Here is a 72,089-nt window from a genome sequence, read left to right as displayed (position 1 = left end):
GACGACCTTGAATGAGCGGTTACAGATAATGGATGCATGTAGAAAGGTCGAGACGATAGCAGTTCAACCGAGACATTTGAAGGACATATTTCGAGTTGCTTGACCAAGACAAGCACAATTAGTAGATGAGTTAAATGATTCATTACATTGGTCTTCAGAAAGAAAAACAGAACTTGAATATTCACACCAAGAGCGAGACAGCCGTGAAGCTGATGATGAAAAGGAGTTAATGACTTACACCACCCCCGCAAAAATGGAAGCTTCATTGGAAGAAAATGTAAAACAGATGAAAGAGACTGGCCAGGAGGTGGAGGACATAGAGACGCAAGCAGAGAATACATGATAGAAGACAGGAAATAAAATGAAGAAAAAAGCAGAGACAAATCAAGGTTAAAGAAGGGTATTCACCCGTTTTAACAAAGGGACGATGTTCATGCAGAATAATGCAGAAAAAGTTCCTCACATCCTTCATGTGTTAACATTTTGTTGGAGGAATATGGGAACCCATTGGCTATCAGCCTGATGATGGCTCTGAGGGTTCTAGTGTAGCCACCAGATATCTGGGCTAAGCCGTTTAGCCAGTTTACAGGATCATTTTAAACCAATAAATATCAAACTCATCATGAGATGTTAGCTGATGGGTTCTGTGACTGCATTTTCAACTCTACAGACTGTTTACCTGCATCAACCAAAGCTTGCTCCAATATGATTGGTTAATCCTTCTCGGACTACAAACAAAAAACAGGCGTTGGCATTCGATACCAAAATTGTGTCCCATTGTCTTCATATGAATGCAGCGTCTGTTATAGAAATATGTACTGTATATTGTGATGACTCCTCTAATCCAGAAGGGGCATGTGTTCGTTTTCTTTCTCTTGCAGGTTGTAGCCTTTGAGCAGGGCTGCTTATATAGGGTCGCCCGTAAAGTAAGAATAATAAAATAATCATTTGAAAATATCTTGTCTTTTATGGTGCCAAACAAATGTTATGAAGTAATTAACTTCACTCATAATGTAATTGCACCTGGTCAAAAGTGATTACTGATGTATTTAAATAGGAATAAACAGATGATTGTGTCTGAAAACAAAATATTCCAACTTTATGGGCGACAGTGTATATTTACACCAACCCACACACACCCACACACACACACACACACACACACACACAGTGTGAGCATATGCTGTATGTTCAGGACAAACTTCAACTAAAGTCATGACTTTGAGTGTGTTTAGTTTCGATGCTCTTAAACTTGTTCAAAAAGGGTTGTATCAGCGAGAAAAAAATAAAATCACCTGTGTAGTTGCTTTAATTACAAAGATATCAGATAAAAAAAATCCCCATAACTTCCATCCATCCATCCATCCATTTTCTTCCGCTTATCCGGGACTGGGTCGCGGGGGCAGCTGCCTGAGCAGGGACGCCCAGACTTCTCTCTCCCCGGACACTTCTCCTAGCTCCTCCGGGAGGACCCCAAGGCATTCCCAGGCCAGCCAGGTGACATAGTCACTCCAGCGTGTCCTGGGTCTTCCTCGGGGTCCCCTCCCGGTGGGGCATGCCTGGAACACCTCCCGAGGGAGGCGTCCAGGGGGCATCCGATACAGATGCCCGAGCCACCTCAACTGGCTCCTCTCGATGTGGAGGAGCAGCGCCTCTACTCCGAGCTCCTCACGTGTGACGGAGCTCCTCACCCTATCTCTAAGGGAGCGCCCCGCCACCCTGCGGAGGAAGCTCATTTCAGCCGCTTGTATTCGGGATCTTATTCTTTCGGTCACGACCCAAAGTTCATGACCATAGGTGAGGGTAGGAACGTAGATTGACCGGTAAATCGTGAGCTTCGCCTTTCGGCTCAGCTCTCTCTTCACCACGAAGGACCGATACAACGACCGCATAACTGCAGCTGCTGCACCGATCCGCCTGTCAATCTCACGTTCCATCCTTCCCTCACTCGTGAACAAGACCCCAAGATACATAAACTCCTCCACTTGAGGCAGGAACTCCCCCCCGACCTGGAGGGAGCAAGCCACCTTTTTCCGGTCGAGAACCATGGCCTCAGATTTGGAGGTGCTAATCCTCATCCCGGCTGCTTCACACTCGGCTGCAAACCGCCCCAGGACATGCTCGAAGGAGCCAACAAGACCACATCGTCCGCAAAGAGCAGGAATGAAATCCAGTGGCTCCCGAACCAGATCCCCTCCGGCCCACGGCTGCACCTAGAAATCCTGTCGATAAAAATAATGAACAGAACCGGTGACAAAGGGCAGCCCTGCCGGAGTCCAACATGCACCTGGAACAGGTCTGACTTACTGCCGGCAATGCGAACCAAGCTCCTGCTCCGGTCAGGGACCGAACAGCCCTTAGCAGAGGGCCCCCGACCCCGTACTCCCGAAGTACCTCCCACAGAATGCCACGAGGGACACGGTCGAATGCCTTCTCCAGGTCCACAAAACACATGTGGACTGGTTGGGCAAACTCCCATGAACCCCATGTGTCGGCACACGTGCCTTAACTTGAAGTGAAGTTTGATAGTGATTATAAAGTGTGAGGGCCCTGTGATTGACTGGCGTCCTGTCCAGGGTGTACCCTGCCTTCGCCCAATGACAGCTGGGATCGGCTCCAGACCCTGACCCTGAATACAGGATAAGCGGTAGACAATGGATGGATGGATGGATGGATAAAGTGTGAGTTTGGTGACGTTCTGAAAAAGCTCTCCATCCTCAAAGACACCTGGTTAATGATATGATTTTTATTATCTCCCATGTTAGAGTTAACATGACACAGTGATCTTCATTACTGTAAAGCAAATGGGATGAGGAGTTGATGTTCACCCAACGTGTCATTGGCTAGTAAAGAGGAGAAGATGATGGTGGGGGACAGTAAAGAGAGATGCCTAACGGCTGCACAGATGTCGAGCGGTGGTGATGTATGAGCGATCTGGGAAAGTGTTGGTGTGAGCTGCCAGACAGCGGCTAAGTGATTAGGGACATGCGGTGTAACCCTACGCCATATTTAGCCGCGGCGGGGTGCCCCGTCCCCTGCATTCTCCCCGAGGCCCAGCGCCAGATGTCGAAAGCTGCTGCGGCATGCCTGGCAGAGCAGGTTGGCAGCAGGGTGGCACAGCGAGGATGGGTACAGTGAGGAGAAACACCAACCACCCGCCAGCTGACGTTCATTCACTCACACACAGGAATGCATACTACAGTTTGGATCAATTAGTGCAGGGATGATGTTGGAATCTACATTTAGAAAAGATGCTGGTGGATGATTCCGCTTCTGACATTTCATTGATGAATTACATTTTTGAAGCATTGATTTTGAAAGCATTCATGCTGTAGCGAACACACAGGCTCTGCACACTGTAAGAAATAACCTGTTCTGGCAGGAAATGACCAGTACCTTTTCCATCAAATTTACGGACATTTCCTTCAACCCTAATACAGATTATACTATAGATTTACAGAATGTCCTCTGTTCCATTCGCAAACACTAATTTTAAATGGGAAAATTCCGTAGATTTACAGTATATGGTCTGTACCATTCACACACTTTCGTCAAAAATGTATTTCACGGAATTACACTTACACATATAAATGAGACAATCTAACTATCAAACTTGCCCGAACGTCCAAACATGAGTGTTCAAAAATATTCCTGGCATTTAAAATAAATCATTTTAGATAAGCGTTATTTTTACCACAGAAATAGGAGGAAGTTTTCTGGATAAATTATTTTATGTGTCACCTCATGACCTCTCTTCAACTGCGACCTTCAGGACAAACTATGTGTTTCACCTCATTGGCTGCAGGACTCATGACTTAGAGTGTTTTCATGCTCTTTAACTTGCTCAAAATTGATTTTATCATCAAGGAAACCATAAAAACATTATATTGGTTAATCGTGAAAATAACATCAGATTTGAAAAAATACCTATCACTTAAACCCTAATAAACATGTTTAGGCACACACACACACACACACACACACACACACACACTTAACTCACTGATCTCCCTGCAGATGTTGCGCTAACAAGTGTCCCCCAATTAGTCATTCTCTCTCCCTCTGCCTGCTCCCCCTTTTTGTTCTTTCTCACTCTAGGACTCTGCCGGAGGCTGACCAAGATAAAGTTTTGACTGGCAGGACCATTTGTTTTAATCAGGTGTTTGCAGACGCTTCCTTGACCTCCATTAGTTGAAGTTTTAATTGAAATTAACCCCCACTACTACCCCAATTAACCCACGTCCCCCCTGACTGGCGCCCGCCCTCGTCCCGAGCATCTGTTTCGGGTGGAGGGAATGGGAGTCGGAGCGGGGAACCAGAGGGGAGGCTGGGTTTGCACGACTGCCGAGGATGCAGTGTTGTCACCCGAGGAGAAGCAGCATCACGTCGAGTGCACACCAACTGCGCCTGGCTCGCCATGAAGCCCGGGGGGCCTTATGTCTCTCGTCTACAACGTTCCAGCAGCGAGGCTACACATGGCTTAGTCTTGGCCAGCGGGAGGTGGGGGAGGTAGGTAGAGGGATGAGCCCGAGCATGGGAGAGGAGGATGAAGATATCCCACAGGGGGGGAGGTAGTCACAGAAAAGAACGAGGGGAAAGTTGGGAAGATGAGAGAGTGGAGAAGTAGTAGAGGATGGGGGACGGGGGTAGAGCGAGATGAGGAGAAGGAGGGAGGTGGTAATTACTGTACAGCGTGCTTTCTATCTTAAGCCCTCCTGCTGGAGATAAGAGTGTGTGGATACAGTGTGGAGTGTGTGTGTGTGTGTGTGTGTGTGTGTGTGTGTGGAGCCTCCAGCACCTGTTTCTTTGCCTGTGGAAGGTCTGGAGTAAAGAAGCTGTCAAAGTGGCCCCTCCAGCTCAGAGTTGAGACTATTGAGTGTGTACATGTGGTGAAGTATCTTTGTTTAGCCTTTCTCCATGCCTGAGGTGTATTTGTACAATTAGAGCTTTAAAGTGACTACAGAATGATTCTACTAGCACAGTGTGACACTAAAACGACTGTACAGTATGGATTTCTACTGGGGCAGAAGCCATTTAAAGTATGGACTGTGGAGGAGCGAAGGCTGGATCTGACGCGCATGAACAGCACCACCAGCAGCAACCTTACTGCATCTGGCTTCTGGTGTGAAGGTGTTAACAAAGTTAGCCTCCATAATTCAAGGAAAACTTAACAGCTAAGTGTTGTATTGCATTGGACACGAGGCCATGGTAGAGACCTGTCAATCACAAGGTAGCCCCGCCCTAAAGCATTGTTTGCTTTCTGGTCTATTTGACTCTATATGGACCATCATTTACTGAAGAACATCATGCTGTATTGAAGAAGACATGAAACTGTAGATTGAGACCATGAATATTTAGTGAGATAATACATCAAGAGAGAAGTAGGGTCATTTTCTCATTGACTTCCATGCAATCAGACTTCTTTTTGCAACTACAGCTTAGACAGTCAAGCTACATACAGTAAATCTAGTCCAACCCTCATCATCGACTTGCTGACTGTAACATCTATGCAAACAATCCAACATGCAACAAGAAGCATACCATGGGGTTGTTGGTTGGGCTGATGATCGCTGTGGTGATGGAAAAATACCAACAGTGCCCTACCCTTCACCTAAGACAGGAAGACTCAAGTGGAGGTGGGGGAGGCTGAGGATCGAGAAACGGTGGAGGCGGAGATTGTGGCTAAAGAATGGGTTTGTGTGGGAATGGTGCCCTGTAAGGGACAAAGAGGCGAAGGACATGGCCCCTGCCCACTGTCACCATCCAGAGCCATCCCTCATGTAGGACACCCCCAAAGGTGGCTTGTCCATCCCCCACACACACACATATGAACTGTGCCACTGTGTGTCTCTGGTTTCCAGCCAGACTCTGTGTACAAGATGCTCCGATGGTGTGTGTGTGTGTGTGTGTGTGTGTGTGTGTGTGTGTGTGTGTGTGTGTGTGTGTGTGTGTGTGTGTCCAACTGGGTATGTGGAGTGACAGTCCAAGGGTGGAGGATACCCTTGAGCAAGGTGGTATAACACTCTCACTCTCTCCTTGGCTTAGCTATTAGCATCATACATGAGTGGTAATGAAGTGCTTTTGTTATACGTTTGAATGCTAACACTATCAAGGTTGGTTTAATCCAAAGAAAAGGGTCTTTACTAGAAAATGTCAGTTTTCAATCATTCATTTGATCAAACACTTAAAACTAACTGGAGTTTGAGTATCTGACCTCATGAATTGTTTTTTTCTGACTAAAACTTTTAACCTGCTTTTGCCACAATGTAATGTAAACTCATCTGAAAAGGCACTGCACTGGCCAACCAAATACAGAATCATTCATTACAGTTTTTCTCAATTGTTTACACACAAATACTGCTACTTGAGACACAATGACCACAACATGAAACTCATGCACCAACCCCCTGAACTAACTCTGCTAAACTGCAAGCACAATTCCTGCTTTACACTCAAATTGCAGTTTTAAAACACACTTTTTTCAAAACACTACACACAATTCTCTGCATTTGGCACAATTTTCATGAAGAAAATATCTTGTTTTCACAAGGAACACACTGCCATTCAAAATTCTAAAGTTAATTTCCCTACTATGCACACTGACTCATCACGTGGGAAAACACCTGCAACACAGTTTTACAATTTGCAATCAGAGCATCAGCATAAAAGGGCAACAGTTGAGCTCTTCTGTTTTGGAGCAATGGATGCCAACATTGGCAACAGAGGCAGAGCCAGAGGAGTGAGAGTACTAGGAGGAGCCTAGCATGGATTTGCCATGCCACGATATTTCCCCCGCTGCTTGGCCATCGCTTGCATTGCCTGTGATGTGGATGAGGTGCTGTGGCCAGACCGAAACAGAAGAGAGGATGCGGGATAGTTGTGTTTTTTGTTTTTGTTTTTTTGTAACTGTATAAAGTAAATTCTTCTGGTTTTGTATGTAGACCACTGTATATGCAACTTTGTGTTGGTTGGGATGAAAACTATACATTTCAGTATTCTTGTGGGAAAAATAAAAACAATATTCTAGAATATTTTACAACACATTTATGTATGTACTGTCTGTAGTGAGTGTAACACTGAACAAAAAAGGCCTAAGTCATTATGGTAAATGGAGAAGAAGTGTTCATCGTTTTTTACATTGAGCACATCAGTGTTCAACTGGTTCTTATAAATGTCTATTCATATGATGGTTTGTGTGTGTCATTTGAAAACAAAATACCATTTTGAGAAGAAATAACATTGTTTTGAATGTAAAGTTTCATTTTGCAGGAGAATTGAGGGGTTTTGCCCATTGTGTGTGTTTTTTTTTATTTGTGTGTAGAGTTCTGAGAGTATGAGGCATGCGTTCAGAAAATGTGTGTAAACAATTGAGAAAAACTGTAATGCTGGATTTTTTTCAAGTTATCTGTTTACCTGATGAGTGCTGCAGTGATAGATTTCTAGAGCAGTAACATCCTTCCTCATATTCTCTATTGCTGTACAGTCTTTTGGCATCTGATAAGCCTTCTAATCCATGAGTTTGTGACTGAAAGTGGATTTCCTGGATCGTATTTCTTTATCTCATGGGTAAGTGAAGTAACAGCCTGGTAAGGGTTAGTGGGAAAGTCGTCTTGGTTGTGTGGTAATGACGGTGGTGAGGCAGTGGTAACAACCTGTCAGTCACAAGGTAGCTACACCCTAAAGCATATCCTGTTTTATGGCCTATTTGTCTCTAAATGGGAATATAATTAACTAAATGAAGATTCTGCTATATTAAAGACGACTTGAAACTAGAGACTGAGACCATACATTTATGTTGACGACGTTTATCAGAGGAGTCGCCCCCTGATGGCCAGTAGAGAGATTGCAAGTTTGAGGCGCTTCAGCTTTGGTTTAATTTTTCAGAAGCAGAGGTTTCCGCCTTGTGTCTTGAGGAGGTGGTTCAAACAAAGACTGGACTTTCACTCAGAAACTGTTCATATCACGCATGAAACCAAAGGTCAACATGGACTTATTTTAATTCATGGCCGTCACTTAAATAAAATAACAATCAGTTATTTTCAGCCAAACCATGATGTTTTATTCAACCTAATCAAGTAGTTGCATTTTTTTGTTTCTTTGAATTTACAGCATTAATCATTCAAACTACGACTGAAATCTGGTTTCCCTCGAAATTTACTTGAGAATGCAGTTGTGTGGATGTGTAGGGGACAGGATTGCCTGGCTAGCCTTGTAACGTATTTCATGGCCTCAGTCCACGAGGGCATGCGGACACCACAACTTCGGTTTCTTTATTTTTTAACCACTATTTTGTTGTTTAGATACGTGGACCCTTTGGGAATGCAATGAGAAACCTCTATGAACTTTGTCAATGAACCTGTAAGGAAGCTGTTACACAATGAAAGGAGCATGCAAGGTTGAATATTGTTTATAGTTGGCTGGTAGAGGCAGATCCATGCACATTTTATGTGAGGCCCCTGCACACACACAGAAACACACACCGTCACTATTTAATAGATGAACTTACCTGCAGATGCTTTCCCTGTTTTTGGAATGAATCCCAATCAGGGTTTCCCATCGCTGTGGCTACATCCATCGAGGAACAAATTACAGTTGGGGATTAGGATTGGGGAGGAGGGGGGGGGGACAACCCAGTGTTTTATCAGTAGGCCCGTGTTCTGTCTGCCGAGCCGCTTATATTTCAGGTAAACATAATCCAGATTCGGCTCTTGCGGGGGTAGATTCAATTAAGATACAGAGACAACTTTGTTAATGCAGCCATATCTTAATACCCTGGCCACAGCTTGTAATGAATCTGGGCTCAGTGGTGGGAGCTGGGAGTCGGGGGCAAGGAAAGAGGACTGAGTGTGACAGTATCCTATGGCGGTGGATGCTGGAGTTACAGTCATCAGGCCGAGGTCTGATTCTATATGGGCGAAGAAACTTGTCTTTTCAGGTTTGTTCTACTGCACATCAGATATTGATTTGATTGAAGAGAGCACTAGTGATAATATCCGTGTTTCCGGAGTGCCAAACAATTTGTTCTTTAGTAATTTGTTGTTTTGATTTAAATTTAGGAAATAGTATATTTCACATACTCACACAAAGACACATTCTTTATTGCAGATAACTGGAGTTTGAATGAACTGTATCACATGCAGAATATATAGTTTTTTTTAAAGTATTGTTCCCTCTTCTTAACTGAGGAAATATACACCAGCTGGGATGTCCAACTCAAAACTACTTGGCCTTATTTTCATAGACAGAAGTGGTATTAGGATATGAATTGACAGGGCTATTCATTAAAGTCTACTATCACTATTAATGTGAGGAACAACTTCTGAAAGCTAATCAACTCTGGGTGTCTGAATGTGAAGCCCAAAGCAAGTCTTAAAAGACTCCTAATTCCTATTTTCCCATCCGTGCAGAAACAACAGTTTGACATCATCTGATTTAATGGCGATTGATGAAGACATTTCCTGAATAGCATCTACAAGAGCTGCTCAGTCCCAAAGCTTTTTGGTCTTTTCGTCTGGGTCACTAGCTCAACAATCCTCCCTCAGTATCAGCTGAGAGACAGCCACCCTGAGACCCATGTGGTGAACACACTGCCTAACCAGAGCATATCTCATCCCTCTGGATGTTAATATTTATTGACGGCACTAGGCTGGTGTTAGAACATTAAAAAGGGGATCGGGAAGAAGGGCTCTGCGGACTTAAGCCCTAGGAGGCCACGGCGACTCAAAGTCTTATTCAGATGATGTGCAGTGAGATGCTTGTCCTTGAAGAAAAGGAATTAGTGTCTGTGGAAGTCAAAGAAAAAATGGAGAGAGAGAGAGGGAGAAAAAGAGTCTGGGGCGGGGGGGTTGAGAAAGACAGGAAGCGAATGTGACAGAAAGAGCGCGTGTTTGACAGGAAAATGTGTGCATGTGGATTTGTGAACGTGTGTGTGCATGCATATTTGTGCATGTGCCCATGTGAGATAGAGCAAAAAAAGAGGAAGGAGGGAGAGAAAAGGCAAAGCAAGATGATGATGTGAAGAGCACAGGCCGGTACAAAAGTGTTACCACGGGACCGAGCAGACAATCCCCTCTCCAGGAAACACAGATCAAAGCGGATTTAAGTAGTCAAGACTTGTTCCGTGCGGTTTCAACCAGCAGTCTCGACCCTGTAGCAATACTTTCCCTCTCTGCGTTGAGATCAGTTAGGAAGGGGTGACGAACCTCTGGAATTGAGTCACGGCAAAATTTGATGGAGAGACTCCAGTGTTCCTGAGGAGAAGCAAGGCTTGTGCAGATTTCTTATTGCTGGCGATACATTTTAATAATGTGTGTATCAAGCTGCCTTTAAAGTTTAAAGCTCATAGTGGTTTGGTAAAAGAATCAAGGCATTAGTTCAAATAATCTTAACAGGATTGACTCGGATGCAAAACCAGAGGTTGTAAGCATTCGGGGTTCAGCCCAGACCAAGGGGGAGACTTTTCCCCTATTCAGGAAAGCTATGTGGAACATTTTTCAGGCCTTTTGATATTATAAAATGCCTAAAAATATGTAAAATATGCCAATCTAAGCATTGTTTTTACTCTAGGTTTACATAACCATCTACATAAAAAGAAAAAATTCTTAATCCCACCTACAGTGCAATGCTCTGGTTGGGGGAAACAGGCTTCGATAAGCACCACACTAAACAAATAGGAGGTGTTGATGGTAATTTAAAAGAAACAGGACCACGGTCTTGTCATGATCATCCAACCCACTTGCAATTTGTGTATCAACTGTATAGCCTACCATTGCCTCTTCGATGCTGGCTTTCTCAGCGTGTTGTTGTTGAGCTTCAGTGCAAGATCAAGTGGAGGCCCAGAACAAAGCCCTTCCTCTGTGAATTTGAGAAATTGGACTAGTTATACTTGATACCAGGTGGAAACCTCTGGTTCTGAAAAGTGAAGTCAAGACTGCAGTGCCTTAAACTTGCATTCTCTCTAATGGTCATCAGGGGGCAACTACTGTGGTTGCAAAAATACCACCCATCGCTCCTCGCTCATCCGTCCACTGGTTGGAAACATTTTAAGATGCCCAATATGTCTTGAGGATCTGACATATTTGTCCATTCATTTAACGGAATAAGAACATACTTAACACTCAATCAACAATCATTAAAAAATGTGCTTTTCATAATGGGATATTTTCCGAGAGGCGTGTTCCTGTGCTGTTGAAATGTTAGCAAATGCATCTCCTGACATTTTTAGACTCGTAAGTATGTAGTAGAGACAACAGAGACTGACTTTCAATAGACTTTCAGAGACTGTACATATGCAAGTATAAGAAATATATGTGAGGAGCTTGCATTAGAAACAAGAGGTGGCAGAAGATTACACATCAGCACTGTCTCCCTTTTAAAAGAAGACCGTGCAAGGCTTTGCAGTGCAAGCTGGCAGGACAGCACAGAGATAGAGTCAAGTATGAGGGCTGAGGCTGCAACAGAAACACAGATAGTGAACAACAGCGATGGCTGAATAGGCTGATAGAGACAGTATAATGTTGAGAGAGGGGGAGCCCACGGAATGCATATCCACAGAGGAGGTAGAGAAGTGTAGAAGTAAGAAGCGGGGAATGAGTAAGTGGGTGATTTATTGTTTGTCTTGATCTATGGTGTGATCACACATTCAATTTATTCCAGAGAGGTTCAAGCAGTGACAGTGGTGGCATGTGGGTATGAGTGGCCATCAGCACTACGGGGAGAAAGATGCCACTTTCACCTTTGCTGTGCAAGCCCCCAGGGGTAAGGCAAACCCCACTCAGAGGAGTCCTGATGCCACATAAACCACCGTCCTGTCCATGTCTGCTACAGTATATCCAAGAACACCTTTATTAAAGTCCGTATGAAAGTCACTTTGGAACTCAATCCCTGTTGTTGGTGTTGGCATCATGAAATACAAATGATCTGGGCAGCATGCAGGCGTATGTAACGTTTAGCCACACTAACGTTGTTCTTGGATTGTCAGTCCACCACTTTGGTCCACAGAATGATATATCTCGATGAGATGATGTATCATGACATGTGATACTGATATTCATGGTATCCTGGTGATTAATAATAATCCTCTAACTTTCATCTGTCACCATAAACAGATCAACGTGTTCACGCATCCAATATTTTGGTTCCCAAATGCACTACAAATGACATTTCTACTAGTGCTGGTTAAATACTTTCAACTATACCCTGTACAACTATGTTACCTGTGTTTGGTGATAGTTAACTAAAACTAAGATGGTGAAGATGGTTAACACATAGACTGTAGATAGTTTTACAGCACCTTAACAACATTGTGCTACCTTCACATTTGAGAGAGGATATTCAATCAGTACTTTTCGGGATAGTGTTATTATTATAATGTTATTTAAAAAAAAAATGACCAGCCTATATGTTCGTAGAATATACTATGAAGCCATATGTATCTGATGGGACATGAATACAAACCAGTGATCAATAATTGTCAGGTTCATTATGTCAGATACAGACCTCACTCAGTAGCTGCTTTTTCTTCAAATTAAGCCCAACCTCAGCTGGCCTGCTTTCATCCTCATGCCTAGAATGAGGGCCACACCCCCAGTGCAGTTGCGTCTTCAAACTCTGCATGTGTCAACTTATTCCTAGAGCTCCATCAAGAAGAAACCATGGATCCTCCTCATCCTGAAGCCCCACTGTGAGCTCCTCTGTGCCCAGGAGAGAGAGGGCAGAATCTCCCTGAGTGTGACAGACTTGTTCTCTATTGCTGTCCCCAGGTGGGATATCCTCTGAAAGCAAACCCTAGGAACATCACTCCACCTCCCCTCCATAAGGGAGAAGATCCCATCACGCAGGGAGACAGGGAGACATTCCACATCTTTCATGCTAGCTGCTGACAGAGCTTCTTCATCCTGACACTGACCAGAAGACAAATATTACACCTGGCCCTACCCAGAGTCGTAAGGTTCCTTCTTCAACCAGCAACCTCTCCCACCCGCCTCCAAACATAAAGCCAAGATCGAGAGAATTCATTACAAATCAACCCCCCTCCCCGTTTCCTATGCCCCCACCCAAACCCTGCTCAAACTGCTTGCATCCTGTAATCCGACAGATTAATGGCAGAGCATGAAACGTCGACAAAAGTTAAATGTTGTAGGGAGGGAGGGGCGTTCTGGCTTTGGCGTGTGGATTACGCCCTGCCAAACCCCCTTAATGCCAGTATAATTTGATGGAGCTGCCAATTTGCTGTATGCGCACTCTCTGCTCCACTTCTTATTCCTCCTCCCCTCCGAACCAAAGCCGACTTTGCTGCATCACTTCTGAGGAGGATCTGAAGTTTGGAAGGCGGAGAGATGTGTTAGGAGGAGGGACAAACAGCAGCACATGCTGCCAGGGATCCCTACCTCCCCCAAGCTTAAGATCACAGTGCTCATGTCATTGCAGAATTTATGTCTAGTCTGGATTTGCATAATGTATTCTCTGAGTCAAAGGTACGACAGGTACATTTACAGAAACTGAAACCTGGTGGAAAGTTGGTTATTATTAGGTCACCTTAAAGGAGATTTTTGTAGCTTTTTAACATCTGGATCACAATTATTACCATGAGCAAAACAAAATAATGTTTGTAACCTTCAAATTCAATTGTACATGTCAGTGTCATAATATACTCCAACTAGAAATGTGTAAATATCAATTATATACTGCTGAACACAACACCATGGGAGTGATTTCTCGGCATTCTTTTGATAGAAAATGTCCATTAATAAGCCTTACTTTGGACTAAATGTTAATGTCACGCATACTAACATGCAGACAATAACGCAAACATGTTGTTTAGCAATAATGTTAACCATCATCATTTTAGTTTAGCTCAGTAGCATACTATTATGGACCAAATCATTGGGTAAACTGAGTCAGGGTAACATTAAAATGATTGCAATTAATCTATGAGGGACAATGTCTGTACCAATTTTAAACTATAAAGGCACTCCTTACTTCAGATCTTTCTCTATAATCATCTGATTTTGATTATTCCTCAGTATCAAACGTAACTACTAGTAGCTAATACAGCACTTTTCAAAGTTAAGATTTACCAAAGATGGTCTACTTGCCCACATCTACAGCAAAGATGCTACGTGACATCACTTGCAAATTTGCAATGTTTTAATGGTTGTACATTTTCCTCCTTACTAGTTTAGTTACTAGTTTATGAATTTGAAACAAGTTTAAACATACGTGACCGTTAAAAGTTTGGGGTCACTTAGAAATGTCCTTGTTTTTTAAAAAAGCACTTTTTTACGAAGATAACATTAAATTAATCAGAAATACAGTCTAGACATTGCTAATTTAGTAGATGACTATTCTAGCAGCAAACGGCAGATTTTTAATGGAATATCTACATAGGTGTACAGATTCCCATTTTTAGCAACCATCACTCCTGTGTTCTAATGGTACATTGTGTTAGCTAATCATGTTAAAAGACTAATTGATGATTAGAAAACCCTTATGCAATTATGTTAGCACAGCTGAAAATGGTGTGCTGATTATAGAAGCTATAAAACTGGCCTTCCTTTGAGATAGTTGAGTATCTGGAGCATTAGCATTTGTGGGTTCGATTATACTCTCAAAATTGCCAAAAAAAGAGAACTTTCTTCTCAAACTCGACAGTATATTCTTGTTCTGAGAAATGAAGGCTATTCCATGCGAGAAATTGCCAAGAAACTGAAGATTTCCTACAACGGTGTGTACTACTCCCTTCAGAGAACAGCACAAACGGGCTCTAACCAGAATAGAAAGAGAAGTGGGAGGCCCCGATGCACAACTAAGCAAGAGGACAAGTTCATTAGAGTCTCTAGTTTGAGAAATAGATGCCTCACAGGTCCTTAACTGGCAGCTTCATTAAATGGTACCCACAAAAAGCCAGGCTCAATAGCCACAGTGAAGAGGCAACTCCGAGATGCTGGCCTTCTAGGCAGAAAAAGAAAAGAAAAAGCCATATTTGTGACTGGCCAATAAAAGGAAAAGATTAAGATGGGCAAAATAACACAGACATTGGACAGAGGAAGATTGGAAAACAGTGTTGGACAGACTGATCTAAGTTTGAGGCGTTTGGATCATGCAGAAGAACGTTTGTGAGATGCAGAACAAGTGAAAAGATGCTGGAGGAGTGCCTGATGCCATCTGTCAAGCATGGTGGAGGTAATCTGATGGCCTCCTACAACAGGACAATGACCCAAAGCACACCTCCAAACTATGCAAGAACTATTTGGGGAAGAAGCAGTCAGCTGGTATTCTGTCTGTAATGGAATGACAAGTCACCAGATCTCAACCCTATTGGGCTGTTGTGGGAGAAGCTTGGCTGTATGGTATACAAGAAGTCCCCATCAAACCAATCCAACTTGAGTGAGATGCTTCAGGAAGCGTGGGTTGAAATTTCTTCAGATTACCTCAACAAATTGACAGCTATGGCATAGGTCTGCAAGGCTGTAATTGCTGGAAAATTATTTGATGAAAACAAAGTTTGAAGGACAAAATTATTTAAAATAAAAATCATTATTTCTAACTTTGTTAATGTCTTAAATATATTTTCTATTCATTTTGCAGCTCATTTGATGAATAAAAGTGTGAGTTTGTATGGAAAACATAAAATTGTCTGGGTGACTCCAAACTTTTGAACGGTAGTGTATAACTGGGGAAGTTATATTCAGGATGGAGCAATAATGATCAAAAGTATGGCCACCCCTGGAAGTAATGGGAACTTTGCTTTTCCACAATTGCTGAAAACATGAAAGTTCCTTTAAAAGTCAAGTGTACTGCTTGTTATAGAGAAGTTAACTATTAATCCCAGTGAGTGTTGCAATCAGGCAGCAACCTCCGGTTTTGAAAAGGGAAGCTGAAGTACCTAAAACTTGCATTCTCTCTACTAGCCATCAGGGGGCGACTATCCTGGTTGCAAAAAGTCCTGTTGCTTTGAAGTATATGAGAAATTTACCCTACTTTTCAATTGATTTACTATCTCATTGAAGATTGTAAACATTAGTGTACAAGTTTCAAGTTTCTTTAATTGTTGACCTTGATTGACAGAATATAACTTTGTTAACAACTTCGCACCAGAAGTCCGATGGATCCAGATCCAGTAAGGTTGCTGCTCAGGGTGCCGCTCTGCCGCTTGTGTTCATCGGATCCACCGATATGGTCCCTTCCTTAACTGGTTGCAAAAAAAAACACGATGGCGAAGGCCGAAATGCCGAACTTGGCTTCAAGACTGTATTCCACAAACCAATTGGTGAAGTCACGTTGATAACATCCACTTCTTATACAGTCTGTGGTTGCCATAGGATATGTCCAATTAGAGAGCTTACAATTCTGTTGCCCTGCCATGGTGTTAGTGGTTGACTATCTATGTAAATATTCAGTCATTAGATATATCCAACAGTTTCAGCGAATTCCCTCCACGAGTGTTCTCAATATGCTAAGGTCTTCTCCATGCCAAGAGCCATTTGACATTTAGGCATTGTGGTATTGTTAAATTATGTTGGAGACTCCTGACTGAGAGAACAATGAAATGTGAGACACAGAGTGCACATCGTTCTTTTGTGTCACTCCATCAGTGATCCTATACTCTCTCTCAACACAAAGTTTTATAGCTCAGTCTCTCAGTTTGGGACCCACCGCTGCCAACTTTGGGAGATTTAGTGACTTAAGAGACTCCCTTGCCAAATTATTTTCTCAGAATCAACAAGCGACAAATTCAACTTCTTTTTCAGACCTTGGGAGGAGACATGAATATGTTGATTCTTACAGCATTTAATGACAAATTGCCAAGGCTGGTGAGAAAAGGATTAAAGAAGCACAGTAACAAATGGAAATGGAAAAAATAAAGAGACCATGGCAAAATCATCACTTTATCTGGTTTTACTATTTATGGGTATGTGTTGAAGTTAAATTAACATTGTTGCTTTATTCTATAAACTACTGACAACAATTCTTCCAAAATCCAAATAAAAATATTGCATTACATATAGCATTTATTTTCAGAAAATGACAGCTGATCCAGTGTTTTCAGACCTCGAATAATGCAAGGAAAACAAGTTAATAATTATTTTTTTTACAGGGCTTGATTCAAGTGTCCTTCACAAAGACAAATCTGCCTGATTCCAGCCTTCCTGAAGCACCCCAGATCCTCTGCCAAATTTTACAGTGGGTTTGAGACATTGTGGCTTATAGGCCTCTCCAGGTCTCTGTCACCATTAGACAACCAGGTGTTGGGGCAAAGCTGATATTTGGACTCATTAGAGAAGATGACCTGACTCCAGTCCAAACCTCAGCCTGGCTTGTATTTGCTTATAATTTATGAAAGGCTTTTTTTCTGGCTTTGCACAACTTCAGTCCTGCCTCTAGGAGCCTGTTTTGAACCGTCCTTGTTGTGCACTTAACCCCAGCTGCCATTTTCCATCCTTTCTGTAGGTCACTTGATGTTTATATAGCCTACTTTTCCTTGTTAAATCCGATTTGGTTCGGGTGATCACCTAATCACTCCCTCATTGACTAGAATAGACTGTGCCTGTATTGGAATCCAACAGAGACTGTGATTTAAAATCTGCCATACAAGTCGAGACGCTGATATAAGAAACAATTGGAGTTGTCTCTTAATTTTTCCAGAGCTGTATGTTTATTCAGTTGTTTGTAAGAAAAGGGGGAAAGAAAACCAAGGAATCCTGCTTTGTTGTAATTTGATTTTCTGTGGATTCAATTGTCCTTTTAACTAAAGACACTCACAGGGCTATAAGGTAAACTACTGTAACTTATACTCTTTGGTTTACCAACACACTAGCTAGTGTGGCTAATGCTAACCAGTTACAATGGCACTCCAAGTGTATGTCTATTTTCTTTGTGGGCCATTACTCCCTCCTGAATATTTTTTCTCAGGATTGTAAATGTTTTCGTTCAGTAAAGAATTAATGAGGGGTGGAAAAGAAGCTCTCCCTCTCCATGTTGTCAGTTAGCTACGATAGCTTCCTCCATTTAAGCCTCTCTGGTTCCCCATAATCTCAAAGGTCAGCTCTGTCAAGAGGCTTGCTATTGGTGCAACAGCCATTTATTATTGACATACAACAGTAGACAGATGACAAGAAATGAGAGAGAGAGACATAGAGAGAGAGAGAGAGAGAGAGAGATGAGGCATGACGTACAACAAAGGGCCCAGTTGCCAGTGAACCTGGGATATTGCGGTTTGTGGTCGGTGCCTTAACCACCACTGGTCGTTTTTGCCATTTTAAAGCAACAGTGCGATGCAAAGATAGGGTGCAGGATTATATATATATATATATATATATATATATATATATATACACACACACACACACACACACATTAAAGATTAAGAAACAAATGTTGCACAGCAACTTAGTGTAATTACAATTTATATTCTATGTATTATCAATACACATCCCAAGGTAGTATTCTAGAGAGTCTACCACCTGTCCCTTGATGATAGTACTCTGAGGGGTTGGGGGCTGATGTCTAATACAATTGCTCATGTTCTTTTTCTTTTACATTTACCTCAAGGAATGCACTGTCACACCACTGTACAAATTCATCAATGACAGGACCATGGCTGCTTTCATGGACATTGAGGACACTGACTATGACAGAGTTGTCAGCGAACTTTAAAATGAATCTGTTGTCATGCTAGCTGTGGCAGTGGAATATAGAGGAGTGAAGAAAGGACACGACCCTGAGGGGATCCAGTGGATGAGGACAAATCCCCTGACTTACATCCATTCACCCTCACTGCCTGGATTCTGATAGTTTAAAAAAGTAAAGCATGCATCCCACAATATCAAAATCTAAAGCAAAGTATTCATGAGCTCTTCTATAAACATGTGTGGTTAAATTGTGTTGAAAGCAGACAAGAAAGTCTGACTACACAAACTGTAATTTGTCAGTTGTATTGTCAGCTATTTTTCAAAGAACTGCATCATTAAAACCCTTGAGATGATTGCTTTAGGCCTCCTGGATAACTATGGAGTGCTTATTGACACCCTCTACTGATCGAGTGACAACTGGACAATGTAGTGAATGATAGGGACTAATTCTTCTGAACAGGAGGAGAGAAAGCAACTACTTATATTGTCAGACCCTGGACTTTTTCTAGCTTTTGAGCATTCAAGAGTATGCCAGACAATCACAGGGGCTAGGACCAGTGCATGCTCATTTCTTTTTCAGGTCTAAAATCTCATGACTAAAATCAAGTCTGTCAACCCTAAGATGAAACTCATTAAACTGCTGTGCCAGCGGTTTATTGTTGTCATTAACAACCACCTCAGTATTGCTTTTGTTTTTCGACACAACAATAGTTGTTAAAACATCCCATGCAGAACCCAAATTATTGTTGCTGACTTCTTCTTGTATTTGTTTCACTAATGAAAATGTACATCACCTTTTTTAAATCTCCTTTAAGTTCAGCCCTCTCAAAATTCCTGTCTGTTCAACAAAGTGTTCCATGATTTTAACACCCATGGCTTGCTTTTTCCTTATACCTTCAGAGACTCATTACTGATCACATTTTCTTAGCAGAACATTACATAGCAACTGACAACAACAGTGATATCGATATTAGAAAAGGACTCTTTAAACACGTCCGAGCCTGTGCAGTCGTAACAGCCCTGCTGGCTCAGAATGATATAAACTACAGGGACATGTATTTGGGGTAATATGCAGGGAATGTAGGGAGCAACCCAAAGACAGACAACAGGGCCCTCATTTATAAAACTGTGCTTAGGATCCTTACTAAAAGTGTACGTACGCCAAAAAGCCAAAGTTTGCGTGCGCCAAAAAAAAAATCTGATTTATAAAACTGTGCGCACGCAAGCTGTACGCAATGTTCCCTTTATAAATCACAGGATCACCTACAAGTGTACGTACCTGAATCCCGCCCTGTACACGCCCACGTTTTACTATGTTAATGAGCCGCATGCAATCGTTTCCGTGTGGTGAATCACGGCGACAGGTCAGAAAAAAAGCGAAGAAACGTTACTTTTCAGAAACGGAGAAGAGACACAATAATTTAATTTAGTGGTCACAGCAGCGGGATCACGAATAAAAAGACGCAGTGCGAGTGGCAACACATGCCACATGCTGCTGCAGTCAACGGCGTCAGTGGGACGGAGCGGACGGTGATCTGAAGTATGACATCTTTCCGCTCCTAACATGGATTTAATGTATTGCTAGAGTATTTGAGGAAGTTTGATTTTGATGTGACTTTGACGGGGATTGTGTCTGAAAAGGAGGGAGACACAGACGCTACTGAGACCAGAGGGATAAGGGTAAACAGATTTTCAACTTTTATTGTATATAAAACAAAACGTTAAATAGTTTTTGTCCTTCCAGAGTCTGCAGCGTGACGTAGAGGAGGGTGATGTGAGGAGGGTGACGGTAACGGGCTCTCGGCACAGCGTCCGGGTCCGGCGCAAAGCAGCAGCGCACCCCGGACGCAAGGCACATCAAGCGGTAGGGTGCACACTGATGCCGTCCTGCAACTTCAGCGAGACACAATTGCCGCCATCAACAACGTTGCAGATGAGCTACGGCAAACGCGCACTGTGATTAATAAAATAATACGTTTACAATGAACATTGATTGTTGTCTTCCTTATATTACAAACGCATAACATCCTCACGGATTCTTGCGCCCTGTTAATACCCCTCCAGTCGGGCAGGGGGCCGTGGCTCGGGGTCATCGATAAATTTGCGCTCTCCACGCTCCACGACTGAGCGCGCACAAGCGTGCCACTCATTATAGCGCATTTCCTCTGCGCTCTGGTGGTTTAAAAACGAGGATAAAGTGTAACAAGTATACGATGGCTTAATGGCTGTATGTATGTGCGTTGATGACATATGCACATAAATAAGGAGAATATTTAGTAATTCCCGCTGTGTTTTAGTTCTTCTCACGTTTACTGCTGATTCCCTTCCAGTCTCCAGAATGTGCTACCGGTACGCATGCCTCAGAGTTTGCTTATGGGTACGCACACTTTCCCGTCAAGTTTGGTTTTTATAGATCACAACATTTGCGTGGAAAGTGGCGTACGCACGTTTCCAGCCCCGTTTTGTGCGTACGCAAGCTTTATATATGAGGGCCCAGGTCAACATCTTTTGTGCAGATTTCTCTGACTTGAAATGCCTCATTCACATGAAGACACATACCTCCACCCTGTTATTGAATAGCAACACCGATATCTCAGTCGAGCCATCAAAAGACAGTTCTTCATCAAAGAGGTCCTGAATAGTTTATTTTCCCGCATGAATGTTCCACTGGGTTGTGCAAGCATTCATAAAAACCCACAAATATTTTTTTTTTTTGTAAATTTCCATGTGAATTCTTCGGATGAAAATCAATTCTTGGTGTATAATGGCTTTTATGCTGGTGTGACCTTATGTCCTTAAAGCCTTAAATTGAGTGCATGTGCGTGTGTGTGTGTGTGTGTGTGTGTGTGTGTGTGTGTGTGTGTGAGACAGAGAGGACACGAGGTGTGAGGTTCAGAGTTCAACAATACTACTTTTACCTCTTTGTTGAGTTATGTTATGATTAGGACACGTTGTCTAATCATACATACACATGCACACACACACACACACACACACACACACAAGCAATCCTATCAGTGTGTGTGCGCTTGTATCTGACACAAGTGGAGTCAGGTCAGATTCAATCAAAGCGGTGTAGTCCTGTTCTCTGGCTCACCACATCCCACCTCCCTGAAATAATACTCATAATTCATGGGGAGGAGGAGGAGGGAAGTGGGAGGGCGGACGAGTTTGCTCTTTAGCATCATTCAAAGGACATTTCCAAACTATCGCTCAAAATGACAGAGGGAAGCATGGGGGTGTGCGAGGAAGGGGGGGTTGATGGTGGGGTGCTCGGAACAATCACACTCATTCACACCTCCATCGCCAATCCCTTCATGCCCACATCCCTCCCCCTCTGGAGTCCGCCAATTAATCGCAGTGAAAACATGTCTGATTGAATCTTTTCAAGCAAATCCTCAAGCTTGGGCTTTTGTTGGTCCACTCCTTGTCAACATCCATTAAAAGAGGCCTTTAATGCTCCCGCCCCGGCCATCTTCCACGCAAAAAATGGAGTGAGAGGATGGGGTGGGAAAAAAAAGAGGAAGAAGGGAAACGGGCAGGGGGGGGGGGGAGGACAAAAACCTCCGGCGTAGACTGATCCCACTGTCTTCAACTTTAATCAACTGAATGCTAGACCGCTCTTCATCCTCCCTCTCTCTCTCTCTCTCTCTCTCTCTCTCTCTCTCTCTCTCTTCCATCCCTCTCTCTCTGTCTTCTCTCTCTCTTCCTCTGTCTGCCCAATAATGGGCTGTTTGTAATGCGGGAGGCGAGCTCCACATCAATCATTCGCCCCAGTTTTCACCCCCCCTCCCCCTAACACCACCACCACCATTGCCGCCGCCACCACCACCTCGTCCTCCGCTGCAATAAATATGGAAATGAGCAGGAGCCAGTCATTGGTAATTTCAAGCTCGGTTCACTAGTGTTAAAAAAGGACACAAATGTATTAATTGCCGGCGGCCGGAGGAATCCCATTTTCTGTGGGCATTGATTACAAAATTGGAGTGAGCGGCCTCTTTTTTTAAAGTTACGGCTGGTTGTATGGTGTGTCTGTGGTTGTGTGTGTGTGTGTGTGTGTGTGTGTGTGTGTTGAAGTGGAAAATGGGGAATGACAAAGATAGGGTTGGTGATGTCACATGCATATAGCCCGAGTGTTTATCATCAGTAGAGATACATCAGATTGTGGTGTAGGTCAGCCTTTCTCACATGCACACACAGAGTGGCACAAACATGGTATCCATGTTTTTTTTATTCTTTAGATTTTATTATACTGGACAGGCACACATACATGCACAAGACCACAAAACACCTCGCCTACCCTGAGTAAACAGGCAGCGTGCATGCCTGCTGCACAGCTGGCTCTACTAATGTAAGATTATGTCGCGTGGAGACCCAATTATCCACAATTGATCCCAAACCCCACCTTGTACAGATCTGAGAGCAGCCGTGAATGAGTGTGTGCGTGTGTGCGTGTGTGTGTGTGTGTGTGTGTGTGTGTGTGTGTGTGTTTTGTTTTTGAACAGCACTTACCTCCATAAAAGGGAGAATCATTTATATTCTTGCAAATGCAGCAGGAGGAACAGTTCCCTCAAGGTCAAAAGATCATGATATTTTAAGCTAGGCCTTATTTCTTCAGACTCCACTATCATGATGAATTCTTTAAAGAAAGTCTTACGTTTTTTTTTTATTTATGTATTTTCTTTTTTAAATACAGTATCATTTTCCATCTGGTTCAAAGATGTCGGGATAATTAGCCCCAAGACATCACAAATATAATTTAGTTTTTCTTGCAGGTTCATCTGGTCAGTTGAATCGACACAGTCAAACTACTTTATTTGCTGTAGACTCTTGATGCCTAGAAGTACATGAACCCTGCAGCAGTGTCATGTGCAACATCGTCTGGTTCCAGTTCTGAGTTTAGCGATATCTAGAAATAGATTCCAATTTCATTAAATAACAGTAATATATAAAGCCGATAATGATTCAAATGGCATTTAACATACTCTCCCCCAAAAAACAAATGATCAAACGTCCTCAGACATCCAAAGTTGGGTGACCTCCCATAATGGTTGACCCAAAAACCAGTGGATGCGGTGTCTGGTTTTGCTCTGGTGTTCACAGACCCTCATGGTATATATTTAGAGATCGAAGCAGCAGGATTGTGGGTAAAAAGTGGTTATGGGGAAGTGAATGAATGATGTTCTCCTCTCAACACTAGAAGACTGTGACTGCACTGGACAGCTCCAAGTGAGAAAGTCAGAGGCAGGTTTAAATTCTGTAAATAAAACAGGTCAAAAAATAAATAGTCACATAAAATAAGGAAATAAAAGAGAGTTATGTCCTTACCTACATACACACAAACAAACAGAATTGAAGCCTATCCGCTATCCAGCTTCAGTGTGTGTGTGGTTGGTAAGAAAAATACTGTGCATGCAGTATATGCATGCTTATGTGAACATATATTTATATATAATGTGCTTTTGAATGTATTACTATGAAGTCTGGGATTTGTTTATGCCTGCCTGTTAGCCTGCCTGCCTCCACTCCACAGTGAATATGTTTGCCCTGCCACAAACCCCAAGTAGTACAAATGAATCTTGCTTTACTGCTATTAACGCAGGGCAACCTCATTCACAAGTCGAACACACACTGTATACATACCCACACGTACCACAATAATAATAAAAATAATAAATCGACACGGTTCCGATATGGTGTCCAAGGAATCTCATCTCCCCATAAATTATAGCCGTAAACTTTTGCCGCCACGCAGCCTAATTAATTCTCGTGCTGTTACACAAAAGGAAATGTCGAGTGACAAATGGGCACAGGACTTGAAAGCTGCCAGGTCTGCAAAACATTTTCCACTCCAATTTATAAGCAATTTTACTGTAAATCATCAACCAGAACTGGCTACTTTAGGAAACAGGACAATGTGGTAAGTAGAGTGATGAGGGAGAGGGACACAGGGAGGAAGAGAGAGAGAGTGAGAGTGGTGGGGGAAGGCAATGGACAAAAGAGAGAAGAAATAAATACAAATATGAAATACAATATTTAACATGCCATTATAAATCCAATTTCAAATATGGAATATTGTGTTCAATATTTAATACACAAGGCCTTTTTAAATCAATTATCATATGATTAAATAGGGATATCTTCTCCTGGATTTGAGGTTCTACAATCCGACCAATGGGACCAGCTCTTTACCCATCTTGGTCAGTTGGAGGGGGCCATGGGAGTTTGCCTTTCCAATTTACATGTCTTTTGTGGACTTGGAGAAGTTTGGGGACCTCAGAATTGCATCTCTACTCTTTGCAGACGATGTGGTTTTGTTGGCTTCTTACCATGACCTTCAGTACGCACTGGATTGGTTTGCAGCTCAGTGTGAAGCTGTTGGATGAAAGTCAGCACCTCCACTTCTGATGGTCATGACGATGGATCGTACCCTCCGGGTTGGGAATGAGTCACTGCCCTGTCTGAGGGAGTTCAAGTATCTCGGAGTCTTGTTCATGAGAGAAGGTAAAGTGTAGAGGGAGAGGTGGTTCAGTGCCATCAGCAGTGAGGCAGGCGTTGTACCTGACTGTTGTGTTGAAGAGGAAGCTCAGCTGGAAGACAAAGCTCTCTATTAGCCAGTCCCCCTACATTCCGACCCTCATTTATGGTCACAGGTTTTTGGTAGTGACCGAAATAATAAGATTGCAGCTACAAGCAGCGGAAATTAGCTTCCTTCATAGGGTGGCTGGGCTCAGCCTTGGAGATAGGGCCAGCTGTGATTCACCATGATCAGCTCGCCGTTGTGCTGTTTTACTAGAGACATAGACGGATTACTGCATGGGCAAAGTGAGCCAATAGGGGCCCTTGGCCTTCAGAGTTGTTTTTTTGTTTTTTTTTGGTACAATTTAAAAAATATATTGGAATGGCTGTGGTTTTGAAAATGTAGTATGATAATAAAATAATTTGAATGTTTTAGAAATTATAAGATTAAATCAGTAATGTGTGATGACACAATGACGTACGTATGTACTTATGCTGGGGGTCAACCGTACATTGCATTTTCAAAATGGAGAAGCGGGAGCTCAGTGGATCAGCTAAAAGAAAACAAAGGAAAGAAAAAGAAGCCAAAGATGCTGCTTTGGTGCAGCAAATCCCATCCATCGCAACATTTTTCACCAGAAAAGTGGGGCAAGATGATGGTGCTACTCATAGCAGCGGTAGTAGCAGTACTACAACTCACCGGGACGACCTGCAGGATGCTAACACTGCTAGCGCAAGTTCACCGGAGACGTTTGGTAGCGGTGGAGCGGCGCTGCCTCCTACGGAAACCTTAGCGGACAGTGCTAGCAGTACTACGGCGGGCAGCAGCCGGGCGGCCGAGCCAGCTCAGCCTGAGCTAAGTCCCCTCACATCCCCAGCGGAGGTTGAGATGTTGGCGGGTGCCGTACAGCAGAGGGATGATGATGAAGACTCCTGGTGTGAAACTGTTACTGATCCTGCGCTGTGGGGAAATATATCCAGTGACAAAGTAAAGAGTGTTCTCTGCTGGACTTATCAAGGACTTTTCCTCGAAGAAGGCCAGGAAAAAGCTGGTTTAGGTGAGTAGTTTCACTTTGGTTTTGTGTGGTCGTAGCTGTGGCTCTTTACTGATGTTCATTCATGTTGCCTTTATTACTTTCACGATTTGTTTTAGGTGGTTATATTTTAATTAAGGTGTGTTTTACTCCATAATACTACCATGGCTGGCTATTTGAGCTTGCTGTCCCTCCCATAATATGTATATTGTCCTGTACATGGCAGGTGCCAAACAAAACAGACCTAAAATGACAGTAATTTTGTGGTTGTTGTGGTGTTGCGGTGTTGTTATGTGCGTAATGGGAAGAGCGCCTTTGCGCGCGTACTATTTGCGTGTGTAGGCAGGGGCCCTTGGCGAGTTTGTGTCCAGGGCCCGTGGTCATGATGATCCGTCTATGACTAGAGATATTAGTTGTGTGCCCCATATTCAGCTTGTTTTTTGGTTAAGAGTGTCGGCTTGATTTTGAGTCTTGTTTGCATTCGTTTCTTGACATAACTCCAGTTTTAAAGAGTCCTTTTTTAGTTATATTTGTTTCTTTGTCTTAGTAGCACCCGTTGCAGCCAAAGTCTTGCTCTATACAGATGTTACAGCAGTGTGTACATTCCTGTTGGTGCCATCTTTACCACATTGGTAGAGGCAGAACTCTCGACATCTATTCAGCGCTAAAACATTGCTGGGCTGTACTTAACAGTGTAATGGAAAGCAGCTCCTAATGCTTAAAGAAAGCTCACTCTGACTCTACATTGATCAACACTCTAGACTGATTGGGGCCAATGCAAATAACAGGGAAGTGATGGACAGCGACTGGACTGCCTCAGCCCTGCTAGGAGAAATTAGCCTGCATGCTTCTTGCCACACACAGACCCTTTGTCAATGTCTGCGGCCCCGGGGCCAATTTGAATGTGACTGAGGCACTCAGTGGACGTGACAGTGACGAAGGAGGCCCATTGGAAGCCATGGTTCAATGACTCATTATGGTGGAGGCTACAGGCTGTGTTTTCTGCATTTGATACAACCCGGGCCTTTAAAAGCACTAATTGGAGTGTAAATGTGTCCTTTCTATTGCATCTGTTTTGTTGTTCTTATCTTGTTACTGAAATGAGCTTGTGTCAGATCAGTCATTAATCTCATGTTGAGGCTTACAGTACATTTGATGAAGAGGCAACAAGTCAAGAAAACCAATGATGTAATAATGACAACAATAAAAACTGTAAAATAACCCTCTATATTTTTTAACAAGACATATAATTACATGGATTAATGCCCCATCCCTATTCCAAACCAAAGCATAGCATGTCTGAGGCTCTACAGTCCACCAGACTGTACTGCCTTAAACTTAAATCCAAAGATTTTACCCTGTCCTGTTCTCACTTGAAAAAAAAAAGAAACACAATTGGGAAAGGCCCGAAAACTTATGGCACTAACAATCAGGGTCACAGGTTTACATGTCCCAACCAATATTTTGGGAGGATAGAATTGTCCCTATCAATTTCTGCAAAAACTCGTTCACACTGTCATTGGAGTGAACCAGGCTGCAACCTCAGCAGAAAATTACCCTAATTCTCATTGATTTATTATTTCAGTAAACATTATAAACATGATTTATTCATAGTGTTGTTAGTGGGTCATGCTATGGAGAGTCGAGGTGAAGTCTGAACAGGTAAGTCTTGAGTTTTTTTGGGGCATACCATTAACTTTGCTCCAACATCATCTATCGAGGCTAAAAGCTCATTAGAAGCTAGTGATATTAGTGCAACATGCTAACGCTAAGCAAGCAGGTTGGTAAAATAAACAGTAAAACAACATGAAAGTGGTAAAACTTACTGCTTCAAAGCCTGTGGTTGTCATGGACAGTTGGTATCATCCTTTATCCTCCTGTTATAGGTTAATCCAGGTTTGTAGTAGGCTAATCCATGTTGACAAGGCTGTCTTCGGGGAAATGGTTTGCTCTTGCAGACATTTTCCAGGTCTTGGCCTCCTCCTCTGACAGTACATGCAGGCTTTTTGTATATTACAGCCAACAGAACAAATAGTGTGTTTGGTTCTCTTCAGCTGTTGTTGCTGATCGGTGCCGTAGAAATCACATTGTGGATTCAGCTATTCTGTGGGCGGAACCATGTAGCTGGAGGGGGGACTATTTGGCCCAGATTCCTTTCTTTATGTATTATTGTTTTACTTTGCAAACTACAAATTCATACAGATCTTATCCATAGATATAAAATGTATTTGTTAGAGAAAACTCTCAAAATTAGTCTTAAAACGCCATAATCATGGGGACATGTTATGGGTACTTCAGTATATTGTTCATGGTGGCAATGGAGTAAAGCAGTCTAAATCCAGCACGCAACAATAATAAATTAATAAATCTTGCGGTAACAAACGTGCTCTGGGAGGGAGTTACTGCAGTATCCTCGTAGCTGCTTTACTTCCCGCATGTATGGACCTTTAAACACATCATGGGTTTACCTGATGGACTCCTCCACTGGGAACCACAGAATGAAGGGGAGATACGGCAGCAGCTGCAGTGATTGCACAAAAGAAGGTGTGCTCAATGAATAATAGCAGTAATTGAAATAAACTATGACCAAACACGCTCTTGCGAAACAGACCGTCCTTCAATCCAATATAATCGCAACTCAAGTGACGCATTTGCATTAGATTATACACGTCCACCTGTGAATAAGTTGGTGACCTTATACACTTCATCTACACTTTTGTAGGATTGACTTTAAGGGCTTTGATGAGGTTACTTAGTTGAAGAGGTGTACTTCAAAATGTTAGCGCACTCATTTTGGAGGAGCATTTCAAATCCAATATTTGTGGTATGCATGATCTCGAAGAGAATTGACCTGTTGCTAAACTGTCAGAGCTATTATGGAGCCCACAAAAAACAAATCAGTTAGAAACTCAATCAAACTAATTCAGCAGTGAAAACAGGTCAAAACTTAAAGACAGCAGATCAATTCTACATTGCATACCAGTGTAGAATTGCTAAGGAAAGTTGATGTAACAAAAAACGAAAATGTAAACGATTGCATGAGAGTCTATGGAGCAGAGCCGGATAGTTGTCAGACCCTGGTCAGAGCCAGGCACACCTGAAGTGTGCCTTAAACTTGCATTTTCTCTGCTGGCCATCAGGGGGCAACATCTCGGTTTACAAATAGAAGTGTCGAAAATGTCGAACTCTAGGCTTCAGAACAGCCGTGTGTCTGGCGATGGCGATGTAATGCAGCGATCGGCTAGTCAGTGGCAGAGGTTCACTTGGCGAAGAGTCAATTAAACCGTCAACCATATCAACACATGCACCAAAAGTACATCAAAACATTCCCAAGCAAGACTGCGGGACACTGAAGTGGAACAGTGACCATTTGTCTTCGTGGCCTCCCCTTTCTTTTAATTTGAATGAATTATTTTCAGAGAATTTCCAGCCGCCTATCTACTCCATTATAAACTTTGGCAAGGATGGGAAAAAAAGGGGGGAATTGCGGTCTAATTAATTATTTCCAGCTTTTGTTTCTAATTAAATGCATGGTTAGTCTACTCTGTTAAGGTGGGTGTGTCGCAACAATGCTGTCTTACCAGTGCGGACACACTCGCTGAGCCTGGTTCTGACTGTCACACCCACGCAGCTACAAGAAACATGGTGCCGAGCAGCAGAGCAAAGGCGAGTTTGGAAAGGAATAGTAAAAGGAAAGTTCCTCTGCAGTGAAATCAACAAACACAAGGTAGTTAAATAATGTGTAGAAAGGAGGAATGGAGGTCCGATTGTGTGTGTTTACAAGCAATGTTTTTTCTTCTTTCAAAGCAACGTCCTCATATTTGAATGATGTGAAATTTGTTTGTGCATGTCACCCCCGCCGCAGCAGCTTGGACCTGGAAAACAACACCGCGGTAAACTTATATGAGACTTACCATGAGCAAGAGACGGAGCCTAAACCATGTCCTATCTTCTAACTATGATTAATGACTGCCAACTGTCATGCATGCATCAAGAACAGAGCCATACATCATGCAATAACTACAGCTGGCAAATACTGACAAGTACACTGAAGCCATGCCACAGCATGGACCTAATAGCACGTTTCAATGTTCAAGCTGTTTTGATTTAATATTCAAGTACATGTGTTGGGGGGGGGGGGGGGTATTCAATATGTACAATTTTGGCAAAATAGAAAGCAAGAGAATAAAATTACATGTGTGCATGGATGCATACGCACACACGCGCACACACACACTCAGAGACACACACCTCTATTCTCGTGTAATCCGTCATCTTGCCTATGGTTTTAATTCCTGTTAACTGCATGGTTGCATGCCGCTGCATCGTTCATTCTAATGGAATTGAATAACAGAGCTGCTTGGCTGCACTTGCACGGGTCTGCTTTAATTGGAATGAATGTTTTTTTTTTGTTTTTTTTTACTGAAATATTCAGGCCAACATTTCTCAGTTTTCAAGACAATGTGTGGCTCAAGTATTCATTCAGTTTCTGTCCCATGAGGACAAATATCGCCTGACATTTTATGTATACAAATTGAAGCAATGCATTGCATTTAAATTATGCTAATAAAGTGTGCGTTCTATGCATTCTTGATAGGACTGTTAACATCACCTGAATATATTTCTATTGTTCGCGTATTATATATTTGTTCTACATCATAGAATTACTTAAATTCTATGGAAAGTCAAATTCAAGAATGAATGAATTGTTTAAGAACAAACATATCCAAAAAAGTGGGCTTAGTGTTAATTTATAGATTTTTGATTGTTTTTGTATAGTTTTTTATCATTTATCTCTTTTCTATACTTTTGCTCCTACAAGAAATATTTGTTATAGTACTGACTGAGTCATGTCCCCTAAAAAAAACATAACTGAAATGGCTATACAAACAACTTACTTAGCCACACATGCATGTCCTTGAGCTGACACTTTGTTCAGTATCCAGTCATATTCTGTATTATTATTCACTCCTCGAAATTAACCCTAATTATTATTGTCCCTTCATTATGTTCTCAACATGCAACAAGATCACGTCATGTCGAGATTCTTTGCTTCTGATCAGTACAAAAAAATATTAAGGAAACTAATTTGCATTTTAAATCATAACTCAATGCTGGTTTTCTTTGTAATTGGAATGTAGAGGAACCGTATTTTAATGCAATCATGTTTGCAAAACATTGCTACATATATCTGGTTTGTAAAGACATGTTATTTATCTACAACAAATTGAAAATAAAATAATAATATTATAATAAAATATATTTTTGGGCGGAAAAACAGAACAAAGGGCAATCAAACAAATAATTTTCAAAGGTTATAGATACCTTTCTTTTCACCTTGTATGTTGTTCAAATGCAGCAGTCCACTATCTTGTAGTCCAAAATTATTTCGTCATCATTGTCATGCTGCTTCTAAATGATAAGATTCACCACTTTGCACAAAAATACACTCACCTTATCATCACTTCCTACAGGGGGAGTTTTGGAGAGAATCAAGTGGCCAATACCATTCTAGGTCGATCACTGTGGGCTGATTCAGGGTGGACGGAGCTGATGGAGCTGAGCATCTCCGTCTCTAACACTCACTCTTTAGTAGCCGAACCATGTCCACAGTGGTGACTTCAGCCACAGTCAGGAAGTCGGAAGGAGTCACCAAACACATTAAACTGGATTTATGGTCAATGCAAGGGTGTTTGACTTGTTGTTCAGAGTGGGGTTTCTCAGGAGTAAAGACACCGGACTGTCATCCGGGAGGGAAACCAAGGCAATGTTGACTGATATGACACCCAATTTCTGTTACACTACTTCTGTATATTTTAACCTAATTGTGGTTTTACCAAGATTTTTCCAGAAACCGAACCAAGTAGTTTTGTTGCCTAAACACTGCTAGCTGCAATGAACTAACTGAAGCATTGGTCCACGTTTCTGATTGGCTAAAAAGGTCACGTCTACATCTGAACATTAACAAAACAGTCTGTATGTTCTTCTCTCAGAAAACTAGTGCACAGCAAGCTAATGTTTTTATTGAAGGCCAGGAACTCTTGGTTGCGTCTGATTTTAAATACCTTGGTATCATTTTAGATTCTAATTTAACTTACTCTAATACGATCAGATTTAACCTGGCTAATTTTAAACACATAAGTCCATGTCTAACAACAGAGGCAGCCAAACTCTTTATGCATGCCATGATCTTTTCTCACATATCATACTGTTTTACAAGCTGGTCCCAAGCAAACATGACAACTCTGAAATCAATAGAAACCCTCTATAAGCAAACCTTAAAAACATTAGATCAAAAACCTATCAGTTATCACCACTGCAATATTATAAATAAGTACAACTTATTTAATTTAGAAAGTTTTTTACATTATCTGGATGCCTGTCTCATTTTTAAAATATTACATGGGCTGGCGCCTCCACTGCTGGGTGAGTTTATACAGCAGAAAAACAGCAGTGGCAGGGCAGTTACCAGGGGAGACTGTGTTATACAGTATAGACGTAGCAAGTTTGGCCAAACAATCTTCTCAGTACGGGCCGCAAATTACTGGAACTGCCTTCCTACTGAACTTAGAGAAAGCACCAGCTATCTATCATTTAAAATAAAACTTAAGAGATGGATTAAAAACAACCAAAACTGCAATCATCAATAACTGACCTACTTGTGCTGCACTTCTTTGTATTGCACTTATTTATTTATTTTTTTTTCATGTTTTTTCTCTCTCTCTCTCTTTTTTCTCTTTCGCTTTCTATCCTTCTTGCATTTTTTATTTTTTTCTCATTAATGTAATGTGATGATGTGTTGACCTGCCAAGGGACTACAGACGAAAATTAGCTTTTTTGCTAACTCTGGCATATTTACATTTTGAGTGTAAACTGAAAATGTCAATTGATGTGCATTGTTCCTTTTAAATAAACAAACAAATAAATAAATAAATCACACCTGGACATTTGCAGGAAAACACAAAGACTAACAAATGATTCAAATATGATCTGAACCATTTTATGAGGTATGAGGATACGTTACAGAGCACATAATCTTCACAATTACCTCGCAACCCCTGAATTAAGAAGTAAAAATTAGACTTTAAGATCTCTGCTGGTCCCCCTGAATACCGTACCCCTCTGAGAGGCAGTGAGTGTAAGTGTTAAAATAATCTGAGTATCTGATTGTATTGGTAGCGTGGTAGCGACGGTAGCAACACCGCCTGGTATGAAATCATCATGACATCACATGCGACTTCTGAGGAGCATTACATTGGTGAAACAGCAAGGACCCTGGACAAGAGACTGAATGGTGGAGACAGACAATATCAGCTGTCTAAACCTCTAACAGAATCCACTATGAAGAGATCAAAGGTCATGTCCAAAATGCATTCATTATCTAATGGAATGTAGCATAACTTCACATCATTATTTCATAACTGACGTAATATACTGAAGCTGTTGACCTGACGCTCACGCAGGAAACCTCATTGTTTATTCTTTCCTGTTCTTGGGTTGCTTGCACACTCTCATCACTGTATATTTATGTACACAGAGCACTCAATACTCATCAGTACACACAGTGACAACTTAGGGGCCAGATTAGTGCATGTGCAATATCCACCCTCCACCAAAGTGAATTAATTGTCTAATGGCTTTAAATTGATTAGGCGTGTCTCCGGTTTGAGTTGCAAATCTCCCTCTAATCCAGGTATTTCCCTCTCAGGATAAGCATGGGATTGCTTTAATTAGCAACATGGCCATGTGCGTTGGGTACAGTAACATGGCAGCGAACACCTGGAGCTGAAGTTACAATGTGCTTAGGTGATAAGGGCTTTCTTCAGCGCTGCATTTAGCCACTTGCTCAAACACACTGGGATAATGTCACAGAAGTAAATGCTAAGCTGGCAGAAAATAACAAAAAATATTGCCCAGGAGTTGCTCTAAGCACTGAACAATTCTTAAACTCTCAGTGTTACAGCTTTGGTGTTTGGACTTTGGGATTTCCTGCTTCTTTTAATTGTGTCTGTCACAACCTGGCTTGAAAATGATATGACAAAGGATAGAGATCACACGTAAATAATGCATGAATGATGACACAATGTAATAGAGTGAAATCGGTTAGTATCATAGTCTGTGGACGTAGTCATGGTGACGTCACCCATTGGTTTTGATGCCTCAAGGTCGGCATCTTGGATTTTTTGCAACCAGTGAAAGGGAGTGACATTTGGAGCAGGAGCGACAGGTGGATCTGATGAACACAAACAGCAGTGCAGCGCCCCAAGCATCAACTTTACTTGAGTCAGCTTCATAATTCAAGGTCAACTTTACAGCTGTGTGTTCATCTTTGCAGCTAATTGCATCGGTAGGGTGAAAACGGTAACATCACCTTGGTAGAAACCTCATTCACAAGGTAGCCCTAAAGCATCCCTTGCTTTATGTTCTATTTGACTCTAAATTACTAAATTAACATCATGCTGAATTGAAGAAGACTAGTAGTCAGAGATTGAGACCACAACTCATGTTTACAATGTTTACTGAAATAATGAATCAAGTGAGAAGTTGGGTTATTTTCTCAACGACTTCCATTCAATCAGACCCCCACCCCCTTGTCTGTTTGCAATGTCTGTGTGAGGGTGGGTGATTTTCAGAAACTGGCAAATGGGAACAAAGCACACATGAGAACAGTGCAAATGTAACAAGATTAACAAAAGATGGGCAAACCGACAAACAACAAAGGTGGTCTGGCAAATGGTTAAAATAAAATAAAAGTTCAGGTTACGGTAAGCCCCAGGTTAGAGGTTCATTCTTTACTCATGTTGGATAGTTTGTTTTCTGTAAACCATCACATTTGAAATTAGGACTATAAACAGTACAGAAAGGGCCTGTGTCCACCAGCTGAAAATGCCCAGCTTGGAGCACTTTTTCCAGTAAAGACACATTGTCTGTGTTCGGTTGCTATGATACAGATGTCTTTGGAAGTAAAAATGTCGGCACAAGGTAGGGTACTTCTTCGGGCCCAATTCTTGGCAACCAGGGAAAAAATATGCCACATGTGCAGTGCAGAATAAATGCTCAGGGCCTCGCCAAACTGCTGCCGTTCATAGCAGATCGTAAATACGTAGTGCTCCATTGCAGTTGATTAAAAAGATACACTATGCCCCCCTAAGTGTAAAGTTTCTGGTCAAAGATTCAGTACCAAGGCCCTCCAAAGTAGGATTAGAAATGTAGAGGTTTGCTAGTTGAAATTCTAAGCAGCAAATAAAAAAGTCTAGAATCTTTCTCTAGCATGGAGGCAACAAAAACAGAACCCTCTGCCAATGTAAATAAGGCACAGAGAATATAACAACACACACAGAGGGAGAGCGACTTAATTCTCTGCTCAGGTAGACATTACTCCACTATATCTTTACATAGCTGGTAGTTGTTTGCTGCTCTAGATATTGTACAGACAACATTTAAATAGCTATGTCAGACTAAATGCATTCCCAGTCAGCACTCAAACAACCTATTCATGAAGGAAAATAACACCAACCAAGTACATTCTAAACAGATTTTGCAGTCAAATGTGTGTCTCTGTAATTCCATGGTGGTGCCGGTGCCATCATACACAAACAACTCATTGAGAAAACCCTTGCCCTGAGCAGAAAACACAGCAGTTGGTCTCCAATATGTGAATGACAAATGAATATCACTCAGTGGGTCAGATGGTGTAGACACACTCCATGCCCTGTGCTAATCAGGCCAACCTACAGACCTCACATACCATCAGGACATCCTCCAGGGGGAAATTAGTACTTTCCACTTTGCTAAACAAGAATACTTTCCTCCCTGCTTGAACGCATTGTTTGTTACATGGGCAATTTCTTTATGTAAATTGTACTACAATGGGTTACATACCAATTATAAGTAAAACACTGCATTTTCTACTGATGCGAACAGCAAATTAGAGCTACATTTATACACATTTTCTCAGGGCAAGCTACACTAAAGGCAGAAATAAGCTCTGTGTGAATACGCATTATGTCAGCTGCTAACTAAATTTCCTATATTTGCAGGTGTACTTGGAAGATCACTTAGGCTAACTAGCTAAAGTAGCTACTGAATTTAGATCTAGATTGCATTTCTGAGTTAATATTGAAAGCAGCAAGTGTTATTGTTCATATCTCACCCTTGTACTCCTGGACTTTTTCACTGCATGAGCAGAGGGTTACCATTAGCGGCCCAAAACACAGAATGGAAAGGACATCTGGGTTGGCATTAATTCATAGGATGTAGTAGCTATGATAGAGATCTGACAACACTACTTTGACATATGTTTAAGAAAACTGAAGGGGGCAACACATGGGGGGCATGTTTTTTCATGTGATTAATTTGCACGTCAATATATATATCTTTTGCGAATACGTGGCTAAAAAGCGATGGCATTCTTTCTTGGAATGAGGTTGATTTGGCATCAACCAATCACGGTGTGCCACACGGACTTATTCAAAACGCACACTATAGTGTACAACAACAGGGAGGCTCTGTAGTCTGAAACAAGACAAACTATATTACTGCTTTCTTCAGCAAACCTTCAGCAAAGCAGCACATACCATCATTTCTACCTTTCACAATAAAAGCCCTCTCTCAAGAAAAATCATTAAAATAGCTTGCTGTAACTTAGGCTGTACATTAATATAAGTTTGGTTGGAACCTTTTATTGAAAAATGTTTGCAACTGTTGCAAATTTGCATCGCTGCCATATGGGCAACGATAAATGTGGAATGTGGAAATATTGGAATTCTATATTGTTGATATTTAAATGGATTATAGATAATTACGTAATTATTTACATCATCACTCAGTTAGTTTGGGCTCCTTTATTCAAGTAAAACAGGTCTATTGGCAACTTTTTATCCTCTTCATTTCTACAGTGTTTCACTTCTTCCAGTGTAAATTAGAACTGGCTCAAGAGCTTTAAATTAAATGTCTGTTGAAGTGCAACTGCAGTGTGAATATTCCAGCGGCTAAGCTGCTTTATCATTAGGCTATATCAGTTCACTCTTAACAGGGCCTTCGATCTGAACTGCTCACGCAACACCAGGGAATGTGGGTTGTGGACTGTGAGTGACGTGACCCTGGGTAACAGTCGACTTTGAAAGAGGATCAGGGTTCAGAGCTGGTCATGACTGAGGTCAAAGTTTACGGGTTAGTCAATTAGAATGTATTAAGATAATGTTTTATGTGGATACTTACTTACCAACCATTTGGGCTGATATGAGTTTTGATATTACAGTCTATTGTATACCATTTTACATACTTTGGTCTGGATTAAGTTTGAGGCAGACATTTAGCTCTTGATCCCATCCAGCCACTGTAGAGGTCATGCTTTGTTTTTCTTACTAAGCCTAAACTCACTGATACAAATGGACTGGACAAAATAATAAAAACGTCAGTATATATGGTATAAAAGAGTTTCAACAAAAAAACTGAACATTATAACCTTCATGAAGGTTGGATGTATTGCAGGCTTATATTTGAGTGCACCAGTTTTAGTCATATAACCTGGAGCATATAGCTATTTCTCACCATCCACATTCACTTAATAAATCTAAAGGAACGGAACTAAAAAACTGGTGGAGAAATCATCTTGGATACTTTCCAATCCTAACCCACAAATTACATCTTATTTTAACTTAATGGAGCAACTCCAGATTGTGTGGCCTGGTGACATTCACAGTTTTTATTCTTACTTTGACTGACCGAGAATGATTCTAAGCCTCGGTCTTCTTCACTGCTTGTGCAGCTTTATGCATGTTTAATGTAGGTCCACTCAGTGCTGTGACATTGAGCACAATCACATCATGGGAAACTTCAGTATTTCTACAAATCTGGCAACATCTGTACACAATAAAATACTTTCCAAACTGTACATATTTCCTTCCAGAGCTACAGGACCGTATCAGATTTCACTTCATTTATTTGAGAGTCAGGTGTTTGGAAAACAGCAAGACTGAAACTAAACTCTATTTATGGAGGGATCAATTTCAATCAGAATAATCTGGATATTCTCTTTTTTTGTTATTTCACTTGTGTTTCTTTTTGGATTTTCTGGGTATTATGTTCAACTTTCTCTAGGTGGCACTCTCGTCAGTCATGCGAGTCAGAGCTGATCATAGTTACCTTTCTTCTTCTTCTGTAGCTATTAGGGTTTGGATGTTCAGCTAAGGAAAAGAAGATTTTTCACCCATCTGGCGGTAGGCCCTCCTGAATTATACCTTTACAAGGAAATCTGGCATTATTTGTGAGAAAATGTCCCTGAACCTGACCTTAAATAAAGGAATTGGTCCTATCAGTCAAACATCTCCTCATGTCTTAAGGAGGCGGAGGGAGTGTAAAGAATAGTGAGGTGTCAAAACAAACTGCTCGTCAGCAGAGTCCAGCTTATCAGGCTGCCACATGACTGTGTATCACCCACTTGCCGACTGTCGAGCCAGGGAAATGTGGCTCAGCGATCAACCAACCTGTTCCATTGATTAACAGCGTTTTCTCATTCCGGGCCAAGAGATTGGCTTCCCCCGACATGTGTTGTTTGTTTGAGGAGGGACGGGCCCGCCGCCATGTGTTTGTGTGCTTACGTGACATTCCCTCCAAGGAGAGGGTGCACTTCCAGCTGAGCCCCTCTGCATTTAAAACTGGCAGCCAGATTCTCCTCATATGGAGAGGCGCTGACAAAAGCCTAATAAAACGTTTGAACGCGAGTGTCTCAGTGTACGCCTGCTGGGCCTCGTCTTCCTATTGGCTCATGTTCTATCCTAAAGTACCATTTTTTACGTTTGTATCCCCCTCCCACACATGCACATACAGTGTACTTATTTGGGATCCCAGTGGGCGTTTGGGCTATCCAAACACCCTGACTCAGAGATTTAAAATGTCATTTAAAACCCATTCGATGCTGTTAAGGCTTGCTTTATTTTTCCAGCATTGGACTACAAGGTCAGTTTGCACCAACAGCTGATGAGCGATCAATAGGAATTTGAATTTAAAGAGCCGTGGCCCCGGGGGCGGTCAGTCACCGGTGCATGGTGTTACCACAGGGGGGGCTAAGCCCGGGGGCTCAACAGAGACCTATATCCTTCTAGAGACCCTCCACCCCCACCTTCCAACCCCACATCCCCAAGCTTGGTTAACTCTCAAGACCATGATTAATTCATGGTGGATTACAGTCTGGAGGCAGGGGAGAAAACTCGGATTGCATATGTGGTCCTAACTGCACACGCAGGGTTTGGGAGATAAAGGTTCCCTTCCGATTCGTGCCACAATCCCACCGCCTCAACTAATTTCCCTACGAGTGTGAATCATTTTTTTTTCATCCCTCCCGCGAAAAAGATCACGCCTCAGTGTTTGTGCTCCTTAATTATTATTACGGCTATGTTCGCCGGAATAAGTTAGGAAAAGTCCCTTGCAGCCGTCAGACCGCACCACGAGAACAGCAAGCTGCGGGGAATAATAATGTAGGAGCGGGCTAATAAAAGCATAACAAGCAGGAGAGCGGCGGTCACAGCAATTTCATCATTGTCCTTCACAGTTGCACAGCTAACTGCTTATGATTAGTCGACGACCTCAAGTAACTGAGCAGGAGACTCCGAGGCCGGAGCCAAAGCGTTTGAGGGGGAAGAAGTTGTGCCGGCTTCAGCGAGCCAGTCCACCAAAACGCCTCCACTGCTGGGAGAAAAAGTCAAATCAGCAGAAAAGTTTGGGTTCTATTTGTGTATGAATCGTTCCTCGAGCCACCGGGATGTGGTGCAGCACTGCAGCGTGCCAGGTTAAGATTAGCATCACACACTTAAAAGTACGACTCCGTAGCGAGTTTCTACATCTCTGCTGTGAAGTTCTCATTCGGACTCCTTTCTTTTGGGTCTTTGCATCACTTCCCACAAGCCGCCGTCTCAATTTCCCTCTGTGTTTTCCGAATAACAATCAGAATTGTTTACCTGTCACCGTGTCTGCAGAAGGCCAATTATTTCACACTCTACGTGAATGGAAAATTAGACGCGTGGCCAAAAAAGAAAAAAGGGAAAAAAAGCATTCATTATGAAATGAGTGACACGGCCCCCGATAAGTACTTCACACAGAATCCTGTCGTGTACGGCTGCACTGACACCGTGTGATACATAATACACTGGTACGTAAGGGCAGAGCTGCTCCACAGAAAGTATGTTAAAAAATTCATAAGTATATTTTCTAGTTTTATTAGAAACACATTTTTGTCAACATGTTGTATTTATACAGTGAATGGTCTAATATGCACTGGAGGTCACATAAGCTTAGGTTTATTGGAACAATAAAAGACATACCATGAGGGCTTGATATTCAAAGAGATGTAGCAGCTACTAGCTGCATATTTGACCATCAATTTTTAATAGTTTGGATTTTTCTCCTTCGAAGACACAAAAATAAAACCTGTCTAAGTATGTTATATTAACAATTTCATGAATGTATCATCAGCAGACTAAAAAATTAAGAAGTCAATTACTCCTTTTTACACGTACATTTTGTGTCAACACTTTCTGCAGATGATGGTGCAAAGCACTTTTAACAGTATTTGTGCTATTTTTTTTTATTTGGCAAATGTCTACTTATGTTTTTTATTTTTATTTACTTTTTTTAAACCTTTTTTGTAAACAACATCTTGTACAAACTAGCACAGTGAACCACAACCCCAGCAAATGTGTTTTTATCTCCATACAATATAAATGAAATCAATACAAAAGTTTGGTTGGTTGCTTGGAACATTTTTATATGGATCGAGAGGTTCTAAAACATGGTTTTTCGAGACTTCTGGACTCCTGAATTAAATAGATTACGTAAACAGTTGACTGCTCTAAGTCCCATTTAGAACCCCGGTAGAAGAATTTTAGAAGGTAGACTTCATTTCAACATTTCAAGTTCACTTCCATTTTTAAATAAAGGGTTTGCAATCCGTCAAGGTTTTTTTTTACTGTTTGCCTTTTGAAGGCGGCCTTCTTCAGATTTGGTGGAAATTCTGAAACCACGAAAAAAAAAATACGAAAAAAAAGGAAAAAGAAAAGAAGCAAATAGTCCAGACGGAGGGAAAATTGTTGTATCCTCTGGCCTTCGGAAACATAGTGTCAAAAAGGTTAAGTGTCAATATGGCAGAGCCTTGAGAGGCAAAGAGGTCTGAGGAGCTTCTGAATAAATACAAGGGACAAGTCTAGTGCCTCAAACACAGTCTGAACGCCGCTCAGCCTTCCTACGGTGCCAGGTCAGCACACGGTGAACCCTCGGCCCCTTTATTCTCTTGCTGTAAAGCTATTGAAGTCTTTGACAGTAGCTAATGATGTTTTCATGTTCGGGACATACTATAGGAGATTTCCAATGGGTTGTTTTTTCGACCCCACTGGTGTGTGTTAGGGGGTTTGGTCGCTATGCCGGGCCACTGACGGGAGTCAAGAGGGGTGACAGGGTGACCCCAAGGGAAGGGGGCGGGGGTGGGCAGTTCAGCAGTCTCGCCCATTTTTTTTGTGAGTCCAGTTTTAGATGCAGGGGGGGGGGGGGGGGGAGGCGAAAGAAGCAATTTAAACACCCAAACACAATACTGAAGACAACGTTTTTGAGCATTATGCCAGATACGCTTTCCCCACGAAAAAAGATCAACAAATCAAATGGAAAATAAATAAATAAATATGAAAAACACTTTTAAAAAAAAGAAGGAAAAACTTCAGTGGCATTACCCTAACCCTGTCGATATCCATTTCCCTGTTCTCGACCCCAGCCCCCCCCCAACACCACCGAAACCTCACCACCTTCCGTGACCGAACCTCTCGTCAGTAGAGTCCACTCTCTCAAAAAGCTACCACACGGTACCTTCGTTCATTTCCGAGGGCGGGTGGGACAGGTGGTTGTTGTATCCGCTGCCGTTCAGCGACAGTGAGGTAAAGGGCGGACTGGGGCCAAACACCTCGGAGGAGATGCTGTGCAGGGGTCCCGGGATGCCGGGTTCTGGACTGGGAGAGTCCCCTGGGTGGTGGGACATTATATCGGAGAAGCGCTGCACCTCGCTGGAGGGGTGGTGGCCCGGCAGGGGGTGGTCCATACCTCCGAGGGGGGTGCCCGTGGGGCCCGAGGAGGGCACGAATGGGAGATCAACCGGGGTCTGGGCCTGCGACGACGGAGGCCCCTGAGGGAAGAAGTCGTAGTTCCCTCCCGGGCCGTAGTACTCACTTTGATAATCTGCAGATCCAAGAGACGGAGAAAAAGAATCTTTGTTAACCACGGGAACAATGGGGGTGCAGAAATCATTCCGGAGACATTGAAGAATTCGTTGAATATACATAGCTTGATTTGTATTAGAGAGGGAGAGAGACCCTCGCCGTACAACATTAGTCACAGAGCACGTTACACTTAAATCAAAACTACAATTGGGTGGGGAGAACAACGTGGCCACAAAATTAATTAAAAAGGGGGCCATTTCATCAGCGATTCTACCTACTGAGACTGATTTTTTTTTTTTTCGATTCAGCAGAATATTATTAGACTTTTTTTGCTTCAGCGGAAAGGACAAAGGGCCCAAGCGCGAATGAAATTCTCTGAAAATGATCAGATATTTCAAAGCATTAAAGGAACAGTGTGAGATGTAAACCACCTTCACAAAGGTCACCGAGGTCACCAAAACTATAAGATAGATAGAATTTGATTCAAGAAAATAAGAGTCTGATTGCTGAATATCCAAACTTGCCATAATGTTAAGCAAGACCATAAAACATATATATATATATATATATATATATATATATATATATATATATATATATATATATATATATGTGGCCTTTATTTATTATACAGAAATATAGTAAATAAACGACGAGGAAATAAGGAAACATAAAAATGATTTTTTTTTTTTTTCACAATTTCGGTGATGTAAAAATGACTTTTCCTTTTACGGAGATTGTAATTGTACGCATACCTCCATAGTAGGAGAAGGGCCCGTTGGGGATCAGCTCCCCGGGCTCCAGCCGGTCCACCAGCGTCCTCATCCGCCTTGGGCTCCGGAAAAACGCGTGCCTCCGGGCGCCCAGCGCGCTCAGCTGCTTCATGCGCCTCTCTTTGGACCGTCGGTTCTGGAACCACACCTGGACACACACATACACACAGCCGTGTCACTCAGAATACACGCAATAGGCTTCTGACGCCATTTTGATCGCACGTCAATATTGTATGTGTGTGTGTGTGTATGTGTGTGTGGGGGGGATTAATGGAAGGAGAGCGAGGTGATAGCTGCGTTGGTGTGAATTTTACGCAGCGGAATAAAAACGTGGGGGAGGAAAAAAAGAAATCAGGTCGTCGGATTTTGGTTTGGAATCTGCTAAATAAAGCTCGCCGTGTAAATCCTCCGCCATAAAAAGGGGGACGTGTAATTGTCGTATTTACCTTGGCAGCTGCACCGCGTCGGCTTCTTATTAGAGTAAATAACCGGGCTGTCTGTGTGTTCTTCGGCGTGATGAGCCGGTGCGTTAAATCCGCAAAGTCTCTGCGGCGAAGAGAGAACTGCGCCCAATTATCGTTACAGGAGCGAGAGTCACATCTAACCTCCCTAATGATCTTTTAACCCTCCATTTACTCCGACGGGAGGCTGCAGCAGCGGGGGCTTAAAATCTCCAATTAATACTTAATAGGAGGGTTGTTACCGATATATTACCGGGCTCTTGGAGGTTATCATTTCCTAATCTATAGGCCGGCTTCTTTAATTACGCGCTTCCCTTTCCCCCTCGTGCTCATACATATTAGATACCCTTACTTCACCACTTTCACTTTATCGCCATTAATCTGCCTTTTTACCTCTGATCTGCCCCGCAGCCTCCACGTTATGATATTAAACTAAATGTTAGTAAACAGAAAGATCTGCTTTCCAAATGAGTTCTACTTTTCCGGGCGGAGGTCTGTTGTTATTCCTGGTGGGTTCAAATATATCAGCTCATGAATCTATAATGTCCTGTCAATACATGGATGCGCCACACAAAATAACTGCATTGACCTAAATAAATGAATAATCCAAATTATAATGATAGTGTAATAATGTATTATAAATATTATTAACAAAAGCGTCGTGTTGCTCTTTGTTTACACGTGGCCTGCTGTAATCCAGAGTTCGGAGGAGACAATCTAAAGACCCTTGAAAACAGATTTCCGTATTTCCACTTGGCTTGGAAATGCGCACAGCGTGGCTAAATGTGGCCGCAAAACGTGGTGGCAGCGCTGTGCCAGGACTCCCAGCGCTCCCAGCAGCCCCGGCGCCAGTTGGCGACTTTGCCCCGTCGCCCGCGCCAAGAATCAAAAATACCCATATAAATTACCCGCTTTCCAAATCAACCCCCGTCCGTCGGCCAATCGTTTGGCTTAATGAATTCAATGTGACCGCGCAGTTTGAAGGGAAGAGGCCTCCTTTAAAGAGGGGTGAAGGATGTGAGCGGGGGAGGTGAGCGGGGGAGGTGAGGAGGGAGGGAGGGGGGAGGGAGAGGGTGATGCTGGGAGAGGTGGAGCCTCTCTGATGGGACAAGGCCTGCGCGGTCATGGCAGTCTGGCAGCTTTGGCAGGGACATTTTTCCATAAAATATAAGCTGTTACATCACACCTATTAATGGGTGCGTAACACCCTATAAAACAGAAAAGGCGCGAGCCCACCTCCTCGACCTGTGGGTGTCCCCTGGATATGATTTCCATAATATTTCAGACAGAATCAGAAGATCGTCGTTTTTGATGATTAACTATTGAGCCGTACAGAAATGACTGGGGATGGTGAGATATATAATTACAATAGTGCTTTTTGTTGCCTGGCGCCACGTGGAGAAACGCCCACGTGATAAATCTTTACATCTTTATTTGGCGGTGAACGAATGGAGTTAAGGGGACAGTCTTGCGGAATCTCGGTGTTGCTTTACCTGGATGACCCTCATGTTGAGGCCGGTCTCCTGGGCCAGTTGCTCCCTGATGTGTCTGGTGGGTTTGGGGGTGGCAGCGAACGCCGCCTTCAGCGTCTCCAGCTGTTTGGCCTTGATGGTGGTCCGCGGGCCGCGCCGCTTCCCTCCGAGGTTCTGGTCGTCGTTCTCGTTATTCACCGTCTCTTTGTCGGAAAGGGCGGCGATCTCCGTGTCCTTTAGGACCACGTCGTCCTGTAGCTGGTCTTGAGAGTCCGGTGATAAACTGGGGTCGCTGCATGCCGTTACTAAAAATAAAATCAAAAAACGAAATATGAAAATTAGAATAACCAGAAACATTCCCAGAAAAAAGCCTACAATGGAAACATGTAGAAGGCAATTAAATGTGGCTGAATTATGACCAATATCAATTTAAAAAATGTTTTTTTAATATTTGACTGTTTAAACTGTCGGAAATGTGAATTCCACCAATAAAGAAAATGCAGCTGATGTTTTTTTCCTCTGCTTACTAATAATAAAGTTATTATTAGATAAAAAATAAATAAAAGATAAACAAAGAAAATAAAAAATCCTACACCAAAGACTGACATTTACAAATAAACAAATACATTTGAGAAGAGAGAATGGAACTCTCTGAATGCCGTCTAAGTCCTGGTCACGGGAATGATGAAGCCACTGCTGGGCTGAACACATCACATCCATCACAATTTAGCCCGCCTCGCCTCGCGCACAAACGCGCGCGCTCACCTGAGAGAAGATTGCTGTCTTTTACACTGGCGTTGTTTAGGTAATCGTCTTTGCAAACGAATTTGTTCTCGTCTATGATGTAGAGCTCCTCTCCGGTGGAGAGCTGCTTATTGCACATCATGCAGGTGAAGCAGTTGAGGTGAAACACTTTGCTGCGGGCCCTCCGGACCAGGTCGTTCGGAGAGATGCCCTGCGAACAGCCGCCACACTTCGTGCCAAACCGTCTGCAGGTGGAAGAATGACACGGTTATGATTATTATTATTTTTTTGTTATCAACATAAACATATTTTACACACATCATTTAAGAACATAAACGCCCATTCGGGTTTGGTGACCAGGCGCAGGTGGTGGGGACAGAGAGAGCCGCATTCACAGCATCACATCACATTTTGGTACAATTCATTTTAATACGATTTATAATATGGCCTCGATATGAGAGGAACCCTGACATGACCATTTGGAGACTAAGGTCGAATCATAATTCATTCGTAAACCAAACATTTTATTTCTAAAATAATAATATATGTCTCAGTAAATACTCCAGAAAGGAATATCTGATATATAATATTAGTTCATAACAGCTGTATGCAGACTGATACTTGCAAACGCTTTTTGGACATGAACCTCCATGTTCATGTTCAATAATAATGCTAATAATCACGTTAATACTACTACTACTAATAAAAAATATTAATAATAACAAATATATAATAATAATATTAGAACAAATATATAATAATGTAAAATTCAGTTTTGTCATTGTGTGCGCAATTTAAATAGCATTATTTTTATTTTTTTATTTGCTTCCGCCAGATGCCTTTGCACAGCTTTGCTTGGACCTGTTGACCTGTTTTATTGAGTTTATTAAATATAGCTTTCCGAGTTCTATATGATAGTATATTTACGTTTCCAAGTAGATGAAATCCAGTAAATATACAGGTCCACAGCCGGCTGCTTTGGAATAACAAATGAACGCCTTCCCATTGACTCCAGGGTTAAACAATGTGTATTGAGCGCTGTGCACCGCTTGTTGACTGCACGTCTGTGATTGCATTGTCTGCGGACTTGATCTTTTCAACTAGTTTACTATTCAAATCCACTTATCACGTCCTCCTCAGTCGGACTGAGCAAACACACCGGGCAGTGGGCTCCTCTGGCCGGGGTTTGATCCTGTGCGCTCCCCCGGCTGCCTGCACGCTGTAAAAAAACACACCCCAAAGTGTGATTTCCTCGATTTCCTAACAAACCGCCCCCCACCCACCCTCTCCCTCCCTCCCTCCCCGCTGAGAGAGAGTGCACACGCGTTTAATGTGGCTGCCCCTCTTTTGTTGTTGTTTAGCATAAGAATCCAAATTAACAAGCTTTTAATTACGCGCTCCTAATCAAAGCTTATCGCCTCCGAGTGCTCACTCACGCCTACAGGCACGGACAGGCCGGTTAGAGCAGAAAGAAAGAAAAAGCCGAAACTCCGCGTATATTTGAACTGCTTTGAATCCTCTGTGTGCAGTCATCAAGTTTGTTTTTTCTCCTATTCTAACTATGTGTCTGAAAAAGTATGGGAGCCCGTCTGGGTTTTAATAATTACCTGGCATGTAATAAATAGCAAAGCAAGTAAATATAATCATTTAAAAGTTGTAAATTAAATATGAGACTCAAAAAATGATCTACACTCAAATACCACACGTGTGTGACTTTACATTCAAATATAATGTTTGGCCTCAAATTATATATGTATTTTTTTATGATCATCACTATTTTCTGCTATTTATGTATTTAGGCTTTAATTTCCCAAAATGCACGTGTGCCTGCTGCTTCCACACTCCAGCTCCATGAAACCACACATCAACAAAAACACTGCGTTATTCTTACACCTTCCCCCGATCTTACCTAAAGAAATCGCTTTTGCAGTACAGTCTCCCCTCTCGAGAAAAACATTTCTCTGTCAAATTACACTTGCACTCGCAGCACTGCACGCACTTGACGTGCCAGGCTCGATCCAGCACGTTGAGCAGAAAGCGGTCCAGAATAGGCCTCTCGCAGCCGGCGCAGTGGACCATGGCTTTTGGCTGGGCTACAACCCCGACGAACGAAGCGCAGGCACACAAACAGAATCAGGAACACGGGCCGAGCATTGACCGGGTATCTGCCCTCTCACCCCCTCCTTGATTCGCCTGGAGCTCCCGGGCCAATGTGCGCGGAGAAGCCAGTCGATCAGGTGTCACCACAGTTTTCTCCCTGCATGCGTAAAAAGGCTCAGCTTCCAAGATGGTAAAAAACAAAAACAAATCAGACACGTCCTCTCTCAGGTGGAAAAGCCAACAAAAAAAATCAGTCCTTTACTGGATCCGGGGCCAAAAAAAAAAAAAAAAAAAAACTCAACCAACATGTAGATTTCAAAACTAGAAGCTGCAGATCGGCTCAGGCGAGGAGAGGAGACCGGAGTCGGGTCGGTTGTCCCGGCGCTCTTTGGAAGTGACGCATCGGTTAGAGGAGCGTCGTTGCCGGTCGGTGCTGGAAAAGGCTTCTGGTAAAAAAATGCTTTTAGGGCAGAGCTGTCACACCGCACAACAAGACACGCACGCCTATAAATAATTCAGTGGACTTTGACATGGTATCCACTGTTCAGAAGCGAGGAACAAAACCGCACTCCCCCCAAAAATATATCTATTTTTTTTTTGGAAACAGAGTGTTTCCCCCTTCTCGCTCGGTCCGGTGATCCCGGACGTTTAGCTCGTGGCGGCGGGGGGGAGGATGCTTCGATGCGCTGGCGGCTCCGATGGTAGTCAGTGTGTATGCTGGGATGCCCTCGGTCTTCAGTACCGTGTGTACGCTGGGAAGCGCCGGGTTCTCCAGTAAACTGTCTTGCTCCTAAAGCTCCAACCCAGCCTTATTCCCAGCCTCCTGACGTCAGGCCGCGGCCGGACCAATCAGCTCCGCGCCATGCCAGCAACCATCAAGCCGCCCCATCATAACCCAGCGAGGGCTCTGCCTGCTATTTATGCCACACACTCAAGACACCAATTGTCAAGAATTTCCCTGCAAACTGTCATATGTTAGTGAATGTGTTTGGAGGAAGCAGCCGCGGCGGCGGCGGCGGAGGAGGAGGAGGAGGAGGGCGAGCGGCGCGGAGGGAAGAGACGCCACTTCTCAGCTGCTGAGCAAAGTGTCTTCTGGGCATGAGGGGGGCATGAAGGAGGAATCTGAGCAGGTAGATACCAGGATGAAGAAGCATAAAGAATACATATTTGCATGACGTGCTCAATGTTTTATACGCGTGGACTTTTGGGCTTTGCGCCAGAGAATTACGCACACATCGGGCATGTTTGTTTTGGTTGTCTGAATATACCGGGAGGCTTTCATCAACAATAAACCAGCTGTCCGTTCACATCTATCGGAACCGGCTGCTTCTCGCTCGGACGCGTCATATAGAGCTACAATATTTGATTACACAGCAGAAAGCTGCCGAACACGTACGACGAAATCTTATTTGGTGCTGGGGATCTGATCCGATCCTCTTCTCCCGGCGTCGCGCAACATTACAGAATGTCACATGCTCATTATCATTTCTTTTCTTTTCTTGTTACGTCGCGCATAGCAGCACACCTAAGCAGTTTTCTCGTTGGTGTTGATGGAGAGGAAGCCTGGAAGTGAAAGACGGAAAGGCTCTAAAGTTGACAGCTCGTGCGCGGAGCTCGCGGCCCAGACACCTCGGACGATTCATTAGGGGGGTCCGATCCAATTCAAGTCCACCTTAAGTCAATAACACCAGGAGTCTAACAGCTTGCTTGATTATCACCATCAAAGAAACGAGTCAAGTTTTGTGTTGGTGATTTACAAGCCTGCAGCCTTGAACTCTTCCAAGATTCTTTTTTTTTCTTGTTGTTGCTCAGCGAACAAAAGATTGTCTAGTTCGGGGGTGAAAGTTTACAAATTAATATCTAACCAAAATAATAATTATTTTTAAAAATCGTGTGTTGACACAAACGGTTCTATTGTGGCCCAATAGTTCCACACATTTAATCACAGTAAGAAAATCATGTTTATTGTTATTATTATTGATATTATTGTTTCAAAAAAGGAAAGTAGGGTTTATTTGTGCGTGTCAACATGGGATCGAGCTCAATAGCTGCGTCACTTTAAAGCAGAAAACGCGACCCAGGATCAGCCTTGTCTTCCCCACCAGCAGCCCGCCAGCATCCGCTTACATATGGGCTGCTTCTCATGCAAAACGCCCGCCTGCCCCCGTCCAGCTGCCTCCCGGCGTCTGGGGAGCGCCCCTTCAACAGGACATGTGTTAGTGGCTTTTAGAAAAAAAACAAGAGATAAAGCTTCAAAACACACACACACACACACACACACACACACACACACACACACACACACACACACACACACACACACACACACACCATCTCTATCTCTCTTTTTTTGTTTGTTTTCGCTTTACCACCTCCTCAGCCCGATATTTCCCTCTCCTTCAGCCTCTCTTCTCCCTTTCCTCCCCCCTTTCCTCCCCCCTTTCCTGTCTGTGACCGGTGCGTCCGAGCGCGTTCTGCTGAGCATCTGGTTATGTTTCCATCAGATAGACGGGGAGAGAGAGAGGTCATTGAGCTCCATGACAACTGGGCGGTCCATAGATCTGCATAGAGAGGGGGCAATCAGCGATGGAAATAGCGCGTTTCTCTCAGGACTACAAAACTCACCTTTCTTTTCTTTTTTTTCTGCACACAAGGATCTGAAAATAAGAAAAGCTGCAGTCTGCGGGCCTTACTCCCTCCGCTGGCCCGCAAACGTGTAAACGCAGCATGTAAACAACAAAAGTTGTTGTTATTTCCATGTGTCGAAGATGCCTTGATAGTCTGTCAGTGGGGATAATCTCCGCCTGATTTAGAATAAACCAGAGAGAGAAGGGGAAAAAGCTCACAGAGGCAGATTAATCCACGAATAGAAGGAAATCAAAATATAGGCTTAAAAATATCTCAACTCCCCTCCAGGCAAAGACACTATTAAATGCAAGAGAAAAATGGTTTTAACCTTACCACTGTAATCCCTCACTGGCAATAGATTATATTCTCACTCATTTTCATTCTGATGCGGGGGAGAAGTTGTAAATTGGAATTCGTGGCTCCGGCTTCTGCGCTCAAATTGAAGAAACCAAAACTTCTTTTTTTTTGTTTTTTTTTGTTCCTGTTCGAACCTCATGGCTGGAGGTAGATGTGACGACACAAGGCCTTTCAGCTCTCCTGTGAAGTCAACAGTAGGAATGAACATCCGAATACCCAAATTAATCTGACCCAGAATGGGTGTCCACTGAGATGACTTTTTTTTAAATGTTATCCTATTTCCATTTTATATTTTATTTTTTTCCCAAAGTCTAGTTCGGGCCAGCAGCGTTCACACCACCGCGGCTATGAAAAGGGATATTCTTGTATCGGGGCCACAGTGTTGTAAAGCAGCCCAGGAGATTTGGGGTTTATGAAGTGCAGACAAGTGAACTGGTACACTGCGAGATAATTAATCTGAGATAATGAATGAGGCTGCGAAGATGCATGCAATCATTAATTCTAATCATGACACGTTTATTTGTCTCTCCTCTCTCCTCCAGGCTCAGTTAAGAGACACAATGTCACCACAACAATGTGCGAGGGGGCCCGGCTAAAGGCAGGGGAGGCCTTTGGAATAAAGACTGCAGGTGATTAGACGAGGTGGGGAGAGCTGTGTGAAATATGAGAGAGTTTGGGAGATAGCCTACTAAAAGCGATTTCTTCTTCTGCGTGTGTAGTTTTCCGGGGTGGCCATGGCTGTGTGACATTACAGCCAGGCCCGTGAGGCCGGGAAGGCTGCCGGGGGGACAAACCGTGACTCCGGTAATACAGAGAGAAAAATCACCCTCGACTGGAGCTTTGATCAACTGAGTGTACCGGGGAGGAGGAGGAAGAGGAGGGTGGGGTACCGGTCCACTGCTTTGCAGTCTCCCTACAGGATTTCCCCCTTCTTATTCCTCTCTCTCTCTCTCTCTCTCTCTCTTTTTTTTTTTTTTTTTTTTACAACAAACAGGCGCTGATGTTCATAATTCATAATACGACGCACTGATCATTCTGGTTTATGGATGCGTTTATTTTAGAAATAAACAACCCAATTCATGACATAATTTGTATAATTTGTCATCTTCATTCCTGTAAAACTTCAGGGGAAATTACTCGAAGGTGTCAAATATTTTAAAGCTCAAGATAAATAAGACTTAAAACGCTTCGCACAAAAATGTGCCGAATTAATGTAATGTAACATCACTTACATGGAATTACTAAAAAAAGAATCTCATAAAAAAAACCGTATAAAAACATTGTATCTTTACCAAAAACGAAAAGCAGCATCAGAATGTGTGTGTTTTTTAAAGTAGATTTTATACGCACACAGACAGCTGATTTAACACAGCGTAAACTCTACTCCCCACGTGTCACGTGTCAACTCCTCTCTTGGCTGCGCAAAGTGCATGACAAGTGCGCACATTTGACGCAAAGATTCTCCTCCTTTCCATAAGCGGTGTGGTGGTTTGTGGGGGTTGCAGGATGGGGACGGAGGGCGGCACTTTTCTGTCCAGCCTGTCAATCACTGTCCACCGCATTATCACGCACATCCAGGGGCCCAAATCCGACCCTTCCACCGTTCATCCATCCCGACGTGCGGTGCTGACTGTGGCAGCGAACGCAAAGCATGCAGAGTGCAACGATCGACTGTCTGAGCCGTGTCCTCCCTCCCTATCCCCCTCTCTCCTCCCTTTCTCCTCCTGTAGATCGGCAGCCAAACATATGCCGATGTGAACTCATCGTGGATTATTGAGCCAACACCAACTCTACGCAAACATTTTCCAGACTTGCCAACTCGGGCCTCGGCCTGGGCTGAGAGAAATCCAATGGGATTTATAGATCATCTCCCTACAGCTGTCTCTTCTCAGCCAGTCAACCCCCCTACTGCACACACACACACACACACACACACACACACTCACACACACACACACACACACACACACACACACACACACACACACACACACACACACACACACACACACACACACACAAGCCAGTATTCAGGACTTTTGGGGTCCAGAACAGGAACCCTGCACGAGAATCCGAGGTCAGAAACAAGACCACCACCACCAACAGAGCCCCCCTCGCTCCTCTAGGGGGCGAATAAAATCCGGCTAAAGAAATGGTTTAGGCTATTACTATTACTATAATCATACATTATCATTCAGTTATTGCTGGCGTTATTTCAAAATAAAGCTTGAGGAAGTCACCATATTTAGTAAAGAATATATATATATAGCCTATATATATATATTGCATATTGAAATATATAAAACACGTAAACATAAGTTAATATATATATTACATGTTATCTCCAAATGGTGCCGTTTTATGCTAGAAAAGTCATCTGGAACCGTTAAAATAATATGCATAACATCGGCCAGGAGATTCCCATGTTAGATAAATAGAGCAAATAACATAAACGGCATCATATTTCCATCATATTACAAAAAAAAAAAAGAAAAAAAAACAACCAAATCCAATCCAACAATCCAAACTAAAAGCTGCCTTTCCCCCCTCACATGAACGCGCTCCAAACAGAGAGGCTGAGAAATGAACGCACATAAAAGCGCTGGGAAGCAGCCTCGAAAGCAGTTCCCTAGTTCAGATTAATGGTCCTCCGCGCTTATTCTGCAGTCGGGGTGAAAGGGCTAGGATCACTAATGATTATAATATAATGTGTGGCGATAACCACTCCCTTTGAGATATTATCGCCCGATGGCCAATGCTCTGGGGACGGGCTGCATGGCTGCAGAGCGCCAGATAGCCGCCGCCGCCGCCGCCGCCGCCGCCGCAGCAGCGGATTTCTGCGCACTGAAATGTAAAAGCCCGCAAGCATGGAGAGAGAAGGAGAGCTGGCTGCAGCTGATACCTGCATTAAAACGGAGCAGAACGCTCAACCATTCTGCTGTTTTTTTTCTTTTATTAACGACGAGATGATGAGGATTTTTATGTTTAAAATGTCTTCAGGAATATCCCACTATTCCTTGTCAAAGTGGTATGCCCGACTGTTTTAAACACCATGTGATTTAACCGGGCCTACTACCTGGAACATTTAGTGGAAAAGCTCACTTATATTTGATCTCAGAGGGAAATGGTCTGAAAGCTTTTGCTTGGAACAGCGGGGGGCCTCCCTAAATCACAACGAAACATGTTGTAAAAATGAGATAGGAGGAGTCAACTACAATTCCAAGTGTTGTGTGATTATTTAGTGCTCTCATTGTAATTTTGGTTTCTTTTTTAAAATTGTATAAATGCTGTTAATCCGGTTTTTACCCCGTTTCACCGACCAATCATTTTTTGTGTTACTTCTGTTCTCCGGTGGATACATTTATTCAAACAAGCACATTCCTATTGTGTGAAAAAAATATCAAAGAATTTAAGGTACAATGTATAAAAAGTATTTTTGTTGTAATAGACTGAGAACCGAATAACACATCCTTGGCCTATAATTCATTAGAATTAAACCTCTCAGATACAGCTGTAAACAACAACAGCAAAACCAAGAGGAACGTCACTCCTTCTCCTCATCCAAACAAACATGCTGCAATAGTGGAGACCCATATGCCCATATATATATATATATATATGCAATATGCATTGATATGGAACTGTTCTCAGGCTATACATAAAAGGAAAAAAAAAAACAATAAACGTGAAGGCGCGCAACTTTTCCAAAGCCGATTAGGCTGCAAATCCTCGCATAATTATCGACATTCACAGATCAATAACACACAACGCAGTCCTCAACAACATCTGATAAAAAAAGGGTGCGAGAGCAGGAAGGAGGAGGCGGAGGAGGAGGACGAGGAAGAAGAAGTGGAGTGAGTGATGTTGCTGTGCCGGACGCACCGCGGCCGATCTCGCACTATCTATCTTCATTGGAGCTTTGTGTGCGCAAAAAGCAAAGGCGCGCATAAGGTAAAGCCCGCATCAAAGCCGCGGCTTTATTTTTATATCCAATAGATCAGCAGGCAGACAAAGCTTTATTTTCGCCAGGAGAGAGATATTTTACCTCTGCCTTACGGTTTTATGTTGGAGAGGTGTCAGCCGGGGGAAATGGATGGCTAATGCATAGGCAAAGCTGCTCGCCTAGGCGAGCACGTCAGAGGGGGACTGCAGGGAAGAGCAGCGGGGATTTAGGGCCCCTGGGGGGCCCAACACGGGGGGGTGGGGGTGGGGGGAACTGGGACTCCACTCATACAGTAGCTCATAATGCATAAGCACACAGTTAAGCCAATGCATGAGTTTGCCATTATTATTTGCTTTTTGCTAATAATCCAGGGCTAGTCCCCTTGGATACCCCATCACCACCCACCACCACCACCACCAGTGAAATTAGCTGGATTAAGAATGGGATGTGCTGAACAGTAACATGAGACAACGAGCATCAAAGCAGGTAAACAGACACAAACAAACAAAGGAGATTCAATCCAGTAACAGTTGGAAGATGAATTATGTTGTATATAATGTTGTACTAATTACACATGTGATTATTCATCAGCTTTCTGCCAAGTGCAGAACCAAATTCATGTCGTCATCGTCAAGTTCGGACAAAAAACCCCCCCAAAACAAGTAATAATAAACACATAAACACACAGTGAGCGGACATAATGAGGTTTCTGTTGAAGTAAACTGTTCTCTCACAAGGGAACATATTTTATTTGGAGACAAATGTTCGCAGTTTAAAAAATATGATTAACAAATAAAACAAAACCAAATACGCTGTAAAACTACACAGTTAGTTTAAGACAACAAAACTACTTGATTTAGTACAAAATATCATGGGTTGGCTTAAAATGTCAATGAAATTGAAACAAATCAAAAACAAAGTACTTTTGGACCCCGCCCCCATGACCTCCCCCCTCTGCTTCTCCGTTTTAAAACTAATTTTTGATCCCTAAGAGCAAATGTAATGCACAACAAAATACGTTTCCTCAAAACGTAATTCACAATGCAGTTTCATTGCGTGGGAACGTAATCAATCATCTCAGTTAGATCAATGCATGCAATGCAGGCTAGAACTGGCCTTTTGTTAGAAATCCACAGCAGAATAAGAAGACATACAGGAAGAAATAAGCAAATGTTGTTTTTTTTTAACAAACTCCTAAATCTGTCCAATTAGAGGAAATTACAAATTTGCTTTGTTTTATTTTATTCCAAGTAGTTTGCTTTATGCTCAGGGCCGGGTCGGGTCGGATAAAGTAATCGCAGACTTTGCATCATCCCAGGTGACATGATATAACTTTAATTTATTCAGTTTGAATATAATTTTTCCAAATTGGATTCTTCATTTTAAAGGTGACCAACATTTTCCTTTTGATACATTCTGAACATGAAGCGTGTTCATAGGTTTTAGGTTTGTGGCCCACGTATGGCTTTTCTGTGCTAACATTTACATTTCATTTATTAACGCAATGGGTCCAAATTTAATGACTAAATGGAATCAGCCTCGAAATCTTCACATAGCTGAATCCGCTTCAGACCCCTGTAACGTGTCCTCATACAGAACTGTTAGCTAGTTGTTAAAATCTTATGCACTGCTCCTTCTCTGACACAAATGCAGATTCCTCACCGCACACTGCAAAGAGTTAACAAGATTTACAATGCTGCTCAAAACACAGAGCTTCCCTGTCATATTCCCCCCTCATGCTAAATAGAAATCTTAAGAAGTAATTGGAATTTACTGCATACCTGAATAACTGCATATAAATAAGCACACATTTCATCGGGGGGTTCACTGACACTGTTTGGTCGCATAAAAACTGCTGCATACATTATAATACACAGCAAATAATCTTATTTTGCCGGAGCCTTTGCCTCATGCTTGGGATTCCGTCCAAATTACCGAGGATTCAAACAAGCGTTTTCAATTTATTAAACCTATATGGGCAACATTTCATTTTAATGGGACAATTTATTTCTGGGAAGGGATTATCAGGGGTTGGTTGAAACCATGGCAGTGTGTAAATCTGACAGCGTTCATCTCATTTAGAGGCAGGCAGCCCTCCTTTGCTCGGGCCCATTGCAGTGGACGTAGGGAGGGAGGTTCAGCCACCTTGCAAAAGGCCTGACCCCTTCTTCCTCATCCTGTGGCTGAAAAGCCAAACTAGCTCATTGACTTTGACCATGTCTCCCAGACAAATTCCTCAATTCTCAACACCTTTATGAGCCTGCATGCGCTTACTGAATTTGGTGGAGGAGGACACAAATCCTCCGGATGGGATTGGCAGTCATGCCCCCGGTCTCTCGGCCTGACACGCTCGGGATGTAAAGTGGTCGTCGACGGCGCGACCCCCCGGTCGAGAGGGCTCAGCGGATTTGGAGATAATGACATTGCCGCCGCTATTAAGATTCACATTAACCATTTCGCCACACGACCCCATTTCCCTTTGTCCTAGCCCCCCGTGTCAAAAGCCTTCGCCGTCTTACCGCGCCCGTGGTAATATTCAAAGCTGGCCAAACAACCCGCATGTGCACAACCTCTATTCCTGCGAAGGACAAGAGAGCCTGTCTATATGCAAAGAATACAGAGTAAAATATATCCCACTTGTTGAAAGAAAACCCCCTTAACATTCATGGAACAAACTATTTGGCTGCAAATAGATCCCCTATGCCTGTATCTGACATTTTCCATATTGGAAAACACACTCACTCTTTTCTCTTACACTGACTGAACGACACCTACACCAAGTGACACATACTCTCTCTCTCTCTCTCTCACCAACCAACCCCTGCTGGCTCCCAGAACTGTGACTGTGGGAGGGAGGCCAAATTGTTTGTCTCTCTCCGTGTCAAGGCTCTGCAGCAGGGATGAGACCATGAGAACAACTGCTCCCTGTCTGGCTGATGGCTCCATCAAAGTGGAGCAACAGGGAGTCTGACGTCGGATGAGGTTGGATGTATGTGTGGGTGAGCGTTACGTGTTGGAGGCCAGGTGGGCCAATCTTTCCGGGAGTCACGGCGATGCTGTGTGCAAGCAAAGAGAGCAGCTTGAGAAAACAAATGTATGTCGGCATAAATGGTGCAAAACAAAGAAGTCAGCCAGTAAGTTTGTAAGAAAACGTGAATATCCACTGACCATCATGTGGATGTCAGCGTTGATGAAATGCAAAAAGGACCCAAATGAAAAAAAAAGGAGGCAGGCAGGTGAAACTAAACAAAAAGTGAGCTTTACTAGCTGTTACAGGGAACAAAAGACTAAGAAGGGAGGCTTCGGCAACAACAAGAGCAGAGGAACAAAATTGACAATCAAACCAGAAGGAACATGGACACAGAACCAGACTGAGGAGACACAGAAACAAGGTAGAATAGGCAGGGAATGACGAGTCAAGACGAGGACTAAATACACATGAAACTAATCAGATAACAAGACACAGCTGGACAGACTAGAGGGCAGGCTGAGAGCTGATTGGTGCAAACAGAGCAGGGCTGATGAGATTAACGCAACACAGGTAACACTGAAAACAGGAGGGGAAAGCACAAAGATGTCAAGTCAAGCAAAACACAGGACACATGGGGCAGGGAACTTAAAAACAGGAAATAACCAACCTAAGATCATGACAGCGGGCTTCCATACATTTATTTCTTAATCCTTCTGTCTCAAATAGTCAACAATAAGCCTGATTTTAACCAGGTCATCTGCATTTTGGAAGACCCTGACTAAGTACTTTGATACCAAATCAATGCCAAAATTCTGAAACAGCCAGCATATTTATGAGGGATCAGTTCTAGAGACGAACTGTGTCCTTGGGGACGTACGAAAATGTCCCCGATAATGCTACACTGTGAACAATAAATCTGTGTTGAAATCGGCAGACGAAGAGCTCGTTGTTAGAGCTCAGCTGTTATATCAGATAACAGCTGATATAGAGATGTAGTATTGAGTTATATGATGATGTGTTGAAGTTCTATTCAGTGAAAATGAGGGATGATTACGAGGTTATCGTGATGTATTCAAACTTTGTTTTCAACCATGGTTTGGAATTGGATATCGATAACTGGAATTTCACTGCATCAAACACTAACTCTCCGGTATTGTGACATCCCTCCTGATGATTGGAGCTCACAAGAGTAAACATAGCTAAACCCTCTTCATCTCCTCAGCTCCTTCACTAGGCAAATCAGCTGATGTGGTTCCGGGCAGCAGCCTAACTACCCTGGTGACTATGGGTTTTGTAGTCTTTTACTGGGTGTCACGTTGTAGTCTTTGTTGGATCCACCAGGAGGGACATAGACCTTCCGTCTATGACACTACGTCTCATGACATCAGTAAGTTCAAGCACCTTTTTAAAGCATTTTTCAGTAATTTTTAGAAGAAAGGATAAAGGAATGTAAACTGTTTCTGATGAAGAGCAGAAACTTTATCTCATTCATAGACGATAACGGAGTTGTTACTGTCAGACAGTCGAAAGGAAATATTACAATATTAGCAGAGCTATAATGTGATATCGAGCCAGGGCAGTAATTTTTCCTGAACATATTATGACTTTATTCTCTTTAAATTACAATTTAATTCTTATTAAAGTATGAGTTTTGTCTTTAAATATTATGACTTCATCCTCATTAAATTATGACTTAATTTTTGGAATTTTACTCCTTTTTTTCTTGAAATAAGATGAATTTATTCTCATTAACATACAATTGTATTCTTGTAATATTATGACTTTTTTCGTGAATGGTAATTTTATGATTGTAATTTACAACTTTCTTCTTGAAATATGACTGTATTCCCATAATATACTTGAGTTTGAGCAGAACTCTTGCTGAAACACATAAGTTATTAAGGTCCAGGGGATTCCAAATTCATTCAAATTAATGTATACATCATTGATGTGAACAGGTGGAACACATTTAAAGAGGATACCTCCCAAACAAAGGAGGAGGGAAGAGTAGATCATGTGTTGACTCAACAGGGATAACATAAACAGAAATGTTGCATATTCATCAGAATGCAGCAAATTATATATATGCCCCCCCCATGTTAAAACGAAAACTAAGCCCTTAGTCATGGGTTTAGTTTAACTAAATACATTTTAATATGTTGTTGACAGTTTCGCAAAAGTAGTCATTCCAGGGATACATCTATTCAACTTTTTGTGAAAATGACCTTCATGAATTTGGTCTCCTGCCCCCCTAACATCCTCTCCACATGCCTGAATCTCACATCTGTGTCTATGAGGAGCTCTGTGATCCGTTAACCAGTAAATCCGTTACTGTGTACAGGAGCATAACGTACACTACACTATTTATTAGAGAGCATTTAGGCCTATTTCCATCCCAGCTCGTGTATTTGGCTGAACTCTCTCTCTCTCTCTCTCTCTCTCTCTCTCTCTCTCTCTCTCTCTCTCTCTCTCTCTCTCTCTCTCTCCCTCTCTCTCCACTCACATCATTTCCTGATTCTTCTCTTGTGATAATGTGGATGAGGTAGTTATGCTGCTGCATGAAGAACCCCTCCTCCCCTCCGGACTCGCTATGCCTGCAGATGAGTTGAAAGGGTGAGGAGGTCGCAACCTTCCTGGGGGATGTTTTACGATGACACGGCCGGGAAGGTCTGATTTGTCTCCACTGGAGCGTGCTGCTGGCGTCTTCACACCCGCCCAGAGAAAAAAGAGAGAGATAGAGGTAAACAGGGAGAGAGAGAGAGAGAGAGAGAGAGAGACTCGGTGATAGTGGGGGGGGGGGGGGGGGGGGGGTTGTTGGAGGGCGGACATCGCAGGGTGGAGGAAGGTGGGCTGTAAATTAGCTGGCTTGGCAGACTGATGGTCAGCAGCAACAGCACCCACCTTGACCCCGCTTAGGACGTCCAGCTGAGCCCCAGGGGGAGGGGGGGGGGACTACAAGCTATTGGCCATCACATGTGCTCATGTAGGCGTACCTTTATCTCTATGTCGTAAACACACTTCGGGGTCGCTGCCCACTCATTCAAGTTAAAGTCATAGTTACGCTTTTTGACATATTCATGCTGGTTAAATGTCCATACTGATACTGAAATATACCGTTTGACCTACTGACATGCAGTTCCCCTCTTATTGTTTCCTCTTCAGCTCCATATTAGTACTATATTTTCGTACATACTTTAGCCCTTACGTTGACTTATTTGTCACGTAACTTCCGTACTTATTTTAACCTAAACATGAACTTATTAGTCACATAACTTTCGGATTTCAGTAATATCACTGCCGTATATTGATCTTTTTTGCCGATAACTTCTGTACTTAAGTAACATCACTTCTGTAGTTATTTAAACGTATAACTTATTTGTCACATAGCTTTCTTATTTAAGTAATGCCACTTCTGTATATTTTAACACAAATGTTGATTTATTTGTCACATAACTTCTGACTTATTGTTCTAACTTCCTACTTTAGTAAAAACCACTTCCATAGTTATTTTAACGCAAATGTTGACTTATTTGTCACATAACTTCTGACTTATTGTTCTAACTTCCTACTTTAGTAAAAACCACTTCCATAGTTATTTTAACGCAAATGTTGACTTATTTGTCACATTACATTCATCCTTAAGTAACACCACTTCTGTAGTTATTTAAACCCAAACCACAATCCTTTCCTAAACCTAACCAAGTACTTTTGCTGCCATGATACAAAGTAAGACATGTTGCGAACTGATTGATGAGGATATTATGATATAAGCAGTCCAGTTTTTATAGTGACACTACCCGGAGACTAATGGCAATCAAAAACAAGCTTTCAAAATAAATCATTGGGATATCTGTACTGCAGTACACTGATATCAACATGTGAGAAAAACTTTAATTAGTGATAATTTCATTGATAATATCAGCCTGGCCACATGAATATCTGTCATATTTACAATTCTGTTTGTAGGCAAACATGACCAAAAAGAAACATCCACCTTCCACAAAAACTCACCATATATAGTAAATTGGGCTATATTAAACAAATCAATCTCACGCTTGGCAGTTCATTGATCTGCTGCTTCTTTCTGGCTTATTTGCAATCATGGAGCTCATTAATGGAGAAAATTATCACCCTGAGGCGCTTCAACTGGGGAGGAGAGAGTTGAACAAGCTACAGGGGCACACCAGGAAGAGGAAGGGAAACTTTGCTGGAATGCACCCCCGATGGGACAGAGGCGTGAGAGTTAGCACCCTACAACACGCATCTCGAACACACTCTAATAAATCAAGTAATCTCTGATACTGGAAGACAAACATGGGAGAAGATCTAATCAGGGCTTTGCAGAATCCTTTTATCTGGGCCCATCTCTGCCTGGTCACACACAGTACGCTCAGCCACTGATGGATAGGAACTGGGGATTGGGGCTGGCTTGGGTTCACAGCTCTATTCTTGTTTTAAGGATGATATTCAGCGTTAAATCAGACATTGGACAGTGAACCCTAAACACTATAGCCCAGAATAATGAGACGTTTGTAATGGCTAGAACAGATAAACTAAAAGTTAAGGGGAATTGTGAGATGCAATACCTTGTGATTGACAGGTTGCTACCAAAACGTAGCTACGAATGCATTTAGCTACTAAGTCGACTTTAACATTTTGCTGTAAAGTTGACCTTGAATTATGAAGTTAAGTTTGTTAACAGCTTCCCAACAGAAGCCCGATGGATCCAGATCAAGTAAGGTTGATCCACTCGTCGCTCCTCCACAGTCGAAATATGGTCACTTCCTGCATTGGTTGCAAAAATCCGAGATGGTGACGACCAAAATGCCAATCTTAAGGCTTCAAAATTCTAGTCTGATATCACCATGACTGGGACCACTTCAGTGTATAATTTAGACCCAAACCAACAATGAAAGTATTATGTTTGTATCAAAGCCTGATATATCTTCTTTTTCCTCTGTGCCATTGAGCTTCATTGTTGTCCAGAAACTATTAAATCCATATCAATCCCACAAGGTGTGATGTAGCAACTACTGTATCCAGCTGTTTGAGCGAATTACTGATCCATTTATAAAAGAAAGTAAACAATATGTTTGTGAACTGATCTCTGAAAGATTTCATTCTGTAGTTGGAACCAATGGGCTTCAGTCTGACAGACACAGACCGGGTGGGAAGTCAGAAAGTATTGGCTCGACAAACACATTGCTTTCATCAACATAATGAGGAAAAGTTGTTACTCAAAGTATCAAATCACACAATGTTGAAACCAAACATATCAGTAAAATGTACCCTGACAACATGTTTAATTTTTTTCTCTATAATATCCGCTGAAAGCAACTAAGGCGTGATTGATTGATTATGTTGTGACACTAACAGCACTTAAGCAGCAGTTTAAGGACACAACGTGGTCTTTTTTATTATCATATTTAACATTGAAATGCACAAGGCATGTTGACTTCATAATCACGTAACCAAAAATAAACCGAACCTCAACGTTCACAGCATTTAGTAAACGCTGATGTTGTGTAGATGTTGCCTGATGTCCGTAAATGTAACAGAATTGAAAGTTGCCCTCTGTCTTCATCTACACCTGGGTCATGTCACTGACATCACTTTCACCATTCCACTTTCAAACACTTTTAAAGGCTGGGCCTTCTGTAAATATTCACTGTGTCAGTTACAGGTACATGACTGGATAGCCCCCCACCCCCTGCTTTCTGTAACACTGCGACCCACCATGAATCAAACACACAGCCAATTCACAGGGGAGCCATCATTGGGAATATATAGCGGCTCCTGGGTTGCTTTGTATTGTAATAGATGCATTGTGCCGCTAAAGAATATCCCAGCCTGTATTCAGCAGCAGAATGAACAAAAAGGGAAGCAGAAGAAAGAGTCTGGTGCAGATTCTGGGGGGAAAGTAGTGTAATTAGAAAGCGATGGGATCGGGGGAGGTTCGGTTGCTTGAGATGTGAAATCTAATTTCTATATAATGTCATTTAAATCCTGTGATCCAGGAATTGTATTTGAACTTGGATTATCGGAATCATCAGCCTGTGAATGCCTAAGATCCCAGCCGCTGTTTGTGTGTGTGTGTGTGTGTGTGTGTGTGTGTGTGGGGGGGGGGGGGGGGGATTTAGTGTTCCTCAAGTTCACAAGTTGCAAGCTTTTTTGGGACGATTATAGTGATGGAAAGAAAAGATGAAATTCATTTAACTTGGAATAAAAAAAGCAGAGCAGGAGGGAATAAAGGAAGGATTTGAAGACGGCGCTGAGAGACAAAATGAGCGGGAACTCATTTACGCCGAGAACTTTTATCTTTCCAGTGCAATCACCAACAAGTTTGGATGCAACAAAGCAGGGAAAAATGATTTTTCATTTTGTTTGCCAGTGCACCGCACTATTACACACACACTGTGTAGGTGTGCAGTCTTAACTGGCAGTCAGACGTTGCATTACTCTCACCTCCGGAAACTAGTGTGTTACAGTAAACATCACTCTCATGCATCCCGTATTGGTTCACACTGTCCATGTTCTGAACTCTGCATGTCTTTTGAGGACAATAAAAGGGACTTTTTTTCCTTTTTTTCCCAGCTCAGTGGAGGAGCTCTTAAGGGGAAAGGAGAAATTCAGGGAGATGGAATTTATGGCCATTCACGTGGATGATACACTGAGACACAACACAACTTTATTAATCCCATCAGAGCAAATGCAAAGTTGAGAACAACAAATAAATGAACAAATACTGACGCCATAAGAACGGCGGGTACCCAGGTAATTTTTTGGAGGAGAAAATGGAGATTGCATTCGCATGACGTAGTGTTTGGTTTCTGGAGTCCACCAGTCAGTTGGTTAAGCATTTAAATGTAAACAAAAAAGTATTCCTGCTGTGAACACACAGTTGTAACTGTTGCGCAGATCTACGTTTTTATCAACCTCTCTCATTGCAGTTTTGACTCCCACTAAGCCCCACTAATAGTGGGGGTCTCATGCCCCTGTGACCAGCTGATGTCTGATATTTACTCACATATCTGATACAAGCCTGGCATATCGTATTGAACAAGTTGCTGTTAATTGAAAATAACACGTGATGAATGTTCACAGTCCTGCTTAGATCATCTTTAGATCGTCCCTCATTACTCCAAATTCATCACACTAAACAATTACTTATTTTTCTAGCTGTAGAAAGTTTTTTTTCCTCTCTATTTAACCATTGATCTAAACAGAGAAATATTGTTGTGACCAGCCCTCACTTGTTAGGTATGTAGCCTGGTGTAAGTTCAATACTTAAAGTCGCAGTCGGCAAGTCTGGCAGATGGAGTTGACTCAGTCAAATTACGAATGTTTCCAACACTCACGCCCCTCCCCCTCTACCACCGAGCTCCTCCGATCCCTCCCATCGAGTGCTCGTCAGTGAGTGTGCAGCAGATTCTGTGAACGCCCCCGTGTCTTCTCTCATCGATAAACGGCATGGAGTACACGCTACACAGAGGTAGGCTGGCTAACTTACTCATAGATAGCAACTGCTAACGTCATTTAGCGTATGCCTAGCTTGAGGCGTGTGCCTGTGATATTGTAACAAGTGTGAGGGGGGAGGTGGGATCTGTGGCGTTTGCACAAACTGTGAACTGCGCTGAGTGGAAAGGATGATACGGGCGCGGTGGATTTTTGCAAAACAAACAACAAGCTCTATGTGCACGTAGAGACGCGTAGAGGCGCGTTTCTTTTTCTAAAACCGGATGATTTATGTTGTTCTATCGGAGCATAGGGTCAGTTTCAGTGAATATGATCAAACAAATGTTGCCGACTGCGACTTTAATATGTGCTTACGTAACTTAAAATAAGTCAATGTTTGCTTTGGTTTCACATGGGACACGAGCAGCAGTCTATTGTGTAAAAAGTTGGTTTGACCTATACGTCCACCGAGATCTCCTCCCTACACACTTTTTATACTATGTCACCTGACTTCCGAAGCTGTTGCTGTAATATTCTAATAATGATGCTGATGGGTTTACATGGGGTAACTTGAAATCCCAGAGTCTCATACAGATGCTAAAGGGTGCCTTAGCCGTTGGTATCGGAAGCTGAGGGTCCGTGGCAAAGCGATGATATTTAGCAGCCTGGCAATGAGACCAGGCTGATCACACTCAGGTTTGCCCAGTACATCTTCAGACTACGTTGACCTACATTTTAAAACACGAGCGTTTCTAGGTGTTTCTGTAGAGATTCATTTGACAGTGAAATACCTGGACAACATAAAGACATCTAAATCTCTTCTTTGAGCTTTTTTCAGTTAACCAACACAATTGCATGAAAGCCAACATCTGGTGAGGATTCGGACAGGCAGCCAACGTTATTTTCATCATTGTCAACATGATAACATTGTGAAAACGTCACAGTTAACGTTGTAACACGTGTTTAACGTTATTAAACTATCACTGTTATCATTGTAACGTGAGGTTACCGTTGTAGTTAACATTGTAACACATTTAACATGGCAAAATAGTGGCAGTTAATGTAACACGTGTTAAACACAGTTAATGTTTGAACACATTAACAACATGAAACTTCAGAGTAAATGTTGTAATATATAGTTAACCTTGTGGTTAACATTGCAAAATGGTGGCGCGTAATGTTGTAACACATGGTTAACATTGTGAACTGGTCAGAGTTAACGCTGTAACTGTGGTGAATGTCCTGAAACGGTGGTGGTGAGGCATCAAAACTACTTAGTTCGGCTAAGAGAAGCATTATGGTTTGACTTGAAATAAATATGCTTGTAATGTAGCCTCGGTTACAGACCATCATTATGTGACCGTGGAATAGCTTTATGTCATATTTTGGTTTCAAACGGGACAAACACGGGGTAAAAGTCCTGTGTTTGTCCATTCACCGCCCCTCCCACGCGTCCGTACCAGCCTTCTCACTCTTTATATTACGTCAGGTGCTGTAAGTAGCTCATGATGCTGATGGGTTTACATTGTTTTAAGCCTGTCATAATCATATAAATGCTAAAGGGTGCCTTGTGTGTCAGTATCAAGACACAGATGCCTCCTGCCCATGCGTCACGATTTGACGGCCTCAGATTGAGACCAAATTGATGAATGACATGAGTGCAACTGAGGTGTAATTGCCTGATTGCCTGTCACCATGTAGAATGCATTTCAGATGCATCATCTTATCTGCGAAGCATGTCATATTAGTTCAACTGATCCTGAACAAGCACTCCAATGTCTAGCAGATCAGAATGATCAGAATGTGCAGATTCAACAAACAGAAACATCTATATTACATAAGGACACAAGAAGCTATACCAAAATAAAACTGTATCAAAAGAAATGTTTGCTTCCATGACATCAAGCTCTCAGGTGAATAAAAGCTTCTTTTGGGATTTTGAGGCATCTCGTTAATTCAGAATAACAGAGCTTGGTTCTTTCTTGCCAAAAAACTTTCCAAGAACTCTGATAATTATCTCATTAATTCATAAACTATTAAACTTGTTTTTTTTCCTCAAATGAATGCTTTCTGAAATGGCTATGGTTAATATGATTTTAGCCAGCATCAACAGATTTACACAGGCCTGGTGTCACAACAATCCTCTGTGCATAATATTGACTTATTGATTGATCACTATTTGCTCTCAGTCATTCTAGCTGAGCAGGAGCACTGTTTGATATTGTATTCTGTTCATTTTTCATCTGGTAAAACCATGCAAGCAGATTCTGTCAAAAAAAGAGTTTTAATAAAACATTAAAAAACATGAAAACATGTGTATAGACCATTCATAAGGTGGATAAACCTAATGCAGTACACTACACGAGTCCGATGAGGGCATTGAAATAAAAGGTTAACATTTTGTAAACTATATTATTAGACAAATATCAAGACCTTAAACACATAATCCAGCCTAAAAGAAAAAAAGATGCAGCTTACAAATGCAGGAAGGACAGCTGGAATGCGTTAATGTGTCACTGCTCCATTTTGAGCATGAATAGATCTGACTATAATTACTTGTATGTATGATATTACATTCATGTTTTGCTTTGATGTATTCTTATCAAATAGAAGATACTTTTTTCATCCCCTTGGTGAAATTATGGCATGCATGTAATATTGTAGCCTCATTCTTTGAGCTTCAACTCCGGTGGTGTGAAACGGACTTGGAGTAAATAAAGATTCATAAACATTCATCTCTCACAGTTTACATAATACTACCCGTAGTAAAGTTATGCAGGGTGTTATTATTATCGCCTATTCATTTTAAAGGGGACATATACTGTTTTTCATCAATTTCACACAGCTGTCAGAGGTCCAACAACACTGTTTTCGATATGCATTGCCCCAAACCCATACATAGTCCTGAATTTCAGCTGTCTAAAAGTTTCTCAAATGAGCTCTGCTGAGAACAGGCTGGTTCTGAGTCTGCACCTTTAAATGCTAATGAGCTCCGTCTGTCATCGCCTACTTGGAAAGCTACGGAGACAATGCTTACGCTACGTGGCAGCATGCGGCAATGTTTATGGTGGATTTATTGCTATGGCTCGCCTATGTGGCTCAGGTGAAGTTGCTGGGTCTCGTATGGTTAGGATCCTTTTACGAGGGTCAGTGTCGAGGCAAAACCAGCTTTGTACTGACCCTCTTTACTGAAGCAGTCCGATGTGAAGTGGTTAGCACACACATGGAAGCTAACACGAACTGAGCCGGCACATTGTCATTAAAAATGAAACGCAAAGAGACCAGACCCTGACCGTCATCTACGGAACTGTCGGACACGCGCCCCCGGGATGCAGCAGTGAAGACGCACCAGAGCGCGTGAGACAGAGGGAGGATTGTCTCCAGGTTCACCGCACCGGGATTTATTCACGGAGCACCAGCCGGATCACCCAGCGCCACAACCAGTAAGTCGGGCTGCACTCTCCGGAGCTCCGTCGGTCAGCACTGTTGGTCCACGTTTTCCGTCCGCGCAGTTGGAGGACCAGTTTATAGGTGTAGAGACCAGAGAAAACGTTTTTTCATAATATGCCCCCTTTAAAATTTGCTACCAAGTCGGTTTCACACCGCCGGAGATACAGTTGAAAGAATGAGGGTAAAATATTGTTATAAATGCCTTTCTATCTAAGCAACACATTAATTGAATGGAATACACATGTAATTCCTTTATTTGTCAATTTAAACTGGGTTTATTTTAGCCTTTTCTTCTTCATCTAATATCACGTAATGATCTGTGCTTCGAGCTTTGATTGGTCAGTAGCTTGTGGTTTATGTGCTAATCTCTTATCTGGAACATAACCTGCTCCAGAGCAGGTCAGGTCTGTTACCATGGTGTTGTACCTGGTATGAAGTGAAACACCGTCATAGGAAGTTACCTCGCTAACCTCAAATCCTGGTTTGTGGTACAGGCCTGAGGTGAAAAAATGATCTTAAACATTCTTATTTTGCTGAATATCCTAATGAACGTAGCAGGAGGATGTCCATTTAGCCCGACTGCATTGAACACACATGCAAGTGTGCAGCACATGTTTTACAGAGAGACCCTCTTGCGTCTTTTCTATGCAATGGAAGTCCCAGCGCGCCGAGCTGACAATAAAACCGAGGAAGCTCTCAGCAGAGCCTACAGGTGTGCTGCATTGTCTTTCCTCTGTGACAGCCCTGAAAGGAGAACATGCTACTCACTGTGGCGAGCCTGATTGTAGTGGCGTTATCGACCAGCTCCCCGGTGTAATTCCCAGATAGAGAGCGGCGGAGACAAACGCAGGTAAAAACACTCAAAATCTTTTATCTCCACTGAGCAGCCGACGGCAGGGTGAGAGTTCTCCTTTCCCTCAAGCCAAAACACAAAACACTGGCGTGGACGCAGCTCTCATGTGCTTCTTCTCGCTAGTCCAACAGCATGATTTCTACACAGTTGTTGTGAGCACATATCTGGAGAGAATAATATCAAGTCAATTCTGAGACCGGCTTCAAAGCAAAAACCAAGTCAAGATGGAGACCGGAAAAATCAAGAACGGACACAAATGAAAGACTTCTGGGTGTAGAGAGATTTGCCTATCTTCAAATCCATTCCCTGTACCTATAACATAAAGCTTAGAATCTAAATATATACGTATAAAAAATTGCCTGCAGAGGATTATTCTGCTAAGTTTCAGTGGAATCAGCTTCTTGAAATAAATATTGTAATACTGTTTTTACATCTGAAATGGAAAATGGTATATTTATAGTTCACGTCTGTTTATACTTCACTCCTATTACACCCCATGAAAATGATCCAACAGTTGTAAACATAAAGTAAGCAATGCAAACCACAAAACTCTTGACGGGTGCATCTGAGAAGAAATTGTCCCACGTTTAAAAAGTAAATACCACATCAAGTTGTGTCAATCCTGTTTGCGCTCTCTAAAACGTTCCTCCATCAAAAACAGGTTTGACTTTCTGTGTTTTTCCGGAGAAGCCGAGCTGTTCGGGTTCAGTTGGATCACAGAAATTTGTGGGATTGTTGAGCAGCTCCCTAATCATCAAGTGAATCTCTCCTTGTTGTTGACGCCCCATCAGGATTGGATGGACCCAATATTTTATATGGAATTATCCTGTTTAATAAACAATTAAATTTGAACCAGATCCTATTGTGAAATTGACGACAATTCGGGGTCGTTGCTAGATACACAATTGTTTTGTTTTTTTACTACCTGAAAGCTTCATGGAGTATATTTTATAAATTGAAACTTATATGTAGGATTTTTTCATATGATGTGAATCGCAGATTATTAAAACAGCTTTGTGACAACTAGCGGCATCCAGAGGCCAAACAACTGAACAGGAGGACTCCGATCCGCAGAGGTGTAACACCATGTGGGTCTGTCACCTGGATACCTGCTTTTCTCTCACCCTTTACTTTCACTGTCCTATTCCACCCCTTCAACCTTCACTTTCTTTCCCACTTTCTTCCTTTGTTTGTTTTCCTGCCTTTCATTTTGTCTGTCTCACTCCATCTCTCCGTTTACACCACTTCCATCTCGTCATTGTGCATCGCCCTCCAGCCCCTCCGGAAAAAAGAAAATGGGAAAACGGCAAATCCTGCAGCCTCTTATGGCATCCGTGTTTACCAACCCATAATGCCGTTCTCAGATTTGTTCAGCTCCCAAGATCACTCCTTGTGTGCATGTAGCCCCCCAACCCCTCCCTCTCCACCTTGCCGTTATCGCCCAACAAAGGCAGCGGATGCTGTATTTTCCACTGCAAAACCTCCTGCAACGTTACCCCCACACCCACCACCCCCCTGATTGTTATAGTGGTAAGTATGCTGAAGCATCTCGCCGTTTCCTGCTGCTAAACCTGGAGACTAAGAGGGGAGTCTGCCAAAAGCTACACAGAGGGAGAGAGAGAGAGAGAGAGAGAGAGAGAGAGAGAGAGAGAGAGACGCCTGTCAATGCTGCATCCCCACAACCACAAACTCAAGATTAGGCGGCGCTCGGAGAAGGGAGGGATTTCAACAAGACACCTTCTTTTACCTTGATGGGTGGTTGTGGGGGTTTAGGTGAGGGTGACAGCGGAGAAGAAATAACACAAAAAGAAATATAATCTGCATCTATTCATCATTAAAGAACAGCGTGGAAAGTTGCGGATGTCACCGCTGGGTTCATCATTGACACCTCGCCAATGCTGGAAGGATAATTGAAGTCTGGGGTTTTTCAAAAGGGATGCGCATGGGGGGAAGTTATAATACCCAGGTGGAATGAAAGGATGTGTGTTACGTGTGCCAAAACACTCTAGCCAGTGCTTTAGGTCTCTTTAGGAGCCGAGCACACGCAGCAGACAATGCTCTTTTGCAGTCCTTTGTAGACTTCACTCATCCAGACAGAACTGCAATCCAGATACGAGAGAAAGGAGAAAACACAGTGGCTAGGATGTATACAACCTTCAGAGCAGGGTCAACTTATACTGTATGTTTTCCAGAAGTACGTGTTATTTACAAAGAATAGTTAGTACATGTACATGTGCAAGTTGCTGGTCGTTTTCCACTGTATTTATGACAGAAGTGATCAAAGTACTTACTACTTCTCACTTGATTTATTATCTTAGTAAACATTGTAATCATGAGTTTATGGTCTCAATCTCTAGTTTCAAGTCTTCTTCAATACAAGATGATATTAATTTAGACAATTATGGTGCATTAAGAGGAAAAAATAGACATGAATCAGGTTATTTTTAAGGGCTTGGCTACCTTGTGAATGACTTGTCGCTACCACACATTGCGGCACT

At 42.5% G+C, this 72,089-nt stretch overlaps 1 protein-coding gene and 1 long non-coding RNA gene across 2 annotated transcripts; one reads left to right on the top strand and one right to left on the bottom strand.

Annotated features, from left to right (window-relative positions):
- Window positions 1-40,389: 40,389 nt before the first annotated feature.
- lhx1a (LIM homeobox 1a) lies at window positions 40,390-48,442 on the bottom strand. Its single transcript, XM_084019819.1, has 5 exons — window positions 47,744-48,442; window positions 45,856-46,079; window positions 45,112-45,395; window positions 43,140-43,305; window positions 40,390-42,403 (listed from the first exon to the last, which is right to left on the bottom strand). The coding sequence occupies exons 1-5, from the start codon at window positions 47,911-47,913 to the stop codon at window positions 42,024-42,026; spliced, it is 1,224 nt and encodes a 407-aa protein (XP_083875945.1). The 5' UTR covers window positions 47,914-48,442; the 3' UTR covers window positions 40,390-42,023.
- Window positions 48,443-48,888: 446 nt separating this feature from the next.
- On the top strand, window positions 48,889-52,195 carry LOC311020042. Its single transcript, XR_014597862.1, has 3 exons — window positions 48,889-49,064; window positions 51,462-51,548; window positions 51,639-52,195. It is a non-coding gene; the product is annotated as an uncharacterized lncRNA (long non-coding RNA).
- The last annotated feature ends 19,894 nt before the right edge of the window (window positions 52,196-72,089 follow it).

This window comes from Eutrigla gurnardus (assembly GCF_963514095.1).
Source record: "Eutrigla gurnardus genome assembly, chromosome: 10".
In the NCBI taxonomy this organism is placed as follows: Eukaryota; Metazoa; Chordata; class Actinopteri; order Perciformes; family Triglidae; genus Eutrigla; species Eutrigla gurnardus.
Note: the sequence above shows the minus strand (reverse complement) of the source record. Positions and strands in the feature narration are given on the sequence as shown.

Bases quoted from the DNA above. Each gene is read 5' to 3' on its own strand.
- lhx1a (XM_084019819.1), bottom strand. From the start codon at position 47,913: ATGGTCCACTGCGCCGGCTGCGAGAGGCCTATTCTGGACCGCTTTCTG. The intron at 46,080-47,743 runs GTAAGATCGGGG...TTCCACCTGCAG, and splicing joins TGCAAAAGCGATTTCTTTAG to ACGGTTTGGCACGAAGTGTG. The intron at 43,306-45,111 runs GTAAAGCAACAC...GTGTGTGTCCAG, and splicing joins TCAACATGAGGGTCATCCAG to GTGTGGTTCCAGAACCGACG.